Source organism: Dryobates pubescens, chromosome 4 (genome assembly GCF_014839835.1).
Source record: "Dryobates pubescens isolate bDryPub1 chromosome 4, bDryPub1.pri, whole genome shotgun sequence".
NCBI lineage: Eukaryota > Metazoa > Chordata > Aves > Piciformes > Picidae > Dryobates > Dryobates pubescens.
Window position 1 is genome coordinate 24409870 of NC_071615.1, and position 55417 is coordinate 24465286.

The 55417-nt window shown below is 45.3% G+C and overlaps 1 protein-coding gene across 3 annotated transcripts; it reads left to right on the forward strand.

The window, feature by feature from the left end:
* Nucleotides 1-1938: 1938 nt before the first annotated feature.
* On the forward strand, nucleotides 1939-32934 carry POMGNT2 (protein O-linked mannose N-acetylglucosaminyltransferase 2 (beta 1,4-)). 3 transcript variants are annotated; one of them, XM_054160956.1, is made up of 2 exons: nucleotides 1939-2095; nucleotides 30624-32934. In XM_054160956.1, the coding sequence occupies exon 2, from the start codon at nucleotides 30716-30718 to the stop codon at nucleotides 32450-32452; it is 1737 nt and encodes a 578-aa protein (XP_054016931.1). In that variant the 5' UTR covers nucleotides 1939-2095; nucleotides 30624-30715; the 3' UTR covers nucleotides 32453-32934. The 3 variants fall into 3 exon arrangements, with proteins under 3 accessions (XP_054016931.1, XP_054016933.1, XP_054016932.1); XM_054160958.1 differs by lacking the exon at nucleotides 1939-2095 and adding an exon at nucleotides 22353-22374; XM_054160957.1 differs by lacking the exon at nucleotides 1939-2095 and adding an exon at nucleotides 28522-28634.
* The last annotated feature ends 22483 nt before the right edge of the window (nucleotides 32935-55417 follow it).

Below are 55417 nucleotides of genomic sequence, written 5' to 3' on the forward strand. Positions count from 1 at the left end.
CATTTCAGCTTATGACTTGTGGTTTTGTTTTTTTCCTTGAATGATCATGTCTGTGTCTTTGGGCATTTGTCTGTGGTACGTGACTCGTCACTTAATTCAAATTACTGCAATGTCTGGGGTTTGGACTAGTTCATTAAACACTTCATAACAAGGAAGAAAAGTAGCACTGTAGATGAATATGCAAGCAGCTATTTGTAAGTTTTAGTCCAGATTTCTTCTCACAAATGCTTTGGGATAATTAACAGAGATCTCTAAACACTATCTAAAATAGTGATTTTTTTTTTAAATTCAAAAAATTGTTAATGAAAATGATGATTATGATGATGATTGCTGTAGATATTAAGATGTGGGGCCAGCATTCTGGAGCATTTCTAAGATAACTCACAAACCTAATGAGAAACGGAGTAGATGGGATCTCTTGCAATGGATTTCATTAGTATAATAGCTATTGAAAAAAAACCTCTGGGAAATGAATCTCAGAAGCCTGATCTTTGTCTTATCAGTCCATGGGAGCTCAACACTACAATTCGTAGAGACTATAATAAAATTAAATGTAGAATAACAATGAGCACTTCTGAAAACCCTCAGTTCTTGTGAATATCTCTCATAACAGCAGTTAATTCATTGGATCATTAGCTACAAAATCAGCAAAACAGGAGAAGAGGCTGGAGGAAGGACTACTAAGTTATTAAATTTTATTTCCCAAAAATGTCTGTCAGCTTTTTAGGGGCAAACATTTGAACAGTTAAAGTTTTACATTAATTTCCTGCATGCATGTCAAGCAATCCTGCTCCTCTGAGAGCATTTCATTATGGATACAAACACCGGCCAATCTGAAAGATGCTACCAAACCATGAATTGTCTTTCTCATTGACTGGGGAGGTGGTGGAGTCGCTAGCATTGGAGGTTTTCAGGAGAAGACTTGATGGGGTGCTTGGTGCTGTGGGTTAGTTGTTTAGGTGATGTTGGATTGGCTGATGGGTTGGACGCGATGATCTTGAAGTTCTCTTCCAACCTGGTTTATTCTATGTATATGTATTCTATTCTATGTATAAAAGCACTGTGTGAGTGTGGAAAAGGGAAGCTCCCAGGCAAAGTCAAAAGACCCACCGACTTTGAGAGAAGCTTGGTCAAGCAAATGTGCCGTAATCATGTGTGTCCTTGTTCTCAGCCCATTCAAACTCTTGTATCAAACTTAAAATGTTCGCAGTGATTTATTCAAGTAGTAATATTTTTGGGGTTGCTCCAGTAAAGTTTGACCTTACCAAACCCCAGCATGTGAATGTGACCTGCTGCTGCTGTAACAGTTTCTCTGGTGGGAAGGAAAATTCCACTGGTAAAGATGCTTGCCATCTGTGAGGCTTTTCTGGCAGATTTGAGGCCATGTATTCATAAAAAGGATGCTCGCCCGTTGCTTTACCACATATGTTCTGAGCAGAAGAAATCAAGAGGACAGTGAGTGTGGGCAGCACCACGGAGGCTCATGGGCAGAGGAAAGCTGAGGAGGGTCAGGGAGGGACCCTGAGTGACAGAGGAAGGCAGTGGGAGGGCAACAGAAAAGTGAAGCGGAGGCTGAAGGAGATTTGGGAGGAGATGAGGAGCAGGGGATGAGCCACGCAGACAACCGGGAGCAGCAGAGGGATTAAGGAAACTGAGTGGGGATGCAAGGACTGGACAGCCTGGGGAGAAAGCTGCGAGGAAAACCACTGAACTGAGGTGGGAGCAGAAGTGATGGGGAGCGGCCAGAGGGTCTGTACTAAGAAGCCCGGCAGGCAGCACCCCGTCAGGAAGCGTGTCACCCAGGCACCCGCAAACTACAGCCCCCAGAACGCCTTTCGCGGTGCCCGGCACCGAACATGCGCAGCGCCCGCCGCGCTCCCGAGCACGGTGGGTCAGGGGCCGCCCGGTCTCCCCTCATCGCCGCTGGCACCGGGAGCGTCGGGAGCTGCTGCTGCCGTGCCCCCGGGCGGACAGCGCCCGCCTGTCAGGAGGTGACGGTGCCGCCCGTCGAGGGCGGCGAGGCCTTGAGGAGGCGTAGGGGCGGTGGGGCCGAGCCGAGCCGAGCCGAGGGGGAGGTGGCTGTCGTTGGCGGCAGGTGAGGAGGGGAGGGGTGGCTGTGGAGCCGGGGCGCCCGGGCCGGACACCCGGAGGGGATGCGTCGTGAGGCCCGGTAGCTGCCGCCTCTTCCCTAAAGGGAAAGTGGGAGAAGGGGTAGGTGGGGGAACCGGCGCGATGTTTGTCGTGGTCGGCGGCGACGGGAGTGTGGAATGACGGACGGAAAACCGCAGGACTGGGGATCTCACGGCTTGGACACGGAAATCTTTCTGCTCCAAAGCCGGGGAGCAAAAGCGTTCCGGGACGGTGTGGGGGGGGGGAGCAGCTGCCCGCACGGCAGAAGCGCGGTCCAATTAAAGCTCTGATAACCTCCCTAGAGGTCAAAGATGCTGCAGGTTTAAACCCCCAGAAAAAGTAAAGATGTAGTTATGTTCTGACAATTTTCCTCGTCGGCTATGTGTCTTGGGCGCCCCCTTACACACCTGTCTTCAGCTGTGAAAGCTTGGTAGTCCTCGTGTGTTTGGCCCTGGTGGGTACGGATGCTGAATTTATCACATCCTGCCTCTTTTAATTAATTGTGTGCTGACTAAGCACGGTGGGAAAGCGTCTCTTACATATGCCAGTTTCGGTGCATTGCACACGCAGGTTCTACGGTCATTCTTACCTGTCTGCTTCTGTCCTCCTACTTCTTTCCAGCCCCTCTCAACAAACCTAATGTTTAAATGTGTATTGAGATAATGGCTGTTGCTTTGGAAATAAAAAATGAAGGGGCATACTGTTCTCTGCTGATGAGAATAGTGACTGTATCTGAACTGAGAAAGGCAAAGAACATATTGGTGCTCTCACATCAGTACCATAGTTGGATAACTATTGACAAATGCTTTTAAATGGTGAGTGCTGATTCAGGAGACTCAGTTGACTCTGGTAATAAAACAGTAACATCTCATTTTAATAGCTTTCTTGAAACACTTCAACCCATAGATTGGCTTGTTAGATCAAGCTTTGACTTAGCTAACAACCAGAAGAGCACTTATTATCTGGGACAACCTTATCCCCTAAACAAACCTGATGTCTGTACGCTAAACACATTGACCGTAAGACAGGGTATTTATTTTGCAATGTCATTTCAGACACACAGTAAATACCAGCTGCATGAACTGGATACATGAAACCTGCTTTGTAGTCTGCTTTTGTGCAAGAGTGCATTTTGAATAGTTTATTATTGCAAGGTGGCAGTTTTACCTGGAGTCTCACTTTTGTGTTTTAATTAGTTGTCACCAAGATGAGTTCAGCCTCTGACACTTGTGAAGCGTGCCATGAATGTGATCTCTAGGTACCTGGTTAATGTTTTGGGACAAATTACCTGGAGCCCATTCTCTGGTAAGCAGTGTACAAAACTGATTGACTATATGGAAATTTCTGAGTTGCATCTCACTGTGAACTTACTGAGATTTGCTTCAATCATCTGAAAATTTGGTATTGTTATCCCCCTTATTCTCATCCCCCTTATTTTCATCCCTTTTGCTTAAAGATTGTTGCTTTAAAGTCTTCAGTAAGTTCAGTTGGTTTAAACCAGTCCCTGTGACAGCAGCCCGCATTCTGTTACTGTTCCCCAGAGTTCTTAACAAATTTATGTCTGTCCTGTGCTCTGACATAGAAAAGTCCTTAGGAGTCATTTTAAAATGTAGCAGTTTAGGGATCCTCCACTAATAAAACTATCATTTTATCCTAATAAATAGAGCCAGAGATGACTTCTCAGCAGAATATCCTTTCTACTTAAAATTGCTTTTCCATATGGAACATATCTAGGCTGTGAAGGAGCAGATTTTTCTAGGAAGTAGTAGGAGGCAGAAAAAGATTATGAAAAAGAAGTTGGCACAAAGGAGAGCATTTAAACCATAAAGTTAGAACCAGATGAGAGCTTCTCAGCTGGACAGACAAAATTTTGCCTTCTCACATTGTGGGACAATAATTTCTTCAGTGGTCATCTAAATGGTCACAGAATTCAGTTTTGTAGTTCAGGTGAAGAGGCAGAACAGGCCCATGAAACTCAGAGAGGAGTGGACTAGGAAGGGTAGGCAGTTTTGGGGAAAATGGGTGACACCTCCCCTGTGTTGCCGGCTACCTTCCTGAGGAACCCAGCGTCTGTTCCTAAGGGTCTTACCACAGTTGGCACAGAGGGCTCGTATTGACAGTAATTCTGCTGTGTTGGATGAATGCTTGGTATGAAACTCTCCTTCCTTCATCTTCTGTGGTAGGATGCATTCCCTCCTCCTCTGTCAGCATAGTGCCTGTTCTGACATTGTTCTGCCTTCTTCCCCCTGCAACTATCTCTCTTTGGTCAGGAAGTGAGCTGATAGGTGTGAGGTCCAGGAAGAAGTATGTTTCTTTGCCCTCCAAGCACACAGACTCTGCCTGGTGGCATTGGCATTGGAAAAGCAGCTGCTCACGTTGGATCATGCTAGGCAGCCCTCAGCTCTGCCTGTGTTTGGGGCAAGCTGTGAGAGGGCATTGAACTCAGTGTGGTGGAATTTAAACTGTTGGGTTTTCAAAGCCAGTGACTGGATGCAGTCTGTGTCTGACCTTCAGTTTTCATTAGCTGCACAGGTCACCTGTGCAAGGGTCAGGTTCTCCTCTGTGATGTCATTAGGTGTTTTAAAAAATAGCTTCATCAGTCCTCTTTAAAAGAGCTGATCTGCTCTGATAACAGTGCCTGCTGGTTCTTTTTAAGGAACCTGTCACTTTTCCTTCTGTCATACAAGCAGTTCTGCATTTGGAATACAGTTTCAAGGAGGACTACAAAATAACCACCAGTCTTGAGTAAAGATTTATGTATTTGGCATAGCAACCACTGAACACTTCAACTGCTTTGGACAGTATTGGTTATGAAGAAGACAGGGTCAAGCTAAATGCAGAATTGAAGGTAACATCTTCATATACCTGTGTGTTGAGGCAGTGTTGATGATAATAAGGTCTTTGTGACAACAGACCAAAGATCTCTTTTGCTTTCAGTGCCATTTAGAAGTTCATTAGCTTTTAAAAGGATCTGACTACACTGTGTTCACACTACATTGTGCCTGTATCTGTATAACCTATATGGTGGTGGGAAGAAACCAGGTGAAATAGTGCGAAACAATTTCAGTCTCTTTCAAGGGTCTGAGAAGTAGTTGTGTGCTTGTGCACACTGGCAGTATCCTGGGGAAACTGACACTGTGTGACATACAAGTCATTCATTCTATAATGGTGTATGCAGGAGCAATGTTCTAATTTACTAATTTCTTTGATGTTTTATGAACAGATGGCATTTTTAGTAAGGTCTCTTAATTCTGTGAGAAATTGATAATGGCTAATGCTGGGGAGTCAGAAGAGAAGCAGTCAAAATGAGGCTCCCGTCTCCTCTGCTCTCAAATGAGAGGCAACCCTCTACAGCCTCATTTGTAAGCTACTATCATTTTAGAAATCCTTGAAATCAAGAATATTCACTGATGTCCTCAGCGTAAATTAGGAAGTTGTTGATTGCTCTTGATTAATTGAACTGTACTTCATGCACCAGTCATTCACTATATTACAGGGGAAAAAAGCCCTGGGGAGATCATGGCTTGTTGTAGGACCCAGTGCACTGTCAATCTTCATAGGAAAGCCCGTTACTCTTTGATTCCTTCTCACTTTCTTTTGGTTTCCTTTCCTCCCTTTGTTTCTGTCCCTTTCACCAGGCTTTTGACTTGGGTTTATTTATGTACTTTAAGCACCTGCCTAAGTGTTTGCAGCATAAAATGTAAGTACCTATTTGCACAGTGACATCAAAGGATCTCACTTCAAAATTACAACTTTTCCTTTGAACAAGAAGGAAAAAAAATGGTTCTTGGTTGCTGTGGTGATAAGCACTATATAAACACTTGTAAATAAATAAACAGCTTTGATTTGCAGTATTCTTGCTCTTTCTAATGAAATATAATTATCAAAATGGGAGGAGGTGACATTTTACCAATTTTATTAAATATATATTCATATGCCTTCTGTTTTAGAGCATTTCTGCTGAGAACAGCTAAATAGCAAGTTGTTTACTTTTCTTTCTGTAGAAAGTGGATGTTTTGAAAAATCATAGTCTAGTGTTTGTAGAAAAAAAACCTTTAGATGCCAAATGCACTCAACTAAAAAGTGTCCATCTGAAATTTAATCAGAACACGCATTTCCTGCTAAATGCCTATTTTTCTTACCTCTAGGATGTAATACTGTGCTATCACAACGTTTAAGTTCAAGTCAAAAGTACCTGCCAATGTAATTATGTTCCTGTGCAGTATTTGAAAACCCACTGGTGCACAAGAGCAAAACTGGAAAATGTTGCTTACGTTTATTAATGTTAAAATGACAAAGGCAGAGTGAAAAGCCATATATTCCTTGTTGAAGTTTGAGGAGCGGAGAATTGGCTGTTTTGTAAGCATTTTTTCCTCTGGTCCTTGATGTAAAAGTAGCTTCCTCTCTGTGCTAAAGGTGATAATTGCAAAATGGATTGGATGGAGACAAACTGCTTCTCCAGAAGTGAGTAACCATCAGTCATTGCTAAAAGAGCCCTTTTCATTAGTAATCTCTAGGGCCCTCTCCACTCACTTGCAGTTTTCTGAAGCACAATTGCAGCCCAATGCCCTACTACTGCACTGGGAGTATCTTCCCTCGCAGGTCTTTCTCACTCAGCATTAGGTGCACATTGTTTAACAGCAGAGGAGAGTTTATAATGAAAGAACCTTTCATTAGGGGAAGGAAAAGAGGCATTTGTAGTATGCAGAAATACTCATTTGTTAAGAGGTCAGTCTCATTTCATGGTGGAAACTGATTTTTACACAGTGGCTGAAGAGAGATTTCTTCAGTCCCAAGCTGTGGGGTGCATCCTACGTGCTGGCAGTGTAGATCTGCTTTCTACCACAGACAGTTTTGTATTCAAAAAAGCTCTCAAATTTCCAAAGAACTTCAAAGCACGATCCCATCATGTTAAATATTTGGTAGAATAACACCATGTGATTCACTGTCTTTGTTCCCTCTGTGCTTTCAGACCCATATCTATTTGCTTTACCAATTTAAAATATAGTTGACCTTTTACTTCAGCACTTGTAACTGAAAGCACAAAGATACACGTTGGGTTTTTTTCCAGTCACACACGATTTTCACAGGGCAAAACAAGTACATCTGCACGTAGGTACTGAGAGAATTTTCTCAATGGGAAAGCACCATTATTGCTGGCACATGCTGCTTTTTTGTCACAGAATCATAGATTCGTTTTGGTTGAAAAGATCTGTAAGATCATCAAGTCCAGCCATTATCTAGCTCTACTAAGTCTGGTGCTAAACCGTCTTTATTTAGCAGCTTTCCTTAGAGTAGGAGGCTGAAATGCACGTTGATATTAATGAAAGGACAAGCTGGTGAGGACAAGAAGTGGAGCTGTTATGTGTCTCCTTTTCCAGCATGGATAGGACAAAGGAAATGCACGTTGATATTAATGAAAGGACAAGCTGGTGAGGACAAGAAGTGGAGCTGTTACGTGTCTCCTTTTGGATAGCACAAAGGGTGAGACAATGCATATACCAGTTTGGTCTCTTTTCTTCTTCAAAGTTCTGCTGTTCCATGGTGTATTTTTCTGGTTTTGTTTGTTTTTAATTTTGTTCCCTTTTTTTTTTTTAATGAATGGATATGATCCAGGACCATCTGGTGGAATTTGCTGTTGTCAGGTCTGGCTTTTCTGATGTATTGCCTGTCAAGTTATATTGTGTGTTCAGATGAGATTCTCGAATGATGTGCTGAGAAACAGTGACAGCCCTGAGATGGGAACTTGGAAGCTTGAGGAAAAGGAGAAAAGCAGAATTGTCTTTAAAAATGTAACCTTGATTGCTTTTGATTAGTGGGATTTAATATCTGGTACCTGTGGTGGACTTGTCTAGCAGAGAAAGCTGAATGAGTGGAGTTTAAACTGAGTACATCTAAGTGCACCTAAGGTACTGTAATTTAACGCAGAATGTTTGTAGTCCACTCCAGTTTTGTCATGAATTTTCCTTTTTTCTCTTTGACACAATCTTTCTCTGTCCTCAACTCTCCATCTGTAGACACTCTTATTTACATTGCATCTTTCCTTTCTCCTTTACTCCTCAGTCCTTCCCTTAGTTCCTTCTTAGGAAGGAGATCTCAAAACGTTTCTGGTTGTTGTAGGAAACCACCAGGTATCCCTATAATCATGGTATCACAGCATACTAATCCTAATACCCTAATAATTCTGTAGTAAATTGGACTAATATTTTTGGCAAATTAGTATTAACCTTTTCAGACAGATCACATGTATGAAAGCAGTAAGCAATTCTGACATAATTACAGTAATTCTTTTCTTGCTAGTTTAATATTCTTAGAATCACAGAATCGCCTGGCTGGAGAAGACCTTAAGATACTCAATTAATTAAAGCCATTTTTTAAGTAGAGGCCCACAGTGCAATTGCATTTCCTTACTCATTGCAAAGAAAATGCTCCACTTTGTAAACCAGAACCCAAACAAGCTACAAACAGTTTTGTTTTGTTCATCATTTCTTCTGACACAATTTGAAGCCCAGAGTACCAATTAGGCTGGTGACAAGAAACATTTCACAACTGGTTACCATTCTTCTTTTTCCTAAGTGGCCAGATCAGTAAAGAAGTGATTTGTCTTTGAACTTTAAAGGTTCTTAATTTTTGTAGTACTGGTGGAAGGCATAGTACAGATATTTATGAATGGGCTGGAAGAAATCCTTTTTGTAAAGCAAGATGAGACTGCACTATAAAGGCATGTATCACAGTATCACAGTATAACTAAGGTTGGAAGAGATCTCGAGGATCATCGAGTCCAACCTGTCTCCACAGACCTCATGACTAGACCATGGCACCAAGTGCCATGTCCAATCTCCTCTTGAACACCTCCAGGAACGGTGACTCCACCACCTCCCTGGGCAGCCCATTCCAATGACGAACAACTCGCTCAGTAAAGAACTTTCTCCTCACCTCGAGTCTAAACCTCCCCTGGCGCAGCTTGAGACTGTGTCCCCTTGTTCTGGTGCTGGTTGCCTGGGAGAAGAGACCAACCCCCTCCTGGCCACAACCACCCTTCAGGTAGTTGTAGACAGCAATAAGGTCTCCCCTGAGCCTCCTCTTCTCCAGGCTAAACAATCCCTCAGCCTCTCCTCACAGGGCTTGTGCTCAAGGCCTCTCACCAGCCTTGTTGCCCTTCTCTGGACATGCTCAAGTGTCTCAATGTCCTTCTTAAACTGAGGGGCCCAGAACTGGACACAGTACTCAAGGTGTGGCCTAACCAGTGCTGAGTACAGGGGCACAATGACCTCCCTGCTCCTGCTGGCCAGACTATTCCTAATGCAGGCCAGGTGCAGGTGTGGTTCCCAAAACAGATTCTCCCCCTTCTTCCACTCAGAGATGTGATAGTTAAACCAGGCCTCCTGCTTGTTAGAGCCTGCCTACAAGACTTCCTTCTGTGAAGGCTTGAAGCTGAAGATGGCAGTTTCCAATCTTGGGGGACTCTTGCAATTTAAGAAGCTGGAAAGCATTTACTTGCCTCTACTTGTTCCTGCATTTCCTCAGTGTTGTTTCCTAGTCAGGGAAATGCAAGGGTCCTTCCATAGCTCTAGAGACACCGTGCTGAACTGACCAGGCCAGTAAAGCCTGATTATAGGGAAAAGTAACCATTGTTTTGTACTCAGCTTTGCTGAAGTTTCTTACTTTGTGTATATCAGATAAGGAGACTTGGAAATCATCTGTCTCCTGTGCTGTTATAGGGGAGGGACTGTGGTGTGCAAGGGTCAGAGTGAGGGTACAGCAAGCTGTTTTGGTGGTGGTGGGTTGTTTTGGATGGAGAACTATTCTCAAACTGACCATGCATCAGCTCAGCTATTGTCAGAGGTAGATTTTGGAGGAAACATGAATGTGGCCATATTCTTTGCCTGTAGCATGATTGATACCACTGCAGGGAGGCAAGACTGCTCTTCAGTCTTTAAAATACATTAAATTAACTCTGGGTGAGCTTGCTGGGAAAAGTGTAATGAAGCAGGCAAGAAACAGGATGTGTGTGCTCTGGCACATGCAGCAGGCTTAATACTCCAGGCATCATTCCTGTAGGCATGTAGATGGGGAGCAGCTGGGTCATGGAGCATATTATGCTCTTCTTTAAACGTATCAAAGTCCACAGTTGCAGTCCTGATAATCACTTGTCCAGGCCTAAAAGATAAAGTCAGTTTGGAAGGCGGGCAATTCCATTGGGAGAAGCTTGTGAGAGGAGGTGGGTGCAGTGGAGCATAATGCTAGCTGGTGTAGGGCATGAACTAGCCAGCATCCTCTTGGGGGTTACCTTAGTCTGTTGCAGCCAAAATTTCAGCCTTTGATAGTGGAGATTAATGAAGATCTTGACATATCTGTTCTGTTGTTTTGGGTAGAGGTGGCTGCTGAATGGATCTGCAATGTGACTGACGTTGTGTGGTGCTTCATCTTTATTTCATGTAGCGCGGAGGTGGGAGGGTGGAGATTACTTGAAGTGCCTGGCTAGAGACGGAACACAATTTATCAGCATTCATTTTTCTGGAGGGATACTCAGCCCATACATAATTTAGAAACATGTTAAAAAATAGGGAGCTGTTGTCATTTAAAATTAGTGAGCATTCATGTCCGTTGGATTAAAATCTTGTTTCTGTGATACAAATGCACTACTATGCATTTAGTATTTACAGTGTGGGTATAGGATAAGTGATATAAGTGGGTATAGGATAGTTCCAATATGAACCAAGAAAGTGTATTTAGCTAGTACTGATAAAACATGTTCAGGCCAAAATACCTGGAACTGCACATGGATTTATCCTGGTCAGTTCTTCTGAGATCACATTTGATACAGGTGTTCTATACCCTAAGAAGGCCAAGTATCCCATCCTGGCATGCAGCGTCCCTGCCCATGGCAGGGGGGTTGGAACTAGATGATCCTTGTGGTCCCTTCCAACCCTGACTGATTCTAAGAATAGTGTGGCCAGCAGGAGCAGGGAAGTCATTCTGCCCCTATACTCAGCACTGGTTAGGCCACACCTTGAGTCCTGTGTCCAGTTCTGGGCCCCTCAGTTTAAGAGGGACATTGAGACTCTTGAATGTGTCCAGAGAAAGGGAAGGAGGCTGGGGAGAGGCCTCAAGCACAAGCCCTATGAGGAGAGGCTGAGGGAGCTGGGGTTGTTTAGCCTGCAGAAGAGGAGGCTCAGGGGAGACCTTATTGCTGTCTACAACTACCTGAAGGGAGGTTGTAGCCAGGTGGGGGTTGGTCTCTTGTCCCAGGCAACCAGCACCAGAACAAGAGGACACAGTCTCAAGCTGCACCAGGGGAAGTTTAGGCTTGAGGTGAGGAGAAAGTTCTTCACTGAGAGAGTTGTTAGGCATTGGAATGAGCTGCCCAGGGAGGTGGTGGAGTCACCATCCCTGGAGGTGTTCAAGAGGGGTTTGGATGTGGCACTTGGTGCCATGATTTAGTCATGAGGTCTGTGGTGAGAGGTTGGATTTGATGATCTTTGAGGTCTCTTCCAACCTTGGTGATTCTGTGTGATCCATATGTGATCTGCAAATGGATTTTTTTGTTTGTTTCTATTGCAGTGAGTATCCTTTCCCCCACTTTTTTTTCTTGTCCCTGGTTATTTTGTGTAACCTTAAGTCACTTAGCAAGATGGCTGTTTTCTTGTCAGTCCTCAGCCTCTGACTTGGGTACTTTCAGAGAATTCCTATGTTAGTACGCATGCAGATTTAAGTCTTCCTTGTTACAAGAGGAGCTTTTTGTGGCTGTAACTTTGATTGGTTTTTCAGGGAAGAAGGATTAGCTACCTCAGCAGACTTCCTGTCAGCCTCCAGGGCGGATAATAATGATATTGTTCTGCCATGGAGAGGGTAGAGTTGGATGCATCAAGGCAGGAGGATTCTGCCTGGGATGGTGTATGTCCTCCATCTCTGATCTCTCCAGACTTGGAATGGGTCTCACTGCCTGTAGCTGATATTTAGGTATGTTTTGGTCTTGCCTTTTCTTCAAGGTCACAAGAGCCTTCCTCTTTGAGGATGATGGCCGTGACAACACATGTGTTTTGTCATGCCTTATGCTGGGAATTCTTTTCAAGTAAAGAAGGTCCAAGACCTACTCTAACCCTCCCTGTATTTGGATAATGCTGCAGGGCTTTTCTAATGGCTTCTGTGGAGAATGCCTGTATCAACAGTGATGCTAGCAGAAGTCTAGAGGTGATAAGCACATCATCATGTAGAATGCTGCCTGCAGTGTCCTTGATGTATTGAAGTGCTGTGTGAAGTAGCTGAAAGACCACTCTGCTTGGCTTTGCAAATATATGCACATGGATCCAGAGCTGTAACTAATGAACAGGCAAAGATGTTTTAAAGTGGAGCTGTTTTAAACAGCAGTTGGTTTATTGGGTTGATGATGCTCTTCTCTCAGTGACAGTCAGGTTGTAACACTTCAGTTGTTTGAAAAGATTCCCATTGCCAAATACTTGACTCAGCGTTTGCCTCAACACAGGTAGCAGATCTTGCCAGTGGGAAGGAAGGGAACAGAAATGAGCTGCTGCAGCACTTGGGTAAGGAATCTCTCAGCACTGGAGGGCCACCAGTGAATAGCAGCTATGTCAGTAGATGTCCTGGTTTAAACTAGAACAGAACTAAATCTATTCAGTGATTTTACTTTTCAGCTCAGTCTCTTTGAAGTAACTAGTTTTTTGAAGTTAACAGGCAACAGTGTCTGCTTCTAGAAATTATAATGCTTGATGTTTATAGTTGCTACCAAGGCTCAGTATGCAGAAAGGCTCAGTATGCAGAAAGGCTCTTGCTTATACTTGCTCCTATGGCAGCCCAGGACACTGCTAAGTCTTGTCCCCCACATTGGGGTGCTGTAAAGAAAGAGATTGCACCTGCAGGAAGGAGCAGACAGGACAGGTGACCCTGAACTGCTGACCAATTAGGTATTCCATTGCTTATGCATCATATGCAGTATAAAGCAGAGTGATCACAAGTGTTAAGCCCACAGAGCAGAATAGAATAGAATAGAATAGAATAGAATAGAATAGAATAGAATAGAATAGAATAGAATAGAATAGAATAGACCAGACCAGACCAGACCAGGTTGGAAGAGACCTTCAAGATCATCGTGTCCAGCCTATCACCAAGCCACCTAATCAACTAAACCATAGCTTCAGTGGCTGACCTCCGAGAAGGATTCTGTCCATTCTGCCTTTGATTTCAGTTTGTGTGTTCTGGAATCCAGCTCCTGGATCCAGCATCCATCTGCTGCTGAGTCTAGTCTAGGACTTTCCCTGTGCCTGGCCACAGCATGAGTGGTGATGGTGACATAGGTGGGGTGAGGAGGTTGAGTTCAAATTTGACTTTGTATATATTTATTTTTCTTGTCATTGTTTAATTAAAGCTGTTTAGTTTTCTGATCCATAAGTCTCACTCCCTTACTCCCTTTCTTTTCCCCTTTGAGAAAGGAAAGGGGTTAATAGAGAGCATCTGTTATTTGTCTAGTGCCCAGCCCTAATCCTTGACAGAAGGTTTGCAGATGGTCCCTTCCCAATACTTTCTGCTTTTTCTCCAAAACTTCCACCTTCTTGCATGTATTAAATGTCCTATCAGCTATTTATAGGAGTGTTGTAACCACCACACAGGTGGGGTGAGGAGAGCGGTGGTCTGAAAAGGATACATTGATTTATTGGTGGGATTTATGGGGCAAAAATTAACCACCATAAATATAACAGCAAGTCTTACACACACAAAAAATCAATCCTCAAATCGGGTTTGAACCTTTTTCCCCTGCTACTGTGCCCTTGATGAATATGCCTAGATTCAATAGTCCTTCCATGAATTTTCAAGCTGCCAGAGGCATGAAGAAATTCTTACTAGCTACTGAACTGTAAATTGTTGCACATGACACCTGGAGGAGTTGTAATGTACAAGTAACTCAGGGTATTCATCCCTTTCCCTGTTGCATGCAGTGTTTCACATTGAAGCTGAGAGACATGATTCATATTGCTTTCTTCTCTTCCACCTGCCAGTAGCAGCGGTAGCCCTCAGAGCAACATTTGAAACAGTAAATGCCTGGCCCACAGCCATGTGCAACTTCTGCTCTGCTGGGCCCTCTGATGATTCTGTAATTAAATGAGAGACAAGGTAAGGACTATTCTCTTCCATAGACTAGAGTATTTAAGTACTAACCAAAAAAACAAGACAAAGGAAATACTTCAATTGTCCAGCAGGCATAGTTTGAGTCCTATGGCTGATACTGTCAGGCAGCACTATTTATTGGGTTTGGGTATTTTTACCTCCAGTATAGCTTATTTTAGTTCATTTGTGGTATTTTATGCTCTATTTTAAGTTGTCATGTGAATATTGCCCCTTTGGGATGTGCTGCCAACCAAGAACACAGATGTTAGGTGCTCCCTTAGCACCGGCCTAAGTGGTTACACTAGCTGGGGCGGTCTCCAGTAACACTGTGTCCTGTCAGGTAGTAGTATTTCAGTGCCCATGGAAATGAATGCAGTCCAAGAGGATTTGATTGTTGGTGAGTTTTTCACAGGAAGCTGCATCCATATTTGTGTCTGCTGCTGTGGTGTACCCTACCCAGATCCCTTTGACCCTTTATCTCTGAATCTCTAATGGGAGATGCATTTCTTCTGGTGATGTTGTGGTGATATAAGGGCCATCTGAGACAGGGCTGGATGTTAGGAAGAAGTTCTTCATAGAAACAGTGATTGACCATTGGAATGTGCTGCCCAGGGAGGTGGTGGAGTCGCCATCACTGGAAGTGTTTAGGAAGAGACTGGATGGGGCACTTGGTGGATAGTGTTGGGTGATAGGTTGGACTTGATGATCTCAAAGGTCTTTTCCAACTTGGTTAATTCTGTTCTATTCTATCTTACTGCCACCTGGGCACTAACAAATAGTGGTCTGTGAGAAGCACCATGGTGAGGCCATGGGTCTCGTGGGCAATGTTTTACCCTTGGATTCTCAGTCAGCCTAGATGAAAATCATTTACTTACCAAGCTGCTCTTCTGAGCATGAATTATCTCTGCTTCCTTTACAGACACTGGTGCTAATTACATTTGCAGGTACATGGTTGGCATAGTGTTAGGAGAGGGAATTGGTTTAATCTGTGTCACCCTGTTAAGGTGTCATTACTGATGACAAAGTGGAAACTTGAAAGAGCACAAGTGACACCTAGCTTGAGTCAGAACAGCTACTGGAGCCATCTCCTGCCTTGGTAACTAGCAGGTGACTCCCATGCTATTTATCTGAACAGACATCGCATAGACCTGCAGAAAAAGGCCAGTATGTCCCTGCAGTGCTGCTGGGGTGGTTTCTAATGGGGATGCAGGGATTGTTAGAGTGGATAATTTAGCACAGGACAAATTCAGACAGAATGGTTTTCCATGCAAGATACATTTGTACATGTATAAAATATGCAAGTATCTGTGGAGGAGAATAAATGCCTATGAATTTGTTGGGTTGGTGTAGAGACATGTAACCTAAGTGTGTGTAAAATGCATTTGATTATACTTAACACATTTGTAAACCTAGCATTTATGTAAAACTTGCATCCTACATCTCTCAGGCTGGCGAGTATGTCGTGCTTGGAGTGTTGATCAAAGTGTGGTTTGGCCACTGAAAATACTTCTTTCCCTGTCAAAGCATATTCTTGCTTAGGAATTTTCAGTATTTGGCTGAAGTCCCAGCCCTTTTAATATCAGGTTTAGTATTAGCTTCTTCAGAATCAAAATGCCATCCTCTGTGTGTGGAGTCCTGATCTTAGAAACCCAATGCTTCTTTTTATCTCCTTGTGTATTTATCAATACAAAGACTATTTTTGTCAGTTCAGGTGTGGTACCGTGTCCTCCCAAACTTGAGATGCACTTTTAATTCAAAAGCACTTCAGGAAGAACAGTTTCTCCTAGAGTGTGCTTCTGGGACTATAAATGATAAATGCTGTGACGTGTGCATCCCTGCAAAACACACATGCAAGGCAAAGACTCAGTAAATAATGATTTACCTGCTCTTTGGCAATCCTAAACCAAGAAGGATCTCTTCAGAATTCTTTGCTACCTTGGTAAGATTTTTTTGTGCTGTCCTGCTTTTTAGGAGTTCTAAAAGTGTTGACTGGTTTTTGTGGTGCTGTTTGTAGAGGCTCCAGCTTTAGGAGAGATGTTAAATATTTATCAAACTCTTAGTTCTGAGCCAAGACAGCCTATACAAACTTCACCAGCTTGCTGTAGGCTAGTGGTGCTAACTCTTTGAGAAGAGCTTGAGACTGCCACCCTCTACTCAGCACTGGTTAGGCCACACCTTGAGTCCTGTGTCCAGTTCTGGGCCCCTCAGTTTAGGAAAGATGTTGACTTGCTGGAACGTGTCCAGAGAAGGGCAACAAAGCTGGGGAGGGGTTTGGAGCACAAGCCCTATGAGGAGAGGTTGAGGGAGCTGGGGTTGCTTAGCCTGGAGAAGAGGAGGCTCAGGGGAGACCATATTGCTGTCTCCAACTACCTGAAGGGAGGTTGTAGCCAGGTGGGGGTTGGTCTCTTCTCCCAGGCAACCAGCACCAGAACAAGAGGACACAGTCTAAAGCTGTGCCAGGGGAGGTTTAGGCTGGAGGTTAGGAGGAAATTCTACATAGAAAGAGTGACTGGCCATTGGAATGTGCTGCCCAGGGAGGTGGTGGAGTCACCATCCCTGGAGGTGTTTAGGAAGAGACTTGATGGGGTGCTTGATGCCATGGTTTAGTTGATTAGGTGGTGTTGGGTGATGGGTTGGACTCAATGATCTAGAAGGTCTCTTCCAACCTGGTTTATTCTATTCTGCCACAGTACCTTATGGTACAGCAGTAACAGGCAGTTACTATTTCAGAGTTGCTGGATTTCTTTGATTATTTTTTTATATTTGATTACTATTTTCCCCTCTTTTAATCATGTAATTTTGTTCACTTAATTTGAAGCATGGCAGATGGACAAGAGGACCCTCTCTTCAGGACTGGGATTAAACTATCCAACTTCATGTGATGAAGTTAATGGTACCTGTGATATCTATGTACATACTCCATTCCAGGGGTAGAGAAGAAGCTTGTTTCTAAAGACTGGACTGTAAATGTGTGTAAAAAATTTTCTCCTCCATTAAAATTAAACTTTGACTAAGATAAGGAGCCCAGCATGGTGTCTCTGGGCTATCAAGGGTCTTGCTGATACAGTCCCTAACCAGAGCTTCATGAAGGTCTGTGGAGTCAGTGGAAGCTAGGTCATGCAGTGGAGCTTTCAGAATGCAGAAAACACAATGTCAAGATCTGTTTTCTAAAGCAAAGTCAGCTACAAGTCTAATTCCATTCCTCTCAACTTCCAAAATTCAGAGGAAAAACATCTGACTTGTTCAGCACCTTTGCATTCAAAGAGATCAGAGGGCAATGAGATGATCCAAAAGTAGAAGGGAAATTCTGGATCTCCTTAGTGCCAGCATGACAAGCTGGGGAGTCTGGGTAGGCCTGTCAAAGAGGGGATCTGCTCTTTTATTATTATGTATTTATTTCCCCCAAACAGCTGTGACTGACCAGTGTCCTTTTCAGATTCTCTCAGGACAGGCACAGGCTTATGCAGTACTTCAAAGTCCACCTTTGTTGGTGGGAACAGGTGGCACAAGCCTGGAAAGGAGAGTAGAGGTGGGTGGCAACTTGTCCTATCAATCCTAGTGATTTTTAATGTTTCCAGGTGGGCTAGAACCATTTTGCTTGTTCTGTACCAAGAAGGCAGAGGTATAAAAGAAGCACTTCAGCATAGGCAATGAGAAAGTGTCTGGTTTACTTCTGTGATGCCCTAGTTTAGTAGATAAAATGTTTGTTCATCATCTTGGCAGGCTCATTTTGAAAAGTCTAGCTTTGTCAAGAACCTTTTGTTGATTTAGCAGAATTGTTTCTTTCAGCTTAGTTTTCTTCTGTGTCAGTCAGAAACCTAAGGTTATAATTCCAGGTTACTACTGTGTTTTTCAGCATGTGTGGTGCTGAATGATAGGCACATTTCTCAGCTTTGACAGTGGCTGCAGTCTTGTCTTGCACATGAGAAGTCACGCTGTTCCTAGGGTTGCTGTGTGCTGCCCAGTTCTGTTAGATCTCTGCCTCAGGACTAACCTGTTTTCATCTGATATTGAGCAAAGTACTGCCTCTGCCACAGCAGGCAGGAGAGGCTTGAATCATGAATAGCCATGGTTCTGTGTCCTGGAAGGGAGGAAGAGATACCCAAGTGCCATCCTAGGTTGCAGGTTGTTCCCATGCAGTGGTCTCCCCTAGCAAGGAGTCCTGACTTCAGTAAGGTCAGGGTACTTGATGGTGAATGAAGGACCTCTCACCTGTACTAACTTGAAACACTGGTGGATCCCTGCCCCAAAAATCTTAGGGTATTGCAGTACTTGGTGTTGTGCTTTGTTGCTTCTGTGATTCAAAATATCTTGCCCATCACTGCCCTGCAAATGCTTCAGCCTGTCACCACAAATTAATTTGTCAGGGCTGCCTTGCTTTCTTGTGTGGAAACAAGAGGTTTCTCAGAGCTGGGGTCCACAGTAAGGTGGAAGTGTTCATGGAAGAGTGATTGCAGACTTGGTCAACAGTAACCAGCCCAGGCAGTGCGAGTCTATAGTGGAGCCACTCTAGATGCTGTAAATGCATTTATTCTCTCCCTCAGATACATCCAATGTGAGCTGGGGAGGGTAAAAAGCTTGTCTGTAACACATATTTAGAGTGAGGGTTCAGATAACATGCTAACCCATGTAGCTGCCACTCTCCTGGATGGGTTTTGCATACTCTGTATCTTACCTATTTATTATTTATTTTTTTAATTCAAAGCCCTTTGAACTTCTTCATTTTGGAAATGAGGATAATTCCTGCCATGAGGAAAACCCTAGAGATTCTTTTTTTCCTTATGGAAAGTGATTATTCTTCATCTGTATGACAGTTGGACTGGATGATCATTGTAGGTCCCTTCCAAATGAAGTCTATTCTAGTTTCAGTGTCTAATCAGCACAGAGCCACAGGGATCATTAGGGGAGTGGACCATCTTCCATATGAGGAGAGACTGAGGGAGCTGGGGCTCTTTAGCTTAGCTCAGAGGATACCGAGAGGTGACCTCATCAAGGTTTATAATATGTAAAGGGTGAGTCCCAAGAGGATGGAGCCAGGCTCTTTTCAGTGGTGCCCAGTGGCAGCACAAGGGGCAATGAGTGGAAGTTGAGACATAGGAAGTTTCACATAAATATGAGGAAAAAAAATTTTCCCTGTGAGGGTGACAGAACACTGGAACAGGCTGCCCAGGGAGGTTGTGGAGTCTTCCTCTCTAGAGACATTCAAAACTCACCTAGATGTGTTCCTGTGTAACCTGGTGTAGGTGATCCTGCTCTGGCAGAGGGATTAGACGAGATGATCTTTCAAGGTCCCTCCCAGCCCCTGAAATTCTGTGATTAAAGGTCCCTTCGAGCCCCTAACATCCTATGATCCTTGAGCACAACCCTCCTAGGATGCCTGAAGTAGCCTGCCAAGTAGCTTCATGTTCCACCCCAAGAGTCACAGAAACAGAGAATTGTTTTGGTTTGAAGAGACCTTTAAGAGCATCAGGTCCAAGCCAGCACTGCCAGGTCCCCACTAAACCCTTATCCCACAGCACCACATCTCCATGGTTTTTCAGCTCCTCCAGGGAAAGGGGACTCTACTATTGCCTTGGGCTGCCCTGTCTCAGGATGCAGGGAAACAAGGAGGAGCAACAAAAAAACCTGCTCCCCCACCACCACCCCACTTCATCTTCCCAAAGCAGCTCCTGCTCCCTCTACACCATCCTCCCCACTGCCTAAACAGCTCCTGCTCCCTCTACACCATTACTGCACCCATCCCAGAGCCAGGGCAAGACTCTCAACCAGCCAAGATACACACAGAGGAGCTCACCCCAGCCAGCACCCGTGGATAACATTAAGAGTAGTTATCAATCCTGGTCCTAACAACCGGGGCGCCACCAGGCCCCCCGGCCTTTGTTGTCACCACCACCATCACCCAGTGTGCACCATGGGCACTCACCAGCGATGAGAGAAGGATCCTCCAGCCCAGATGGGCTCAGCTTAGGGCTTCTGCCTTTCCTGGGGCGGATTATAAAGTGGAGTGGGTGGGGAGGGCCAAGTGGCCACACCTGGGGTGGGAGGAGACTCCAACAGAGCCCAGGTGCTCTGTGTTTGAGGAGAAAAAGGGGGAAATGAGGTGGGTGGGGTGGAAAAGGGGCAGATCTGGTGGGGAAGGGAAGGTGGTGGTGAAAGAAGGGGATTTTAAAATAACTTTATATTCCATAAATGTTCCATAATGCACAACTGCAGTTCATGGTTTGCTTTGCCTCCATGCAAAAAGAACAAACCCAGCAATACTTCATAAAGCAAAGCACAATGGTGGCTGTTACAATGAAATCTTTCCATCCTTATCACTTTGCTTGGTGGGAAGAGCTGTGCTTTTCAGGTCAACATTACAAGGTTTAACAAAACAAAACTAAAAGTTCTGCAAGAGTGCATTTTTTCCCTGGATACCAGCAGGCAACACAGGATGATTGAGGGACTGGAGCATGTGCCCTATGAGGAGGGGCTGAGAGCCCTGGAGCTTTTTAGTCTGGAGAGGAGAAGACTGAGAGGAGATTTAATAAATGTTTACAAATATCTGAGGGCTGGGTGTCAAGAGGGAGGGGACAGGCTCTGCTTACTTGCACCCTGGGATAGGACAAGGGGCAATGGATATAAACTACAGCACAGGAGGTTCAACCTCAACATGACAAGGAGCTTCTTCACTGTGAGGGTCACAGAGCACTGGGACAGGCTGCCCAGAGAGGTTGTGGAGTCTCCTTCTCTGGAGACTTTCAAGACCTATCTGGATGTGTTCCTGTGCAACCGGTGCTAGATGCTATGGTCCTGCTCTGGCAGAGGGGTTGGACTTGATGTTCTTCAAAGGTCCCTACCAACCCCTAACATCCTATGATCCTACATGTGTGTACCCACAGGTGTTAGAGAACTCTCCATCTTCTTCACCATTCTTATTTCACTTACTAGGTCTCACTTTAAAGGAAAAAGCTTCCTAGATAATCAGCAAGATGTATCCTGGAAAAACACAGAGAGCATATTTGCACAAGCCTCCTCTTTGTGATCTGTTTGCAGTATGTCCCTTCAGGGCTGGGATCTCACTCGTTTCTTGATGTGACTTCCTGCCATGAGCCTTTAGGTGAGTGCTGTGGGCAAAACTGGGCTGCTCTTTTGATCCATGTGTGGATCCAGTTTCAGGACTAGAACAGGAAATGTTCCTAGTCAGTACTGCCTCGTTAGCCATCTTCAGGAACCTGGTCAGTTCCCACAGATTCAAGCTCTCCTGAGAAGATTGGTATAAAATGCTTTTGCCTCAGTGACCTTCAGCTTGTGTGCAGTAAACGACTCTTGGAAGCTCCTGGCTCATTTTTGTGCCTTTGTTTTTAGGAATGAACTTGTTCCTACAGTGAAAGATAACTTCATATTGAAAATGCTGTTCCTCTGAAGGAGGGCACTCGCAGTCTTGTTCAATACTAAGTCATTTGTTGACCACCACAGCTGGGAAATTGCTTCCCAGGGAAAGGCTAGAAAGCATTCCAAATGGCTTTCCATGTCCTCTAGGAAGGAGCATTTCCCCCCCTTTCTCTCCTGTTGTTTTGTTCTGTGTGGAGTGTTTGGAGTAGTAGTGGCACAAATAATAGTCACAGGCAGGATTTCTGAAGTGCATCCCCCCCGGGCAGCTTGCTGTCTGTCTTCCAAGACTCGCTCAGCTTCATGGAACAGCACGATGGTGTTTGTTTCCGTGTGGCCGCCCGTTGGGGATTTGCAGGAATACTGCAGCAAATCATCCTGCATGCAAGGCTGACCTCTGGGAGGCTAACAAATTGAGGTGAGCCAGCTGGAGCGATAGGACACTGCTGAGAGACGGAGCATGCTCAGACCTGGAGGAGAAAGGTAGTTCAGGCTGCAGACAGTGCACGGGTTACTCTGCTGCGAGCTGGTAGATACAATTCTTTTCATTTTCAGTGTGGTGGTGGGAAAGAAAAGGACAGGAGGTTGTTCATTCACCTGCAAAGCATAGCTTTGAAGTATCTTTTTTTCCTTCCTTCTGTGCAAGAGAGGCACCGGATAGCATTTTCTGTTATTTAGCAGCACCAGGTATGCCTGCATGTGCTCAAACACTCGTCTACAGCAGCACTTCCAAGACTGAAAAGGCTGCAGGTACTCTGAATGACTGTGTTTCTTTGCAGGGTGTTACTGTAAGTGTGCTCTGTTTGCTGTGCTGATCACATACGGCTCTGAATTCAGTTTTGTTGGTGCTCCTGGCTGCAGTGTATGTCAGGGGGAGGGGAGGTTGGCATGTTTTTTGATACTATCTCCCTGCCCTCTCTTCCCCTTACACCCTGGCAACTTCACACTGAATATCTCCTCTAGGGCTGTGTATGTGTGGGAAGGAGGTCAGTAGTTCATTTGTAATCTCAAGTCTTTCTGCTCCCTCTTTGTTTGAGTGGTGGTTTGTTTTATCAGTTTCAAACAAAAGCCTGATGGTGAAAATATATTGATCTGGACTAAATTCTGTAGGTTTTCAGAAATGTACTTCTTACTGGTCAGCTGCTGCTTTGGGATTACTTTTTTCCCCCTTTTCTTTTATTTTTACCCTCCCCTAAAAAACATGCTAATGAAGAGCTTGTGGTAACCAGGGAGGGATTTTCACTCTTCTTGTGGGCTGCACTATGTTCTGAACAATTTTTATTCCTGTTTAGAATCTGCAGCACACAGGAGTGCTCTCAGCACCATGCTGGTGGGAAACAGGGAGAGCTCAGGCTGTAAATGATGCTAAGCACTAGTCCCAGTATCCAAATACCACAGGTACCCTTCCCATTGGAGAGTAGATAAAATACAGAGAATAACAAGCGGCAGCTAAAGCCCAAAGCCACAGTTGCAGTGGCTGAAGCTCATCTTGTTCAGTACTTTGGGATTTTGCATCACATTCTTTCAAATTCACTTTTGCAGCATTAGTAAATTTTCCTCTCAGCCACCCTTGCTGCCTTTGCTGTTGCTTCAGGTAGCCCACTGAAGCAAGAGAAACCTGCTGCTCTCTGACACATTTTTATTTCTGACAAGGGTATTTTGCTTACAGACTGAAAACAAGAGACCAGGCAAAAGGAGAGGCGTTTCACTCATGACAGTGCTGGTAATGCCAATATAACCCTGATAGATTGTGATGGGCTACTGAGGTGAACAAAGATCGGCTGGAATGAACTGTCTGTTAAGCTACCCTCTCTGTCTAGCCATGGCTGTTTTGAGTGCTTTGAGTTTTCATCTTTAGACTTGGGACTGACTTGAGGGCTGAGAGAAATACTTTTTTCAATCCTTTTGTATCTCTTCTGCTATCCTTTTGTATCTTCTTTTCTCAAGCTTGTCTATCAGAAATGCATTCTGTTTAGGAGAATCTTCTAGAGATCATGATTAGCTTTTGTTTGGGGAAAGGATTTCGTACTCCATGTCATTCTGGATGGAGAAGAGCTCTTAGAAGGCGGACCTTAAAAGCCCATGAAGTATCCTTTTGTTTTTGTTTCCTACTTTTAGCTCAGTTTTGTTGCATGCTTATATGCATTGGGTGCTTAGTGTTGGAATTTTTTTCAGCTATTCTTTTGTAGATCAAGACAGCAATATCAACAAATACGAAATCAATGGCTGCTAATCAACATGAAAGTCAAGTTGGATCTCTTCTGTCCCAGCTCTCACAGACTCTGAAATGAAGATTCTCTGTCCATAGACACAACTGGTAGGTTTCCAGTAGCCAGCAGTATTTTTCTGTTCACACTGAAGGTACATTTGCAGTAGGCAACATTGCACAGAGCCTCAGTCTCCTTGGTTGCAGTCTTGCATAGAAAGATTGGGAGTTTTGCTTTCTGTTCTCCAGTTATGCTAAACCATAAAAAAACTACAGATGCATCTAGTTTTAGTCACCACTGTCTATAGATATGTGAGAGGTTTGTGAGACAGATAATTGTTATATTTATGGTGTTATTTTTTATTAATAATGTGCTGGTTTTTAAATTCTACTTGAGACTACAGGGCTAGGGTAGTCTTGTTTTTCATATCCTCTCTTTGTATCAGGCCTCATTAAGGGTATTTGTAGCTTTAGCTGCTGGATTTGCTCCTTTCAGGTCTGCTCTTTTCCTGTTTAAAAAGTCAGCACTTCTCCACTTGGCTGCTCTTTACAAAGAAAATGTACCACACATCAATCATTCGGTGTATTAGCCTTTCTTTACTGTGAAAGATGTATCTCATTAAATAAATACAGTGAATAAGATGATAACTGCCTCTTGGGATTAACTTGCATGTAGTTCTGTGAGAATCTGCGATGCAGATGAGAATAAAAGCCAGTTCTTGGATTCTGAATCCTAACTCCCCCTCCTTCCACTCAGGAAAGTTGCCTTCTAGCAATTTCTGCTTTGAGCGTGAATGAAGTAGGTATTTAAAACCCTATGTGTTACAGATACAGCATCCTTAGCTAAGCCTCTCGCATCAGGGGTGGGAGAAAGAACACAAGACATTTTACAGGGGAAGTGTGAAATACCATGTTTGCATGCTTTGCTCTTCTTGTACTCGTCCTGGAAAGCCAGTCTAGCAAGAGGTGGATCCAGGCATAGGGACTGTTAATGGGAAAGATATCCTCAAGGACAGAATAGCTGCTCCCACCCCTCCCACTGTGTTGCCATGACAAGAAGGGTCAGGGTCCCTAGCCCAATTCATGTCCATGTGGCTCTACCTTCTTCCCTGGCAGGAGCAGCCCCAGTCTGCTTCTGTTTGTGCTGCATTTCTGAGAGCTGTGGAGATAGTTGTGCTTGGACACTGCTGTCACACCTGTCAGGCTCTGCACAGGAGCTGGTCAGCTGGGCCAAACCCAAGCTCTACAGAGAGGCATTTGCAATGAAGCAGTGATGCTCTCTGGTAATGTGTCTCCTTCATGCTCTTTTTTCATTTTCTGATGATTTTTAGGCTGCTGTAAGTGGGAAACTGAACACTGATTTGGCAAGTGCTTGAGCAGTTACTAACAAAAGCTTGGCAGGGCCTAAGTAGGCAGTCCAGTGCTTCTTATTTTGTTAATACCTGGAGGATTAGGTGGTCCCACTTCAGATGTGTTATCATGTTATTCCCTTCAGTGACCCTACAGGTAAGAAAGAAAGAGGGACTCCTTGTCAGAGCACCAGAACAAGAGGATACAGTCTCACACTGCACCAGGGGAGGTTTAGGCTAGATGTTAGGAAGAAGTTCTTCACAGAAGGAGTGATTGGCCATTGGAATGGGCTGCCCAGGGAGGTGGTGGAGAAACCTTCACTGGAGGTGTTTAGGAAGAGACTTGATGGGGTGCTTGTTGCCATGGTTTAGTTGATTAGATAGTGTTGGATGATAGGTTGGACTTGATGATCTCAAAGGTCTCTTCCAACCTGATTAATTCTATTCTATTCATGTAGTAATAAGGTGAGGGGCAATGGGTTGAATCTGGAAAGAGATTTAGATGAGGTATTAGGAAAAAATCTTTACTGTGAGGGTGGTGAGACACTGAAACAGGTTGCCCAGAGAAGTTGTGGATGTTCCATACCTGGGAGTGTTTAAAGCTAGGCTGGATGGGGCTTTGAGTAACCTGGTATAGTGGAAGGTGTCCATGCCCATGGCAGGGAGATTGAAGCTGGATGATCTTTAAGGTCTCTTCCAACCCAAACCATTCCACAATTCTGTGTATGTCTTTTTGTTGGTGTTGTTTATTCATTGTGTGGGCTTTGTAGCTTTTCTCTCAATTTCTTACTTAGATTGTGGGGGTTTTTTAAATGGAGAAGAGATTCAAAACATTGTCCATCGTATTAATAGCTTTCAAGTAGTGATTCATCCTACCCTAGCTTCTCAATTAAAAAAAGAACAACAGAACTTGTCTCCTAAATGAATCCAAACAGTTCCTTATGCCAACTCTATTAGTAGAAATTCATCTCTCCCCTCTCACCCACTCTGATCTCCTCAACTTGTTAAAAAGAGGAACAATGTCTCATCTATGCTTCCTGTTGCTTTCCCTCTTCCTAATGATCTTTAAAAGATGACCAGCAGCTGACAGGTAGAAGGTGCTACTATATCCAAACTTTCATGACAATACTACTAGTCAGTGCTAGTTAGGGAAGCAGTAGCTGGATTGAGAGGATGAAGCTATGACTCTCTTGCTGAGTGAGTAGGCGTGGAAGAAGAGAATGTGGTAAGCTCTTCATGCTTATGCTGTGTTTGGAAGAATTGAGACCCTCCCACACACTTTTAGCCTCTAGAGCAGTATCCATTGTGGCTGAGCTGCAAGCCTCAGGACGTGCTCTTATTTCCATTGCAAAGTCTTGAGCTGCCCATCTCTGACTATGCAGCTCTGTAAGTCAGCTGCTCCACTGCCCTGTCAGCACTGACATCATACTCAGGGAGATGGAAGCAGCAGATTTCCGTCTTTCTCAGTCCACTCCTCTGCTGCAGGCCTCTTGGGAGTCCCTCTCTCATGACTGTTCTGGTCAGTCAGGAGTCCTCAAGTCCTGTCCCCTCCCCTGGGGCATCAGTGCCCTCTGCCAGCTTAGCAGCGAGAAGTTCTGTGCTGCTTTTACATGTGTGTCTCTTCTGGGTAGGGTCTGGTGTATCAGTTGTCACATCTTCTGTTGCTGAAGGACGCTGCTCTCGCATTTCAAAGCAGAGAGTGAAAAAATGACAGTCCATGTGATTTCCTTGGTAACTGGGACACAGTGCCTGTATGGAGTAAAGCTGTGGTTATCCCAGTGTCACTGGGAAATGAGAGGGTGGATGAGTGTGGTAGGGATGGGGAGGAGTAAGCAGCCTAGATGCTGACCTGTATAGAGAAGGAAAAGCACAGAGGACCCTTCTCTTCAGGTAAATAGCAGTGTGTCTAGCCTGACCACTTCTGCAAGTACTTTTCAGATGTTCTTTAATGACACCATGGGAGGGGAGTGGCAGATCTTTTACCCCTTTTGTGAGGGAGACTTGATATGAAGGTTTCCTTTATTGTGACATAGCTCCTTTAGGGTGGAAGACTAAATACTTTCACCTATTTTACAATTACCCACTACTCTTGGGAAAGTTTCCCAGCCCAGGACTACTGCTGCTGGCAACACTTTATGGCTGATTTCAGCTTGGGGAACTGAGGAACCAGGGGACATGGCAAGTGGTTGCTTGCCTTTACCCCTTCAGTGCAGCCTCTCCTGGCTATGTAAAAGTAGACAGTGATCTGGCTTGTAACTGTGTGTTGTGTTGCTCCTAGAAGGACCAAGGCAAAGAATTAAGGCAGTTCCCCAACTACCTGTAAATTCTACTTTTGTTTCTGCCAGCATCATCCCTTCCTGTTCGCATCCCCTTGTCTGCTTCCATCAAAAAGCAGCTTTCAGCCATGCAGCATGAACCAGGATTTTCCAATTGGCAACAAAGAATAAGAATGAAGATGGATTCCTTTAGCACTGCTAGATTTTAACATTCATTCCTGATGCCTGTTTGGCTACTGCACAGTCACTTCAGCTTGGTGCAGGGAAGGAAAAGAGCTGCAATGAGGGAAGACATGGAGGAGGACCTTGCAGGTGCTTTCTATTACAAAGCCGAGTTGTTCATTTGTAGCCATTGAGGAGGTATTGCTGTAGCAGAGTGTGACAGGGAACTTGGTGACTTCCAAACAGTGGCCAGGACCATCAGGCTGCATCTCTGAAGTGCCTCTTATGCCTTTCCGATTGAGCTGGAGGGATGAGAACAAATCAGTCAGGGATGAAACATCAGGATGGGCTATGGTCGGTGGAGCTCTCCAGCACCTAGGAAATGCAGGCTGTATCACTGGTGTTTGTATGGGCCGCTGGCTTCTGATGCCTTTGAAACACACACACATAGATTCTCTGCACTGTACAGGAACAACAAAGAGGCCATGTGGGTTTTCCCCTCTGCCAGGTCTTTCATTTGTATTGAGTCCCTTGGATTCATAGGTGCTTTGTTCTTCTGACTTGCAGTCATTAACTCTCACAATGCTTGCAGATTTGCCTTTGTTTGAAGCGTGTGTGGCAGAGGACTTGACTGTTAAAGGTATCTTTCATTGACTGTAGGCTTTTCACCTGGCTTCTTGGGTTCAGTCCTTGAGGATGCTGCTGAAGTCATTTACAGCTGTGGTCACAAAATGAGAGGTTTGTACTGGAGAGGTTGTTGTAGAGAGTTGGATGATATCATGAGACATCTTCCAGAGACACTGAATAAGTAAAATGAAGCTTTGGGGTCTGGTACCCACAAAATAACTTAAGATTTATCCCCATAAAAATTTTGGTTGCATTAGCAGAGCCCGAGTGGTGTACCAGTGTCCCCGGCAGGTTGCCAGTCAAGGCTGTCCATGGAAGAGCCATGGCTGAGAGTTGCAAAGCCATCAGGAGCAGCAATCATCCCCTGTTAAGAGAGAAGGAAAGACAGAGGTAATGTGACAGCCATCATTTGTCTGTGGCACCAAGGCCAAGAGCAGGTTTAAACTGCTATGGCAGAAACAAAGGCTGAGTGTTAGGAAAGAGTTTGTTATGGTCTTTCATGTCTCTATTGCTAGTGACTGGCTGAAGAGAAGAATGAGATAAGCATCTTTTGGGAGTGGTTTAGGGCGAGCTGATCCTGCTCTGATAATGAGATGACCACTTTTGAGTCCCTTCTCATTTCCTTTTCCATGGCTGAAATAAAAACAAGTGCTTTAATTTGCTGTTTGCTTTTAGGGAGTTACAAAATGAGTTTTTTTAGACCACTTGCCAAAGGAGGTGGACTTCATTTCTGTTTAATCTGAGTAGCAAAAGATGCTTTGAAATTGAAATGAATTTGTTGCTCAGATCCCCAGAGACTACCTCTTGAATATGCCTGCCTTGGAGCTAGCACTTGTTTCTTTGGCATTATTCAGTGTCCCACACGCCTTCACTTCTTTCTAAGATGGATCCCACAGGCTGTTGAATTCCATGAATGATTCTCCTTTCAGTTCCAAGATGCATGAACCAGGTTGCAGGATCAAGCTTTTAGGCTACAATACCTCTTTTCAAAAGAGCTCCCTTGGTGTTCATATTGGTCCTAAACACACCTTGCTGTCTGTCTTTCTCCACTCTGCCATATAAGCAGCATCTCTGGGTCCAAATGCTAAAGGACTATTGCTTGAGATATCTGAGCATGTCTCTGAGACATGAGGTTTCCACACCCCCCCCACTGCAGACTTTGATGAAAGGGAGTTTAAATTGCTGTCTTTAAAAACTGCAGCTAGAAACAGTCTAATTTGGTGCACACCAATGAGAAATTTCCCTTCCTGGAGCTCCTCATGAGTCATGACTGCAATTATTTACAACCTGACTAGCAGTAAGACACGTAATGAAAGTTGGAGCCCATAAAAGCTGTAGGTGAATCAATATTTCAATTGAAGTCCACAGTTGAAAAGATAATCAATATTCTGATATAAGCCACTCCTGTTTTTACACAGAAAGAAAACAGGGGCAAGATCTCTCCTGTAATGGAAAAGAAACAGGGAAGCCTTGGAGCAGCACAGGAAAGGGTTCTGAGGTTGAGCTGGGAAAACACCAACACTGAGAACACTCGAAATGCATTACCTTCCTATTTGTATAAGGGCTGGCTGTGCTGGGTGCAAGTCAGACTCTCACTGACTGAAATTTGATTGCTTTAATGAACCACCAGTTCCTCACATAAAGAGCAGAGCTCTGCTCTCTCCCATGGCAGTATTTCTTTTGGGAGATGAGGGCAGCTAGCATTTGATCCCAGGCTGCAGCCACAGAAATGACTGAGAGACTTGGGAGTCTCCCAGAGGGCAATCCATAAACCTGCAAGTGCTCTCCCAGTAAAATTAAATTGTACATTATATGCAATATATTATGTTCACATTTCACATTGGACCGGAGTGCAGCAAAATCTATACTTGGCAGTGCTCCTTGTAGTATTATTAATATCTGCATAGTAAAGGTGAGAGGCAGTTAGGTCCTTGCAGCCATGCAAGAGGCCTGTGGCAGAGCAAAAGGTGGAGCTAAATCTCCCAAGCCCTAAGCGAGCAGCACAGTGCTTACAGTGATCTGCAAAGAGCAGAGTGAGCCACAGTCCCAGGGAACATACCTTTTCTGCTGACAAAGCTTCACAGGGCTCATCCTCAAACTCTTTCACTTTTTCTTCTCCAAAAGGGTAGAAATAAAGACAAGAAAGGAAGCCTTCCTGTAGAGCAGCTCCCAGTTCTGTTGCCTTTCATTTTATTTTAGTAGTTGGGCAGTGCTTTTGCACTCTTTGTTCCTCATTCCCTGGAAGGGGGTTGGGGGGGAGGGGAAAAAAAAAAAAGTCACTGGAAAGCCTAAACTGTTGAACAGTCCATCAAATGTGCTTCATGGTAGAGCTGCAAACCTGATGTTTAAATGGTTTCTTTCTTGTTTTATTTTTCACAGGTCCTTGCCCTCACCATGTCAAGGAGTGTTAATGATGTCTTCCCTCTCCATTGCATTCCCCACCTGTCATCCTGCTAGGATCTAACTACAGAATGAACATAGCAGCTGTGTTTAATGCCCTGCTGGTGTGTGTGCTGGCCGCTGTGCTGTGGAAGTACATGAAGCTGCGAGAACATGTCTTCGAGATCGAAGAGGAGTTGGTCCTTACGCGGCAGTCTCAGGAACTCTCTCAGGCTCAGATTGACTACCATGCAGCTCTCCAGGCACTGGTGGAGGATGGTACCAGGATGGTGTGCACTGGCAGGATGCACACTGACCGCGTCTGCCGCTTTGAGTCCCTTTGCTACTCTACTGAGGCTGAGGAGTTTGTCTACTTTCATAGCAACTCCTCAGTCATGCTGCCCAACCTGGGCTCCCGAAGGTTCCAGCCAGCTCTGCTTGACCTCTCTTCAGTGGAAGATCACAACACCCAGTACTTCAACTTTGTGGAGCTGCCAGCTGCTGCCCTGAAATTTATGCCAAAGCCAGTCTTTGTGCCTGATGTGGCACTGATTGCTAACAGGTTCAACCCAGACAACCTGATGCATGTCTTTCATGATGACCTTCTCCCCATTTATTATACCATGCAGCAGTTCTCCGATCTAGATATGGAGGCACGGCTCTTCTTCATGGAAGGGTGGAGTGAAGGTGTTCACTTTGACCTCTACAAGTTACTGAGTAACAAGCAGCCACTCCTCAGGGAACAGCTTAAAACCCTGGGCAGGCTCCTCTGCTTTACCAAATCATACGTGGGACTGTCCAAAATCACCACTTGGTACCAGTATGGGTTTGTCCAGCCACAAGGGCCAAAGGCAAACATTTTAGTTTCTGGTAATGAGATCAGGCAGTTCACCAAATTCATGATGCAGAAGCTGAACATCAGCTTGGAGGAAAGCTCCAGTGAGGAGTACATCGTAGTGTTCAGTCGAACAATCAACAGACTTATCCTAAATGAGGCAGAACTAATACTGGCCCTTGCTCAGGAGTTCCAGATGAAAACCATCAGTGTCTCTCTGGAGGAGCATTCGTTTTCTGACATTGTCCGGTTGATCAGCAACGCTTCCATGCTGGTCAGCATGCATGGGGCCCAGTTAGTCACATCTCTCTTCCTGCCAAGAGGTGCCACAGTGGTGGAGCTTTTTCCTTATGCTATCAACCCTGAACACTATACCCCTTACAAAACACTGACAACCCTTCCTGGCATGGACTTGCAGTATATTGCCTGGCAGAACACCAACAGGGAAGACACCGTGACCTACCCAGACAGGCCGTGGGATCAGGGTGGGATTGCTCACCTGGACAAAGCTGAGCAAGAGCGCATCATGAAGAACACAGAGGTGCCACGGCACCTCTGCTGCCGCAACCCTGAGTGGCTGTTCCGTGCCTACCAGGACACAAAAGTGAACATCCCCTCTCTCATCCACGTGATCAGGCAGACTGTGAAGTCCAAGCCCGGACTCAAGAAGCACAAGTTGTCTGGTAGCCTCTATCCTGGCAAAGTGAGGGATGCCAAGTGTCAAGCCTCTGTCCAGGGCACAAGCGAAGCTAAACTGGCAGTGTCCTGGCAGATCCCCTGGAACCTGAAATATCTCAAGGTCAGAGAAGTGAAATATGAAGTCTGGATACAAGAGCAAGGGGAAAACACTTACATGCCTTATATGTTGTCCCACCAGAATCACACCTTCTCAGAAAACATTAAACCCTTCACAATATACCTGGTGTGGATACGCTGCATCTTCAACAAAAGTCTCCTGGGACCTTTTGCAGATGTGCTCTTGTGTAGTACATAACCTGTTGCAGTACCTGCACAACTCTGTTTTCCACTCCATCTGTGGTTTAAAACTTGTCTTGTAGTTTGTAGAGGGCTGAAGAGGACTAGTCTGTACCAGTGCCTAAGTGTCCATTTTATTGCCCTCCAGGTGTATTTAAATGGTTATTTATTTCCTGTGAGTGTTTCTAAAAAAAACCAAACCACAAAGAAACCTCTGTGTTCTTCAGAGTAACTTCCAGAGGTTAAATTACATGCTTAATAGGTGTAATTGAAGCAGAATGGAAGCGAATTGTGTGTACCTTGGTCGTGATTTACATTAATTTCTATAGTGTGGTGAGTATTTAAGCACAGTGTTACACCACAGTTAATTCCATGGCTAGGTGGGCAGCTCTCATCAGCTTTGCCATCCTAAGTTGTTTTGGTTTTTATTTGTTGTTTATAACTCTGATTGTAATTTTGAGTTCAAGATTCGGTATGAGAGCCTTCATTAAACTGCTGTAAACCTCCTCAGTATTTGTTTATTTATTACCTGTCAACATTTTTTATTGTGATTGATTTTTTTGCTGTCATAAAAGGTATATATGGGTATATATATATGGATAGGGTTGTTTGGGGTCCATCACCCTCTCCCCCCCCCCCCATCTTTTGGCTGAAGAGAATGCCAGCTTCATGTTTAAAAGTAGATTTCAGTGTGCAGATAGGAGATAAAAGGGACAGACTGGATGAAAGACGTTACTGTGTTTTAAGAAGAGTTCTGTGGGAAAGAAAGTGGATGTTTTGGAGCAGGCTATGAGGGTGAAATTGCACATAGAATCAATAAGGTTGGAAAAAACCTCAGAGATCATCAAGTCCAACCTATCACCCAACACCTCATGACTAACTAAACCATGGCTTCAGGTGCTACATCCAGTCCTTTTTTGAACACCTCCAGGGATGGTGACTCCACCACCTCCCTGGGCAGCACATTCCAATAGCCAATAACTCCCTCTGTGAAGAACTTCCTCCTCACCTTGAGCCTAAACTTCCCCTGGCACAGGTTGAGACTGTGTCCTCTTGTTCTGGTGCTGGTTGCCTGAGAAGAGACCAACCCCCACCTGGCTAGAACCTCCCTTCAGGTAGCTGTAGAGAGCCTCTGAGTCTCATCTTCTCCAGGCTAAACAACCCCAGCTCCCTCAGCCTCTCCTCATAGGGCTTGTGCTCAAGACCTCTCACCAGCCTCACTGCCCTTCTCTGGACATGTTCAAGAGCAGTCTGCTCAAGAAAATGCTTTGTTTTGACATTTGGTCAGAATAATACATGGATAACAGATGCTAACAGATACATGCTTTTCTAAGTCATAGGGAGGTGGTGGCAAAGGGAATTTTTCTGGTCACACATTTTCCTGGATATTGATGGGAGGAAACAGTAGGGCAGGGGACAAGTAGGTGGCTGCCATGGCTTTGGACTGACAGAGCATGTGACAGGAATTGGGCTGATGACACTCACACCTCTGTTGCTTCAGTCAGGGAAGTCTTTTTTCCAGAATTAACATTAATTTTCCCCAAGGTTATAATCTGGCTTCATTGCTAGGGTAACACACTGCCTACTGAGGGGCTGACCCTGTACACTTCCCTTTTAGGTGAAGGCCCTAAAGATCCATCACTCAGCTGAAGCTGGTACCCTGCTCCAGTTTCAAACCATTGCCCCTCACCCTGTCACCACAAGCTCTCCTCAGCAGTCCCTCCCCCAGCCTTCCTGTAGGTCCCCTTCAGGTACTAAAATGTAGCTTTAAGGTCCCCGATGAATGCAGGGGGGTTAGATTCGATGACCTGCCAGGGTCCCTTCCATTTCCACGATGATTTGGACTCGATGATCCTCGAGGTCTCTTCCAACCTTAGTTATACTGTGACACAGCAGGGGGACAGCTAGTGAAGTGGAAGCACAGATTAAGCTTAACCCTGTGAGAGGTCTCTTGGCTTTTAGTTTGCTTGTCCTCTGTCTGCATAAAGACATTTCAGGGCAGGTGGCATCTCAGTTGTTTTTTTTCCTCCCTTCAATAAGCTCTTCTACCTAACCAGGGGGCCACATGGATTTTGTCCCCCCCCACCCTACTTCATCTTCCCAAAGCAGCTCCCACTCTCTCTACACCATCCTCCCCCCTGCCTAAACAGCTCCTGCTCCCTCTACACCATTACTGCACCCATCCCAGAGCCAGGGGCAAGACTCTCAACCAGCCAAGATACACACAGAGGAGCTCACCCCAGCCAGCACCCGTGGATAACATTAAGAGTAGTCATCAATCCTGGTCCTAACAACCGGGGGGCCACCAGGCCCCCCAGCCTTTGTTGTCACCACCACCATCACCCAGTGTGCACCATGGGCACTCACCAGCAATGAGAGGAAGATCCTCCAGCCCAGATGGGCTCAGCTTAGGGCTTCTGCCTTTCCTGATGGGGATTAAATAGGGGAGTGGGTGGGGAGGGCCAAGTGGCCACACCTGGGGTGGGAGGAGACTCCAACAGAGCCCAGGTGCTCTGTGTTTGAGGAGAAAAAGGGGGAAATGAGGTGGGTGGGGTGGAAAGAGGGCAGATAGGGTGGGGAAGAAGGGGATTTTAAAATAACTTTATATTCCATAAATGTTCCATAATGCACAACTGCAGTTCATGGTTTGCTTTGCCTCCATGCAAAAAGAACAAACCCAGCAATACTTCATAAAGCAAAGCACAATGGTGGCTGTTACAATGAAATCTTTCCATCCTTATCACTTTGCTTGGTGGGAAGAGCTGTGCTTTTCAGGTCAACATTACAAGGTTTAACAAAACAAAACTAAAAGTTCTGCAAGAGTGCATTTTTTCCCTGGATACCAGCAGGCAACACAGGATGATTGAGGGACTGGAGCATGTGCCCTATGAGGAGGGGCTGAGAGCCCTGGGGCTTTTTAGTCTGGAGAGGAGAAGACTGAGAGGAGATTTAATAAATGTTTACAAATATCTGAGGGCTGGGTGTCAAGAGGGAGGGGACAGGCTCTGCTTACTTGCACCCTGGGATAGGACAAGGGGCAATGGATATAAACTCCAGCACAGGAGGTTCCACCTGAATATGAGGAGGAACTTCTTCACTGTGAGGGTCACAGAGCACTGGAACAGGCTGCCCAGAGAGGTTGTGGAGACTCCTCCTCTGGAGACTCTCAAGACCCATCTGGATGTGTTCCTGTGCTAGATGCTATGGTCCTGCTCTGGCAGGGGGGTTGGACTCGATGCTTTTCAAAGGTCCCTTCCAAACCCCTAACATCTTATGATCCTATGACACTGAAAAACACTGTGTCACAAGTACAGCTCTTGGGGAAGAATAGGAGAAAAGGGGCAGGAGTGAGAGATGTCAGGATGTTTCCCTAACAGATGTTAACATCTTTCGTGGTTTATAACCAGCATTAAAGCAAGAGGAAAAATACCTCTCTGCCTTCCTGGTCATCCCTGGGACTGGATGGATGTTTAACAGTAGGAGAAATGGCTTGCTTCCTGAGTGATGAGCTGATTGATGAGCATCTCCAAGCAGGATTATAACAAAAGTTCTAGAGAGAGGGAGAAAACCAGACAAGAAACAGGAGGATTAAAAAATGAGTGAAACACCACAGTACAACACTGGACCTTCAGGCAAGTAGTACTCCTGTATATTGATTTTTATTGCCTCATTTTGTTTTCAAACAAGTTTATAATTCCAGGGGGGTTGGGGAGGGAGTAAAACAACAGTCCCAAAGTCTGTGTTTGCATTGCCATTATAGAATCATAGAATCAATAAGGTTGGAAAATACCTCAGAGATCAAGTCCAACCTGTCACCCAACACCTCATGACTAACTAAACCTTGCTAACCAAAAATTTTTGCCTTGATACTTTAAAGGGTGCATGAATATTTCCACCATTGCTCTCTTAGGACAGAATGGGTTTCTTGCTGAAGTTGCCATGTAGCTGTACGACCTGTGCCACATAGGTTAAAGCTGAGAGATGTATGTCAGAGAAAAACTTCATAACCTGATGACAGATATGAAAGCAGGCTGCTTAGAGAGGCCACCAGGACCTCACTGGATGATTAGCTCCCACTCATGGAAGAGTTTTGCAGGAATCTGTCATCCCCACATCCATGGAAGCTGAAGATAGCCCTGTGGTCAGCAACCATCCTCCCTGCTGTCTGTTGCAAGAGTGGTAATGTTGGCATCCTACAAAATCAGGTTTTGAGTGAGCCCTCAGAAGGCTGAAATGTAGTCAGCATTTATTTTGCACCAGTTCTCGGAAGTAATTTTCATTAGGTGTGTGAGCTGCCTGTGTTCTAACCACCAGTTGTCCTGGGTGGGGCATTTGTGTGCTGCCCTCCTGCTTGCCTTTCTCAGTACCTTTTGTAGCAATCTGTTGTCCATATTTGTAGACCATCCCATTTCAGTTGAAACTGGTTTAATATGCTTGCAGTTTTTCTAACATTAGACAGACTGCTGTTTCCTCAGGCAAGCTTATGGGGTTTCTTTTGACAAGTTGTGATGTTCAATAAACGTGCACCTTCCACCACTGCATCATTTGGTTTTGCTCCCAAAGCAAATCCATTAAGCTCTGTGGTGCTGTCTGGCCCCACTGTGCTGGAAGAGGAACAGCTAACTAGGAATTAATCCAAAACCCTCCAGGGGCAGTGCAGGATGCCAACAGCAGGCTGGTCTTGAACTTACTGCTGCTGGGTTTGGCTATGGTTATGGAGATGGATCAGCAAGGAGGATTTCTCTGGCTGCAGTTTCATGTCTTCTAATTAGCCAGTGAAAGGAGCAGCCAGCTGCTGTGCGAGGGGCTGCTCACCAACATGTATGAGGGTGAAGAAGGACTGAATAGAGCACTGAACAGCTTGCACACATGAGATGCTGGAGCTGAAGCCACAGGTTGTATGATAATAGAGTTCTCTATGGACAGCAGTTACCAAGCGTGAGAATGACTTTTAACAGAGCCAGAGTAATTTCATGCTACTGTCATTTTCTCTTGCTTATAGCCCAAACTCACCCTAAATACCATATCTAAGAATAGAGGCTTCTGAAGAGGCTCAACTCCATCCTGGCTTAGGTGTGTTTCTTGAGGAGGACATGCTGTCACTGGGTCTGTGGAGAGTTGAGATTTATGGATGGCACTTGTTTTAAACACACCACATCTTGCTCAACACAGTGGAAGGTCAGTTGCTCTGGAGCTGTGGAGCCTGAAAGAGTGGAAAACAAGTTGGAGTAGCACAAATTGAAGCCTGAAAAGCCACAGACCATCTCCAGGACGATCAAGTAGTGGGAGGGACTTTTTCCAAGCAGCCTGGCATGTAGCAATCAGCATGATCAACAGTGGGATCTCATGGCAGAAAATATCCAGAGCACCTGTTTGCCAGCTTCTCAGGAACCAAACTGACTGGGAAATAATAATGAAATTCTGCTCTTTCTTTTATAAGTATATTTTAATAGTCCTTTTGTGACAGCCTGTGTCCAGCTAAGCAGCTATCAGCATCCTCTGCATGGCTTTTACACCCTTGTTCGAAACAGGAATTGTCCTCTACATGACAGAGGGTGGCTCAGAGGTGGGTGATCCCTTGGTTGGGTGCAGGATGAACTATTGGCCGAGTGGGAAGCAGTGAGATGCCCTGTGAGAAATGTTCTCATATGGGTACAACCTGGCTCTTGTGATCTCCCTCTGCACAGCCACTGGGGTGCTGTGGTAGCCATGAGCTGGTCATCTTCTTACCAGCCAGAAGGCAAATGGCTGCCTGGCCTGCATCAAGAATAGTGTGGCCAGCAGGAGCAGGGAAGTCATTGTGCCCCTGTACTCAGCACTGGTTAGGCCACACCTTGAGTCCTGTGTCCAGTTCTGGGCCCCTCAGTTTAAGAAGGACATCGAGACACTTGAACATGTCCAGAGAAGGGCAATGAGGCTGGTGAGAGGCCTTGAGCACAAGCTCTATGAGGAGAGGCTGAGGGAGCTGGGGTTGTTTAGCCTGCAGAAGAGAAGGCTCAGGGGAGACCTTATTGCTGTCTACAACTACCTGAAGGGAGGTTGTAGCCAGGTGGGGGTTGGTCTCATCTCCCAGGCAACCAGCACCAGAACAAGGGGACACAGTCTCAAGCTGTGCCAGGGGAGATTTAGGCTTGAGGTGAGGAGGAAGTTCTTCACAGAGAGAGTTGTTAGCTGTTGGAATGGGCTGCCCAGGGAGGTGTTCAAGAGGGGATTGGACGTGGCAGTTGGTGCCATGGTTTAGTAGTCATGAGGTATTGGGTGACAGATCGGACTTGATGATCTTTGAGGTCTCTTCCAACCTTATTGATTCTATGATTCTATGACTTCTTTCTTTGCACACACTGCCTGTGAGTGGTAGGGGCAGGCAGTGATGGGCTAGCTATGGTTCAGACTGGTCACCTGGTGCAGGTTTTACACTTCCAGGAAGTGACTGGAGGTATTTAATCAAAGTATTGGGGTTTGCATAGTTCAAATTCAGATTTTTCTGTCTCATTCCTGTGTCTGATTCTTTTACAGATCCTTTTCCTAAGAGCAGCAACTTGAGACTTCTAAAAGCTACTGTGATGGGCAAGGTAAGAAAAAAAACGGAGAAACAAACCTTTAGAAAGACAGATAAGGAAATACATTTGCAGGAGAAACTGGACCATTTTGTTGAGTAATAACAAAAAGTGCCTTTTTTGACTCCATCACCTCAGTCTTGAAAAACTGAATACATTACTCAAGGTAAACATGTGACAGGAATATTTTTTTAAGCTGTCTATCAATTGTTTTATTATTACTGTTTTTTTCATCTATTCCAGGACCACTTTTTTGCCCCTGTCTCTAAGGCTCTGCAAGCCCACCACTGTGAGAGGTGTAGATGGTTTAGTCTGAGACACCAGTGCCTGACAAGGCCCAAATTAAATTAAGACACTTAGAAATGGTTTATTTTAAGACTTTGATCTTGGTGTAGATGTCTCCCAGACAGAGACACATTTACTGCAGGTGAACTGGCAAGGGCTCCTACCCAAGCCTGTAACCTCTTTAGGGCAGAAGTTGGTCCATCTGCACAGCAAGGAGCTTGTGGCTCTCCAGGATCCTTGGATAAAAGGGACTCAAGCACAACATAATTTGATGTACATTAAACAAAAGGGTGACTTCAGCATCTTTGTTGCTGTATTTCATCTGCTGAGCTGTATAAATAGAGAACTTACTGCTACAATATTTTTGCTTCTGGTGTCTGTGGTCTAAGGCAGGGTAGGTTGAGTGGATAAAAGAGCACTTAATTTTTCCCTGCTGGACTTGGGCTTGGCACACTCTTGGAATGACTTTCAATGTGATGACTGACAGTCCATCTGTGCTGTGGGTGGTATGAGAAGCATCACCATCTGCATGTGTGTGAGGCACATCACCATCCTTATGTAAGGATGGCACCTTCCCCAGCACATCCCCCCAAAGAGAGCTTGAGCCAAACCCTTCACTAGCATGGTGGTGTGGATTTGCACCGACTGAGGGCCTGGCCCTTCTTGTCACCTTCTCAAATCATTCCTTCAGAACATGCTGATTACTAAATTAATTGTTGGCACGTTTGAACAGATAAACCAAATAGCCTCCTGTTTGCTTGAAGTGACTTGGCAGCAATCCTCACCTTGAAATGCTGCTCAGGCCTGCCACCTGAAAATGCGCTGACTTCCAAGATCAATTGAGCTGCCCTTTGTTGGGTGTTTATTCAAACAGCTCACTGGAATTGCCTGATTTACCTTCTGGGTTAGCTGTGTCCCTGTATGCATAAAGTAGCATCCACAGCATCCCTGTATTTTGCCACCACCACGTGGGCATGGCATAGAGCTGGGCAGGGTGGCTTCAACAGCCTCTTCCCCTCCTTCACCCTCGCCTTTGGGTGAGTGATGCCCATTTCTACTTCTTATACTTAATACTTGATTTATTTACCCAGCCACATCTATCTCCACAACATTATTTAGAAACACAAACTGTAAATTGACAGGGCCATCTATTTGAATAGATTTTGTTCATTTCCATTCAAGGAGTTTAAATCTCAGTGCACTGTATTTGCCTACTGAAAGCCATGGTCCTGCAGTACACCAAGTGCTGAGGCTCTGGGCTATTCCACTGAGCTTTAGTCGCTTGAGACTAGGTGCTGCCAGGAGCAAGCTGCCCAGCAGTCACTTGGAGGTGTGGCTCAGAGAAATTAATTTCCAAAGGAGGTAGCTCAAACCAAACAAGGGCCAAGGCTGGGAAAGGTCATGGGGCTGGCACACAGTGGTGCTTTTCACTGAGCATCCCCTGCAAAGCTCTCTGGGCCACTTTCTCCCTGAACACTTTTCTCCTCAGTTAACTCAGTATGATGGGTCCAGCTGGTCCTAAGTCATCACAATTTTCCTGTTTCTCTCTGGCTTTCAGACTCATGCCCAGGCTTCTGCCAATTCTCATTAGCTGCCCCTCTGGTGCCAGCAGAGCAGCAGCAACCAGGGGAAGGACCAAGGGGGCTGCCAGGAGATAGAGACAAAAAAGAAGAATCAGCCTGGGGAAGAGGCTCTGGGAGAGATGGTCTTGGATGTCTCCAGGAAGCCAGTCACCAGGTTTCACATTTCAGATGCCCAAGCAGCCAAGAGCAGCACACACCACCCTTGGCATTAGAAAATGTGATGATTTGGGACTGGCCTTCTAACAAGCAGCTTCTCCATGGTCTGCTCCTCTGCTTATTCCCCTTTGACCAATCGAGGCAATCTGGCTGTCAGCCTGAGCCAAGGACAGTCAAGAAACCATGGACTCAGGGTGATGTGTGCACTCCTTTCCATTATGCAAAATGGTATGTGTGCCCCAGCTGAGCACAGCACATGCTGTCCCCTTCCACTATCCTTCTGAGTCCACTTTGAGACTATCTGGGAATGAGAGTCCTGGGCTACCCTTTGTACAGACAAGTGTGTGCCAGCAGCCCACAATGGTGCAAGGCTAGGCCTTGCCAGGTCCAAACTGGGATTGATGCATCACATCCCACCTAAAAAGTGAGATTAACTTTTGCTCTTGGTATCACAAGTCTCTCTGCACTTGATGGCAGCTTTTGGGTCCTCTCCCCCTGGTTGCTGGCTGATTTAAAGGACTGTGAAGCTGTGCAAGCAATAAACAGGGAGTCCTGTGGGAGTGCTAGCCTTACTCCCCACCATTTAGCAGAGTAATTTCCTCCTCATGGTGTGAGTTTCAGGCTCTGCATCCAGAGAGAGGACCTCTTCCACATGAGAAAGTTATCTCAGAGGTGCTGCATGTAATCCCCTCTGTTCTCCATCTTTACTTCTCTTTCCTCCCATCTTGAGACACTGTGATGAATAGCAAGGGCACCAGCCAAAGGGGACTGTAAAACACACCTGTGGAGCAGACACTGTGTTTTGCCCTCGTATTGCTAAATTGTCCAAACCTGTGCTGCACCTGGGGCTGAGAACTGCTCCATGACTTCACTGCAGGAGACCAAAGACCTGATTTTTAATTACCAGGTTTTAGGTGAAATCTTTTGATCCACCTGATGGCAAAAGGGAAACAGTAAGCCCTCCAAACCCCAGCTCTTCCTGGGCAAACTGAGAAAACAGTCCTATTCTTCCTGTGGTTGGGGTTGGCATTCTGATATCAAGTTCAGTGCTTGGGTTTAAGGACCACTTGGCATCACCTTGCTGAAATTTTACTGGGGTTGAAAATCAGAACTTGCGAGTATTTAATTAGCTGCTCCTTTACCTTTGAGGAGAATATCTGTTGTTTATCAGTTTAAGAGAAGTACAAAGGATATATTGAGTTCCTGTTTAATAACTTCCCCCAGTGCTCTAACACAGCAGCAACTTAATCCTAGCTCAGGGCCTCTCCCATGTGGCAGAGGATCCCCCAACTTTGGGAATGCTTTTGGACAAAATCTATGCAAACCTCCATCTCCCTGGGCAAAGGTGACAGGTAAGATAAACCTGCTGGCAGGCACAGTGGCTGCAGAGGCAGGTGGAAGGGGTTTGCCTTGCAGGGTGACCAGCAGCTGGGTGAGATATGGTAACAAAGAGTTGATACTGACCATGTTTAAAAAAAAAAAAAAAAGAAAGTTTTCCTTATGGATAATTCACAAGCAGAAACAAATTGTTAGCTGGGAACAGCTCACCCCCTTCTTTTCATGCATCTTGTGTTTGTCACTGCATCAAAAGCAACATGAAAATGTAGCTGTCCCCACGTGCTCAGTGTAGGCATCTCTGTAACATGCAAGGAAAATGAGCTGTGAAGAGCCAGGGAGCTTGTAAAAGAGGAATGCTTCATGAAAGGAAAAAAAATTCAGCATTGAAGTGACATCCAGCAGAGATTTCTTCTCTTGGGCTAGATAACTTTAAAAAATTATTTGTTATGGGAGGGGTGAAGCTGGAGCCAAACTATTCATCCGAACCAGAGGGAGAGTGTTCAGCTGAGAAACATTTTCCTACCTGCCAAACCTCCCCTGCATATAGAAAAGTTGTTTCCCCACCCGTGAGTGGAGGGTGGTAGCAGTACTTTGTGTGTCAGGGGACCTATGGTTTTTATTTTACAGCAGGGTTTAATCTTTAAACTCTCTTCCTTTGTAGAAGGAGAAAGAAGAGAGAAATACTGGTGCTTTTGAGAAGGGTTGTGAAGGTTCTCATGGAGGTATGTAGGACAAAGCCAGCCTTGGTGATGGCTCCCTGAGCTCCAGTAAGGTTCTGCTGAGGTCACCCCGGCTGCCTCCTTTGATGTGGGATTGCTTTGTGCTTTCAGCTACAGCTGGAGATCAGGGTTCCTATATAAGCTTCCCCTTTGTTCAGCTCTTCAGCAACCCCTGTAAACTCCTTCTGGCTTCAGGCCCCCAGCCACCAGCTTTGTCCCCTCCTCTGCTAAGGATCCAGTGGCCCTTTAGCCCATACTAGCCATGAAGGAAAGGCCAAGCAGAGGCTGGTCGGTCCTGGTTGTCTTTCTCCAATGCATTGCATCCAGCTCTGGCACCTTCTGCCAGGCTGTGGGAACTCTGTCTGGACTCAGTGACAGCCACAAGGCCAGGCAGGGATTGCTGTCTCCATGCCAAGAGCAGTGTGAGGCTGGCCTGCCAGATAACTGATGGCATGGTGGTAGAACCCCTGCCCCTCCAAAGGTAGGCTGAGCTCTGGGACCTTGCACTGCACAGCATGTCACAGCAGTGCCCATTGCATAATGCTGCTGGGTGAGCAGAGCATCTCCTGTGCCCCACCAGCTGCACCTGATGTGAGCAGCTGTGCACTACAGCAAGGTAACACCAGGGATCCTGGGAAACACCCACTCTCTGATGGCCCTGATGGCCTCCAGGCACCACCTAGTCTCACCTGGAAATAGGTGTGACACCTTGGTCTTGGCATCCTCCTAACTGAAGCTGGGATAAGCATCTGGGTCAGGGTAAGAATCTGCGGAGAAGAATGAGGGTGAGGAAGACTATTAAGGCTTGATCAGAAGTGTTTATTTTGCCACAGGATTTTAATTTCTTTGATCTGCTTGGCAAAGCTGTATCAGGCTCATTAGAAATCAGCTCAGTGTGGTTTGATCCGCAGTCTCCTTTGGCCTCTGAAAAGGGAATGTCCTGCTTTCTTTCCCACCCCAGTCCTGCCCTCTCTCCTTTCCCAGCATTGCAACTCCTCCTTCCCCCTTCACTCAAACCTATGCATACTGTTGTAATGTTTGAGAACCTCTTCAGTGAAGAAATACTTCCAGCCTGAACCTCCCCTGGTGCAGCCTGAAACTATTTCCTCTGGTCCTATAGCTTGGCACCAAGGAGCAGAGGTTTGTCTCAAAGCTTCTATGAGGTAACTGTAGGCTGTACCTGCTCTGCACCTGTGGGTACTTCTGTGGTACTTGGCCATGCCAACTAACAAATAACCATGCTTTTAAAAGCCTCACTAAGCTCTTTTGGGGAAAACAAGTCCCCAGATGCTGTGGATAAGAGAGGCTGTGATCAGCCACCACTTGTGCTCAGGGGGTACTGTGGGTTTTACTGTGGATTTAATGGCATTGTTTTCATACAGGGCAGAAGAAAACGAATCATTGATTCTTTACTCACAAAGAAATAGCTTTGCAGCCTCCCTGTAATACCAGCAATGACTTATCGATATAAAATGATTTTTAGAAGGGAGATAAGGACAGTTCATGGTACTTTGGAGCATCCTCAGCTTTATTATCCTAGGAATACAGCATTTGCCTTACAGAATTGTGCAAGGGCTGTCACAAGTCTGACCTTGTGCCATTTCTCTCCCAGGCTCTCCCCTCCACTGCCCACTGTAACTTACTGCAGCAGCCCTTGAAACAAATGTGTTACCTGCTGAGCAATGGTGTGAGAGTGCCAGAGGAGACAGCCAGGAACACTGCTCCCAGCATGTCTGCAATCTGTTGCTTTGGAGCAAATTGGATCTTGAAAGAGCCTCTGTTTGTCCCAACTCAAAGGTGTCCTTTGTCATGGGAGTCCCCCCACCCAAGCTGCATATGGAGGTGCTACAGTGTGAGCATGTTGGGAAGAGAGAGCAGTCAGGAGATGAAATTACATCTGCACTTATCTGATTAACATAGCCCAAGCCATTTTCCAGCATCAGCCAGGAAATCTATGAAGAGAGAAATTGAATTTCAGCCTCTTCAGTATCAAGCTGGAGCCCTAATCACTAACCCATCTCAGAAATTGAAATTTTGCAGAGTAACTCCTGCAGACCTGGTTGCAGCACACAGCAGGAGACACCTCTCTCACCAAGATGATTAAAATCTGATTTATGAGACATGGTGGACAGATGGCAGCTGTTTTTTGCAGTCAGTGAGTGGTCCCAATAGAATTAAGAATCAAACTTCAAGGCCATAGCTCTGCAAAAACAGAGAATTTGCTTTATTGCCCATGCAGGTGCCCACATCAACATCTTTGCTCCCACCATGCCAGGGCTTGAATCCACCAGCCCAGCAGATACCTGCTTTCCTTCTTCCCTCTGCCTCTTAGCACCTAAACATTCTCCATTTCCCAGGCCTTCCACTGCTTCACGTCTTCTAAAGCTCACATGAGGGCAGGCAAAGAGGTAGGCAAAAGCAATTAAAATAGTCAGTGCCTGGCTGCTTTGCAGAGTGTGCAGGAGGCACCTTCAGCATGCAGGGGCAGGGAAGTGATAACACTGCAAGCATAAAAACAGGCAGTCTCTACCAAGAGCAATCAAATTACTGTGTGAAGATGAGACCTTTTAGAAAGATATTTAAAGCATCACCTGGTGGAAGAGGTAGTGAAGGCCTGAACAGCATCTTTCTCTGCACAACCTGAGGCCAGCCTGGAGAAGAGGCCCAGAGAGCAAAGCCAAGCTGCCCACCAGGGTGCCACCAGCACAGAAGGACACAAGCTTTGGGTTGGGTTTTTTCCCTTTCCCCAGGCTCCTGGTCTCCTTTCCCCTGTTTGCCTTATCTGACAGTTAATGATCAGTCCAGACATAACTGCTGGAGGAGCCACAAGGCATCCATGAGCCACCAATGCAGGGAGATTTCTTCCAAGGACTCCAAAGACCGGAGTAGGCCTGGCTGCTCCTGAGGCACTCACTGGCACGATTAGCCAGCAGCAGCCAAAGCCACTGCATTAGCTTGCAAAAAGCACTGGGAGATTTTTTCCAACGACTCCAAAGACCAGAGACGGTCTGGCTGTTCCTGAGGCACTCACTGGCATGATTAACACTGCTGCAGCAGCAGCCAAACCCACTGCATTAGCTTGCAGAAACCATGGTGCTGCTCAGACACAGGCAAGGTTATCAACCCTGAAGCTGTTGCAGTTTAAGACGTTTTTAGTTGGGAGGAAATATGTTCACAAGCTTTAATGAGATAAAAATAAACTCAGACTTAAGGGGAGAGAAGAAGGAGAGAGGTGAAGCCTCAGTGCAGAGACCTCCAGGAAGGGATGAGCTGGGGCACAGCCACTGCCGGGTGAGTGGATCCGGACGGGAGTCTCGGCACTGCTGCGTGCAGGTACCTGCACTGATCTAATGCTCAGCCCTGAGCTAATGAGGAATTTCTTAAGCTCCAGTGAAACTGCCACTTGTATCATAAATTCAATGATCTTCCCTTCACTGGTCATTAATCTGTGTTGTTTCCCGACAATTTTATACTCTTTTGATAAACTGTTTGTTTAAGCACATGGAAGAAACAAAGCCACAAGCTGTACCCTGGGCGTGTGCCCAGCTGATGAAGGAAATCCATCATGAGGAGAGCTTATCTATTGCTTTGGTGGATGTAAATAAAATGTCAGGCTAATTTACTTTCATTAATCTTAAAGGCTGTAGCCCTGCATCTGAGTGGACTTTGTATTCCCTTTTTCTGCATAAATATTTAAGCAAGTACTGGAAGCATAAATAAATTGCTTTCTAAAAGCCAGATTATCTTTATATCCAGCAATTTAGCATTAAGTTTGGATTTACTTACTAGCTCCTGCATTCCTGGCAGCAGTCTGCACATGCTTCCTCTCATGGCACAGGGATGCTTGGGCTGTTTGGGCAAGCATCTTGTGGGGTCAAGAATGTCACCCCCAAATGGGTGAGTTCAGTGGGTGCTGGGGCTGCTCTGCCAAGTCTGTATGGGGCTGCAAAGCCTATTTGGTGTCTTGGGGCTGCAATGAGCAGCTCAAGAAGTGTCCCCTGAATGCAGCAAATAGACATTTAGTTCATGGAAGGTGAGGCCAGCAAAGCACTAGAGCATGCTGCTGGGGAATATTCAGAGGGGCCACCAGCTTTGGAGAGGTTAAGAACAGGCTGAACAGGAGTAGGGTGCCTGTAAGGGATGTCTGCGTGCATTTATGCACAAGGGATGTGCATACAAGTGTACACATGCATGCAGGGGAGGGGAATGCATGCATGTGTGTGCACACATACTTATCTGTGTGCATATAGAATAGACCAGACCAGGTTGGAAAAGACCTTCGAGATCATCGTGTCCAACCTATCATCCAACACTATCTAATCAACTAAACCATGGCACCAAGCACCCCATCAAGTCTCCTCCTAAACACCTCCAGTGATAGATATGTAGGTACATGCATGCAGAGGGGTGGGTGCATGTATGCATGTGTTTGAAGGTGTTCAGGTGGCTGGAGTCAATTTGGCCTCTCCCTTCCTTCCCTCAGCCCTATTTTCTGCCAGCTGAAGGGCTACACATAGCCAGAGATCTGTTAAACATGGACCATGTCACTGGGATCACTGTGGAAATTCTCCTCCTCGTAAAGCCCCATGAGGTGCATGCCCATGCCCTCCAATGCTATTCCCTGAGTGCTGGCAGCAAGCAGCACATTCCCATGGTGCCAAGGATGGGCACAAGGTTGCCACAGGGAGGTACTCCTGCAAGAAGGTCCAGCACATTGAACTTTGAAAGCACTCCAAAGGAAACTGATGCCTCATGCAGTTTCCCTGAAGAACCAGCAAAGATTAAAACAGTGACAGCAGTTCCTAAAGGCAGTGATGCAACTAAAAATTGCCTTTCCATCACAATTCCCTTTTGGAGGAGGCTCAGTGAGATGGTTTTCCTCCACAGACCCTTCTGCCATGCATAGTTGTGTCAGTTGATTTGTACACATCCCTCTCCAATCTTGATGATTCTGTAATGTTCTCTCTACCATGTTCACATAGAGTTACATTTCAAGCATCCTGGGTACTGACCCTCAAAGGTGAATCAGTTCCTATCCAGGCTGACAGACTGTGCACCATCAGACCATGTTCTAAACCCAAGAACTAATCAACATACATCAGAGCTTTCTGGAAGCAGAAACTATGCAAGTTCTGACCAGCCATTCTACTGTCAGTTTAAACCATGGCAGGAGGCAACTACTCACCCATTATCCTGCTGCTCCTGGAAGCTGTTCCTATACCATGAAGGAGGGCACCTGCAAAGAGACAAGAGAATAGAATACATAGAATACATAGAATAAACCAGGTTGGAAGAGACCTTCAAGATCATCGCGTCCAACCCATCAACCAATCCAACACCACCTAAACAACTAACCCACGGCACCAAGCACCCCATCAAGTCTTCTCCTGAAAACCTCCAGTGATGGCGACTCCATCACCTCCCCAGGCAGCCCATTCCAAGTTAGCAAGTTCCCCTGCCTTTCTCTGTATAGCTTCCAGGGTTTCATAACTGGATCCTTTCTCAGTCCCCATTTCCCAAGTATCACTTGAACTCCTTTGGAAATCTGAAACACGCTGGAGAAGGGTTACTCAGGATTAGCCAGCAGCACAGCTCAGACATCAGAAGCCAGAAGGTACATAAACTCATTTAAAAACCCAAACAACTGCCCTTCAGAGTGGATAGTTTGAGAAACCTACATATGCCCTGGGTTCAGATGTGTTTAACTTGAGCTGAAGATCAGGATTCATAGAATCATAGAATCAATAAGGTTGGAAAAGACCTCAAAGATCATCAGGTCCAATCTGTCACCCAAGACCTCATGCCTACTAGGCCATGGCACCAAGTGCCATGTCCAATCCCCTCTTGAACACCTCCAGGGATGGTGACTCCACCACCTCCCTGGGCAGCACATTCCAATGGCTAACAACTCTCTCTGTGAAGAACTTCCTCCTCACCTCGAGCCTAAACCTCCCCTGGTGCAGCTTGAGACTGTGTCCTCTTGTTCTGATGCTGCTTGCCTGGGAGAAGAGACCAATCCCCTCCTGCCTACAGGCTCCTTTCATGTAGTTGTAGACAGCAATGAGGTCTCCCCTGAGCCTCTTCTTCTCCAGGCTGAACAATCCCAGCTCCCTCAGCCTGTCCTCACAGGGCTTGTGCTCGAGGCCTCTCCCCACCCTCATTGCCCTTCTCTGGACACGTTCAAGAGTCTCAATGCCCTTCTTAATTCAGATTGCCCTTCTTGTTTTGTTAAGGAAATTGTATGTGTATATATATTTTTTATTTTTTTAAAAATTAATTTAATTTTATATAAAGTTTTGGGATTTTTAACCTGGAGTAGAATAATACATCAACTACATATATACAGATATATAATTTTGTGGCCAAGTACTTACACAGTAAGTTCTTACACAGTAAGAAACAGAATAAGCATTTATACAACTCAGGAAATAGTGACAAAGTATTAGACAAACATTACAGTACTACACCATGCCACAAGCTTCATTCTTTGGATTGAAAGGTCAATTGCAGGAGGTAGTCAATGCACAAGCACACCTCATTCATCCATACACATTTCACTATTTAATACTTTCCAGGAGAAAATCAGGAACTCAAGCTCAGTTACAGATTACAAGCACAGCCTTCTTTCTGGAAACAGCCACATCAGCACCCATGTCGAAAGAGTCACCTTTCAGCACAGCAGAGTTTGAAGACGAACAGATCTAGTTAGTTAATAATGCAGTAACATTCTGAAACTGATGGACCACGTACGGCACCCACTCAGCATCCAAGCAACGCTCTACCAGACTGCCAGATCCCACCAGAAGGCAGCACTCAGCTGAAGATTTGAACTGGTTTGTCCACCACATCAATGAGATTGAGTTAGCTTCTTTTTTTTTTATTTTTGGCTACCCACTTCATGAAAAAGTAATTTATCTAACAAAAAAATGTCGTGACAGAGATTTTAGCTAAAGCAATGCTGCTGAGCAGCCATACCAGAGGTGTTCAAGAGGGGATTGGACGTGGCACTTGGTGCCACAGTTTAGTAGTCATGAGGTCTTTGGTGACAGGTTGGACTTGATGATCTTCCTGGCCTTTTCCAGCCTTATTGATTCTATGATCTGAAAACTCCCTTGAATTTCAGGTGCCTCACACCCTGATCTTTGCACGCTTTGTAAGCATCAAAACTTTTGAAGACCTAAGAAAACCTCAGTGTTCCCATTTTCTTCCGCAGATACACACAGGCAAAGTGCAGGTTCCTCAGCATTTTGGAACAAAACCCAAAATACTAAAAACCTACTGCGTCTTCTCTGGCCAAACTATTCAACCTGAGTAAACAAAACAGTTGGGCGACAAAGCCACCCTTATGAACACAGATCAGTAAATTTTGCACCATGTAAGAATGTTGACAGCTAGTCCAAGCTGGGTCCATCTAGACAGAGAGCAGAACAAATTACAGACAGCTCTTCTGCTAAGAGAGACCAAGCCCACACAGAAGTTATTTTTTTCCTTCGAGCAAGCTCTAAGTGGTAAGGTGGTTGCACATTTGTCCCCAAGGCTGCCACTTTGCAGCAGCTTAACACGTACACATTGCCACACACACACACCCCATTTTTCCAAAAGAAATCCCTTTTTGAACCATCGGTAATGAGGAACCTAGGTTCCAACAGCTCCACGCGGCTGGGTCACCGGCGCGGTGTGATGGCGTCATAACAGAGAGGCGAGGGAGCGGGATGAGAGCTGTGTCATCCGTACAGCAAAATGGTAGCGCCCGGGGGCGTACGGAGCAATGGCGGTATGTGCGAGTGAGGTGCTGCAGTACTGAACCGCGGGGTTGTTCTCCACTCGCAGCGAGGGACGGGGCGGAGAGCAACACCACAAGGGCCTGGGTCCCGCGCAGCGCTGGCTGCAGCGGCGACTCCTCGGCTCGGCGCCGCGGGGCTTGCGCTCGCCGTCGGGCCGCGCTTCCTGCCTGCGGCCAGGCTGAGGCAGGAGCGGTCCGCGTTTTCTGCTGCGGTGTATGTACTCGAGAAGAGCAGCACGTCATGACGTGAGACAAACGTGTGAATAAAAAGGAAAGCTGGAAACTAGAGACCGTGAGTTACTCCGGAATCCTCATTAAGGAACTGATGGATTTTTGGAGCCTGACGTCTGCAGTATTACAGGAGATAAAAGCTCACTTCATTACACTAGGTCTAAGCCAAGTTTATCTTCCTCGAGGTTAAAAAAAAAAGTAGAAGTAATATTTTCAAAGATATTTAAGTATTTAAAAGGTCAATATATAGAAACCACAGACAAGTTTCCCACCTTCGCTGTGCTTTGTACAGTGAGGATTCCTCTTCGAAACGCTCTGTTCAGTTGCAAGCACGGCTGAGAGCTTTCAGTGGTTCTACAGTTCCACCTTCTGGTACACAATGTCAGGATGCTATGTAATTGCTAGTACAAAAGGCTGGAGAAAATGCCTGTCTCACGTTTCAAGTTACACAGTTTGTGGACTGCAGCTGTCAGTGACCTAAACACACTCAACAACAGACCTGGAATACATGGCAAGCAGTGCTTAGTTTATGGCATGTAATTTAACTTTATTGTTAGACCACTTAGACTGCTGAAGAACTTTTCTTGTATCTGGCTGTGGTGCTACATTCACCAGCCCAGGGCCACTTGGCTTCTGAGGCAAGTGGCTTTATTGGGAGAGGATGGAGTTATAATGAGCTATCCCCCATCCCTCCGTAAGGAGAAGACTGATGTTTATAGTAGGAAGGTTCCTTCACTCATGCACAAGTGAAGGCTATGATTTGTTCTTGCCCTCAGGGTCAGCTTGGCAGCATTATCTTATTGTTAGCATATATGATACTTTGTTCTCTGGGCACTGGTTTGCAGTGTTCTCTGGACGTGTTTTTTATACAGGTTCCTGCTCTTTGTCCTCTGTGTTACCCTTGAAACTATTTTCCTTTTCACACCAGGCTTTATTTCCTTAATAACCAGTGACTGTGCCTGAGTTGTCTGTATCCCTCTGCTATCAATCTGCACCTCTGCTTCAAGGCTTCTCCTCTCATCCTGTGTCTGTATTACCTTAACCAGCATTTTGAGCCCTGGGCCTGTTTCAGGGTCATGGAGTTATGAAGAGGTCTGAACTGCTTCATAAAAGCTGGTTATTCTCTGACCCTTTAGTTATGCCATTTTTTATTTTCACTGACTTTTACACATTTCTGAATTCTCCTTTCTTTGAAACATGCCTTATAGAAAGAATAAAAAACTGTTCATGCTTGTTCAGAAAATTCATACCATGAAAAGGCATTTAAGTTCCAGGTTAACACAGGAATAAGCTTCCCACTTAAAAGTGTATGGCTGCTTATTATGACAGCACTGCTGGGAGGGGAACATGCTCTATTTTGCACTGTAAGTGCACCATGAGATTTAGATTATGCAGAATTCTTTTGTATAAAAACAAAACAAACACCAAAAAAAAGTGGGGGGGAAGAAGCAGGATGTTTAAGACTAAACTCCAACATGAATATTTGTGTGCCAGAATAACTGCACTTGCCTTTAGAGGTGTTAAGCACTTAGCTTTTCCTGCAGAAATCAGTGAAAGTCACAAAATGTATTCTAATAATAGCAGTACTGTTATGATAAAGTAACAGAGCATAGTGGTCTAGGCTTTAATCAGTACTCAGGCAAGTAGCTGGTTTTGAGCATTAAATAAGTCACTGTTTTTTAGCAATATCCCGTTTTTAAAATAGAAGCAATATCTACTACTCCCAGCTTTACACAGAAGGTCTAGAGAATAAAATATTTGGAGGAAAAAAAACACCCACCAAATATTTTAACACATGAACTGATGATGCCTTCTTTTTTGTTTGCTTTGGGACTCAGTGGAATCCTTTTGTCTCAAATGTTAAGTGAATTTTACTTCTGATCAGGTTAGTTGGGTTTTGTTTCACTTAGAATTAACCAGGTTGGGAAAGAGATCGAGTCCAACCTATCACCCAACAAAATCTAATCAACTAAACCATGGCACCAAGTGCCTCATCCAGTCTCTTCCTAAACAACTCCAGTGAAGGTGACTCCACCACCTCCCTGGGTAGTCCATTCCAACAGCCAATCACTCTTTCTATGAAGAACTTCTTCCTAACATCCAGCCTAAACCTCCCCCTGGTGCAGCTTGAGACTGTGTCCTCTTGTTCTGGTGCTGCTTGCCTGGGAGAAGAGATCAACCCCCACCTGGCTACAACCTCCCTTCCAGTAGTTGTAGAGAGCAATAAGGTCTCCCTTGAACCTCCTCTTCTCCAGGCTAAGCAACCCCAGCTCCCTCAGCCAACCCCATGCAGTGCTGCAGGCTGGGGTCAGAGTGGGTGGAGAGCATCCATGTAGAAAGAGACCTGAGGGTACTGGTTGATAGTAGGCTGAACATGAGCCAGCAGTGTGCCCAGATGGCCAAGAAGGCCAATGGCATCCTGGTCTGTATCAGGAACAGTGTGGCCAACAGGAGCAGGGAAGTCATTGTGTCCCTGTACTCAGCACTGGTCAGGCCACACCTTGAGTCCTGCATCCAGTTCTGGGCCCCTCAGTGTAGGAAAGATGTCAAGTATTTAATTTCTTCCTTTGTCTTCCTTACTCTCCTCCACTCATAATATCCTTTACTGGACCATCGTTTCACTACCCAGGAAGTTCTTTAATTATCATGAGGGGTTTGATTGTATTTTTTTTTTTTTCAGGATTTGTAACATTTGGCCTTTCCACTTGTAGAAAGGGACATCTAAAGCTGAATGCTCTCCAGAAAGTTTTTTTAAAGAAAAAAAACTTTCATGATGTGTACAGAAGTTATGATACAGAAAAGTCACTTTGGCTTGCATGAATTTTAAAAGTAAACCTGTCTCTTAAAACTCAGTGTGGAACACTGATAAATGTCAGAGAATCAATGTTCTGCAGTTCATCAGCATCATTTACCACTATCATCTGCAGCACAGGTTTTACTTTTAACCCTGTCTCCACTGCCATGCTTTTTACCAGCTTGTCTGTTATGCACTCTCTGAAAACATATTTTGGGGTGTAAATTATTTTTCCAGATAAAGCAAAGCTTTACAAAGTCTGAAGTGTAGCTTTGTTTGTTTGTTTTCACCCCACCCCCTTTTTTCTTTTTTTAAACATAGAATCATAGGTTGGAAAGAATCATAAGGTTGGAAAAGACCTCAAAGGTCATCAAGTCCAACCTGTCACCACAGACCTCATGACTACTAGACCACGGCACCAAGTGCCACATCCAATCCCCTCTTGAACACCTCCAGGGACGGTGACTCCACCACCTCCCTGGGCAGCACATTCCAATGGCTAACAACTCTCTCTGTGAAGAACTTCCTCCTCACCTCGAGTTTAAACTTCCCCTGGCACCGCTTGAGACTGTGTCCTCTTGTTCTGGTGCTGGTTGCCCAGGAGAAGAGACCAAGCCCCTCCTGGCTACAACCTCCCTTGAGGTAGTTGTAGGCAGCAATAAGGTCTTCCCTGAGCCTCCTCCAGGCTAAACAGTCCCAGGTCCCTAGGTGTTAGAAGTCCTGTGGATGGAACAAGGGCAAAGACCTTGTTCAGGTTAGTTGAGCGCACTCAAGTTCAGGTTTAGGAATAATGCCCTTTGTGTTCTCTTTCTGGCCTACCATAAGTTGAGCAATGCCAACTTGAGAAGTGCAGGTATGCAAGATAAGCCTCTTACACTGATTTAGGAGAGAGATAGGATTGTTTTCTGGACTTTCACAACATGGCTGCATGTATTAAACCTCAGCCCCTTAAGTTTCTTCAGAACATTTGACTTTGCTACAGAATGATGTGTTTGAGGAACCATAACATTATAACCAGAAGAGCACTTAGGGGTTGTTTGAGAACTGAATTGTGGTTTGTTTTTTTTCCCCACACACACACTTACCTCCAAATATTTCACAAGTGCTGTGGGATTCCTCTTTGGCTTTGTCCTTTATGTTCTCCTTTTAGTCTTCAGCCCAAATGCTTTATTTTAGTAGAAAAATATTTGATTTAAAAGAGGAAAAAAATAATCCAAGACACAAAATAGATTTGCTAATGGTTTGGTTTTTTCCTGCAGGCAGATGGTTGTAGAAGGCTTGAGCACATATGTAGGGGGAACAAAAAGAAAAAATGATCCTGCTTTTGCATTAGAATTCCTGACCTGCCACATTTTTGTTCTGCACTTTCCAGTGTCATGTTGAGCTAAAACAATACTTAAAAATTATTACATCAATGTATGGGGTTGGTGGTGGTGAGTTGTATTGCTGCTGGTACTTAATTTCATGCTGCCACCTCACCAGCCTCAAAATGAAAGTGCTGGATGCAGCTAAGTATGAGGGGGCTTAAACTTCAGATT

Excerpts from the sequence above, each read along its gene's own strand:
- POMGNT2 (XM_054160956.1), top strand. The coding sequence starts at position 30,716 with ATGAACATAGCAGCTGTGTTTAATGCCCTGCTGGTGTGTGTGCTGGCC.